A 72,089-nucleotide genomic window follows, 5' to 3' on the forward strand; every position below is an offset into this window, starting at 1 on the left:
TGTGGGAAGGGTCATGGGAATGTGGGAAGGGCCATGGGAATGTGGGCAGGACTCTGGAAATACAGGGGGAGGGCAAATACCTTGGCTCTGTGCCCATTGGACTGGCAGCTGCCTTTATATACAAGCCTGTGCTTATTTGGTATAGAATCGGCCCACGCCCCACAATCCTACACACAATAGGGACAATGCGCCATTGACAAGCCAGTCTGGGCTCCATTAGTGTAGGCACAGAGGTTGTTGTATGGTTCTGCAGCCCTCCAGTTCTGCAGAGGAGTGGGCCCCATAGATCAAATGGCTTATTAGCCGCAACTGCGGTCGCACAAAAACGGACATACTCTGAGCATCTGATTGGTCAAACAACAAGACATGTCAGACGCAGTTCTGGCAAATGCAAAGCTGCATTAGGTCTCAATGATGCTGGAATTGTGGGAAGAAATGACAAATTGCTTCCAAAATTGCACTCACTGCCTTTCTATCCCAAATGTGCATTAAAAGTATGGGGAAAACATCCATGGAGTAACTATTACTGAGCCCGCAGGGGGCCACAGGGAGAGGGGGGTATTTCTGGTCATATAAATGCCCAACATCTTTTCTTTTTAGCTGCAGGCCCCAGGGCCATGAATTTATTCCTCTGAGCCCATGAATAGTAGTAAGGAACATGAGAACAAACAACTGTTGATATTTTATTATCCTTGGATTTGTATTTGGGAGGCTTGAAGACATATTTAGTAGCTGATGCTGGGGGAGTGATACATTTAGCACTTAGGTGGGAATTGCTCTGTAGATATTAGAAAATACAGTAAGTGCCTTCTTAAAGCAAAAGACATTCCTGTGCCTCCTGCCACTCACATAGCACTGCCTTAATACGAGAAGTTGGACACGTGCAAATTACTCTTTTATGTCCATGGGTCACCTCCCTATCCAGAACTACTTGTTTAATAACGATTACATCTTATTGGTTCCAAATAGGGATGTGATTGGCTATTTGGTAGCTCCTATATGGACAGGCAGCCTACATGAGGCTTTATTTGGCAGTACTTCCTGTTTTTTATGCAACTAAAACTTGCCTCCAAGTCAGGAATTCAAAAATAAGCACCTGCTTTGTGGCCACTGGAGCAACATCCAAGGGGTTGGTGAGGAACATGTTGCTCCCAAGCCACTGGTTGGGGTCCACTTACCTACAGATTAAACACAATGGGCAGCAATTAAATACTCCAGGAATGTGATGCATTTGGTTGTTGGGGTTGGAAGCTTTATATTCATATACATGTAACTCAAAACCTCCTAGTTTATGACAAGTTAATGAATATATCAAAAGACTGTGAGTATCTAGTATCTGAGCGGGGTTCTCCTTGGGTATGGATAGAACAAACATTCTTAAGATATCTGGCACAGAAAGTCATATACATTTCCCACCAAAATAAATAAAGTGCAGCATGCCCCACATGAACTAGATTAGCATATCAAACGAGGTTCCATCTGTAGCCCGGGTCCATATGCTGTATGAGTTATCCCATTATATCGCTGTCCTGTTCAAGATGCCTCCTCACATATTTGGGGGATGACATGCAGCTTGAGAGATTCCCACCTGAATATCTGAAATACCTTTGATTGGTGTAAATGGAATGAACATAATATAGTGTGCAAAACAAATAATGAAACGGGATCTAGTATCAGGGAACCTTTAATTCTGAAAGATTCTAAAATTAGCACTAGCATTGACCAGAGCAGTAAAGTATGACTCTGCCACCAATAACCGGTCAGCATTTAGCTTTCATCAGTTTGTTGAATGTAGAAAATTAAATCAACTCTCTAATTGGTTCATATGGGTTACCCAACTAGGGCTCCACTGGTTTGCGCATATTCTAGGTACCCTTGAATTCTCAATTTCAGAACAATTAAGCCCCTATATCCAGACAATTGAATATCACATACCTGTATTTTTATTATTCAACAGTTGTTAGCTAATTATTTCCTTATTTCAGTCCAAATTGATGTATTTAACTAAGATGTTGAGACCTCACAATGTCTAATTTTAAGGTTTCCCCCCAGAAAATATGGCATCTAAAAAAGTGATTGCAATTGTATCGCAGGAAAATCCATAGTCCTACGACTGGCTGATCAATTTTCTCCTGTCTATTCCCGGACTGGATGTCCGACCTATCTATCTTACCAATGCCAACTCCAGGAACCTTATACAGATGGTCTCCAAGTGCACATTTGTCACCCTGTACCACTCCAAGAACAGAGGAAGAATTAATGTACCAGACTCATTATATGACCAGGAACTCAATGAATTGTCTAAGCATTTTGGTAAGAGACATTAGTTGGTTAAGTGTTATGTTAATAACTTTTTACCAGCTAATTAAATATATGGTGTGCACCACCGCTCTTGGGTTCAACATCTGGCCAAAGTACCCTTATCTTATCTGTGTATATGAAATATCTGTCACCCTGCCATAGTTCCAGGGGGGTACCTTGCCCCATTTTCCAACCTAACTGGCCTTCAGGTAGCTCCTCCTTAGCTCATAACGAGGTTACAGATATATAGAAACATTGGGGTGACAGTCACCCTGCTATAGTTCCAGGGGTACCCACGGCACAAATGAGCACTCACCCCAAATCTCCCCCTAAGTGGCCTTCAGACTGGGCCCCCTTAGCTCATAACAAGGTAACAGCTATATAGAAACATTGGGGTAACAGTCACCCTGCTATAGTTCCAGGGGTACCCAGGGCACAAATGAGCACTCACCCCAAATCTCCCCCTAAGTGGCCTTCAGCCTGGGCCCCCTTAGCTCATAACAAGGATACAGATATATAGAAACATTGGGGTGTCACGCTGCTATAGTTCCAGGGGTACCCAGGGCACAAATAAGCACTCACCCCAAATCTCCCCCTAACTGGCCTTCAGACTGGGCCCCCTTAGCTCATAACAAGGTTACAGACTAATGGGGTATTTTACTTGTTCAATAACACTCAAATCCATCATTTCTCTCCCAGTATAGGAAATACATTGCCAGCCAATTGGGGGCTGAACACTATATACACAATATAATTTGTATTTTCTCATTAAATCAGGCTGATTTATACAGTATTTGATTTATATATTGTACAAAGCTGGGAGATGTTTATTTTCTCTGTTGCACAAATCTCTGTATTCACAACTATACTCAGTGACCAACACATATCATGATAATCTTTTTTTTGCCAATTGGCTTATTGTTATTGCTTAATGGTGTTTTCATTGTCGGAAAGTTTTTATACATATTTTTTATGCAATTTGTCTCTATCAGGGTGTCACAAAAAACATTTTGACTTTTCCCTCCCCATGATCATGTCTGACCATTTTCTATTAAAGGATAAAGGAATCAACAAATATGTTTAATTCAAGTTTATTTTATTGGTAAATCAGTTACAAAGAACAAATACATTTCACAGGTCTATAACATTTACAGTATTTACAGTAGATCGGTCTTTGCGGCAAAATCTGTAGGTAAGAATAAGATTATGTCAGTATATTAATCAGCTATAATACAGTTAAATAAAACAGACTCTAGGGGGGGTTTTTACTAAACTCCGAATACAAAAATCCCAATTTTTTTAGTATAATATCAAACTTTTAAAAAATTATTATTTTTTCAGTAAACCCTGAGGATGGAAAAAGTCCAAATTAGAAAAACCAGGATCTTAGACCTGTTGAGGTTGCATATAAGTCAAAGGGAGAAGTGTCAAAAAATTTTTTCGTGAAAAAGTAATAATAAATATACAAAAAAAAACCTGTGCGGATTAAATCAGGGTTTGCAGCTGGAAATGTTGAGATAAATTGGACTTTGATAAATAAGGCCCTATCTATAAACCTAGATGGAACAATCTAAACAGATATAAATCTCACCATTAGTCCATTGTGCAACAAGGTAGAAAAGGTTCTGCAACTCAATGTCTCTGGCACTTCGGGCATCACATTTCTTCTATTCAAAATATTTCAGGCCAGCGTTTTGAAAGAAGTTTTCCAAATATTGCCAAGATGAAATTAATGCGAGGTGGCCTTCAATCCCAGCGAAAGACAAGAATGATTTGGCCAGATCGAAACTAACGTCGTATCTCACAAAGTTACAGTTCTCGTTGTGTAGAACAGGCTCAAGGAGGTTACGGAGCATCTCATTGTAAACAGCTCCTGAAAAGGAAACGGCACTACATTGTTATATAAATACACGGTAGTCTTTCCATTCCACCAACAAACAATGACCTTGGATTTATCCAGCAAAGACTTGTGCACCTTCTTAATGTGCAGGAAAGATTTTTAATAAAATGTACAGCTGGAACTATTTAGCAGGGGTCAACTCTCCTCCAGCCAAGAGGCCTACTTTCCTTAATCTGTTGCATGATCTGTGATAAACAAACCTGTAAAGAATCACATCAGTGTGCAAGGCATTGTGGGAGCTGTAGTCTTGGCTGGAGGAGAAGTGGCTACTGCTTCAGTGGTACATGTACTCTGTTCAGTAGACGTATGTTTAAAAGTGAGACCTTACCTAACTCATCTCCCTTCACAGCATCTTTGCACATTTCAATACGAGCGGAGTGATAGGGAACAAGGTAATCTTGTAACGCGCTCACGAGAATCACATTCTTGAAGTGCTCCAAGCCTGTAATACAATAATATTCACCATGAGATTCCAGAACAATATTAAGGCATCAATACAGACGTATCTTTCATGAAGTCACTGGCATAATACTTTCAATAAGATAAATTTCAAATCACTAATGTAAGTTACTGAAGAGTATTGGGTCCATGTCAGGTCAATGGTAAGACATGGAAAATCTCTTAAAATACTACCTTGCTGGTTATGGTTAAAATAGTTCCCAAAAGTTTCTAATAAAACTTTCAGATCACAGCAGTTTTATTTTAGGGTTTTATATGATTTAATATACAGATGAAAGCCATACGAAAGATGGGCCATATGTCTTACCTTTTTTCTGACTGAGTTTGTAGAGGAAACTTTGTCTTGGGTCTTTGTGATCTGATAATGCCATCTGAGATACGGAGACACCTATATGCAACCGCTTCTCTATCCACAGGCCTATAACAAAAGAGATGCACAGATTTATTCATTGTATTATATAAAAGCATGTTAAAGTTCATTGAAATGTAGGTGTGGGGTTATATTATCAGGAAACACACTGCATCTTGAAAGTTCTAAAATACAGCCATGATCTTTCCCAAACATAATTTGACATTTTTGACTTTTGTCCTATCATAATGATATATTAATTGTACTTGATGTAAATGAAGCATGGTTAAATCCATATACATATATTACTTGTTGTTTCTAATCTTTGAGTTACTTGTCAATAATAAAGCAATGGCCAGTAAATCCCTACCAGTTTTAAAGAGAAACGAGTTGGGGTACAGAAGGCCCATATGTGGTCCACTGAAGGAGAGGTAAGTGTGCAGGTTTCCACGGTAGCCTTCAAATTCAGGTCTCCACAGGGCTGAGCGTATTATTAGATTGCCCAAAGAAAAGCCGATAAAGCTGCGGGGAGAGAAAAGTAACATTACTATAAAAAATTCATATATATAAGAGATTATATAGAGATTTTTTGCTAATTACTGTACCTGATCCTGGAAATAATGAGCTTCTTGCTTGTTATGTACTGTAATATTTCATTTAGGAGACTGCTGCCTAATTTATCAATATCACCAGTGGTGCAGCCCTGTAAAGAAAACACAAGAAGTGAAAAATAAATATTGCATCAGAATTAAAACAAGACATGCACAGAGACCAACACTAATGAAAACATTATAATTGCCACAATTATTTAACGGTGTATAAAATAGTAATATTAAAGGGCCTGTCTGCTAACAATCAGCAACAATAATCTTCTATAAGACCTATCCACTTCCCACCTTGTCAATGCGACATTTTTTATGCAATTTAATATAATTTTTCTATATATTTTGAGATATCAAACCCCACAGAAGACATTTCTGTTCAAAAGGAATTGTCATTGGTCGATCTATTTGTTACGTCAATTTGTTACAGACCAGTTGTTACAGTTATATATCAGAATGATCTTTATGGGCCCCACTATAACTGATCATTTCATATTAATCATCAGTAAACCAATAAAATACTAATAATAAAAGGATTTCTCAGGATAGTTACATTTTATCATCATTGCCTATTAGTTCCCATTGAGCTGAGATGGATAGAATGTTTGAACAGTCTCATATAGGAATGGAGATGACCCCTCAGAACTAGACACACAGATATACGTACCTCGTTGCAACAAGACATTAGGAACTTGATTTTCCCATGTGTCACTCCAGACTCGATATGAGGTCTTATTAATAGAAGATCAAGTGCGGAACCTAGAGTAGAAATAAAGTCATTTATTTGAACAGGGCAGGGCAATGGTAAATCATATGACAAAACACACACAAGTGTTCGTCTCAGAATCAAATCTTTAAAATTTTACTTACCACCCAAGCCGTGCGCACTGACTATTAGATGTGTTTCCTCTTCACTACTGGAGTCGTCTTTGGAACCTACAATAAAATAAAATAAGTCAATTTTATCAAAGTAATGTCCTCTTTCCTTTGAAATCAAATGGGGAAATCAATGTTTAACTCACCAGTAGAACTGCTCTGCTGTTTTTGTGTAGGTATAAGTCGCTCCCAAACGAGTTTCTTTTTGCTGGTTTCTTGGAATAATCTACACAATAAAAACACACAATGTTGGGTGTCCATCAGCAATATTAGCATTTATTTTTGCTCTCTGGGTGTGTTGTTGCTTTTCTACTCTATGAGCTAATATTCTAAGAAAATGATATGATGCATTTCTATGTATACATTATACATCCCCATTAGACACAGTGAGTTACGTAGGCCCTGCCCTATAAGACTGTTGGGTCTCACATTGATGTACATTTCTTAACCGTAGCTCACTTTTAACCCATAACAGAAGAAAAGTTAATATCTTCATCTTTTTTACATATAATGATAGAATTAGGCATATTTAGAGTAAAATGCAAGTGATGTCTGATGTGAATACTTTCACTGTTTGCATGAAGATATATATATATATATAGTATTTACAGTATCAGATTGCATCAGACAACATTAACTTTACATAAGAATAATGATTTGTAAAAAGCACCAGCCCCAGTAATCAATAGCAACCAATTAGATTCTCCCTTTCCAATGGACGACCAATCACATACTGATTGGTTACTCAATGTGACTTGTCCTGGTGGAAAACTTACAACTTCCATTTCTATGTAATGCGCATAGTAAGTGCCCTGTCTGCTGCCTCCCTCTCTTTGTAGATATATAGATAGATGATAGATATATGATAGATAGATAGATAGATAGATGGATAGATAGATGATAGATAGATAGATAGATATATGGATAGATAGATGATAGATAGATGGATAGCATTTCTGTATGTACAATATCACATTCTTTACCTGATCCTGGATATGATTAGGCTGTTAGATTCCACAAGTTTTGCAATTTGGCTCAATAGAGAATTAGCCAAAGAATTATATTCATCCAGAGTTTGTTCCTAAGAAAAATAAAAAATAAACAAACAAATATAATTAGTAATTTGAAATAAATGCAGCATTGCCTTGAAAACCAAAGAATTAGAAGACTAACTGAGACAATGCCTTGGCCATTCTAACGACTATTTTTAAAGCCCCTTTCCTATAGCAACTTATAGGGGCTGATAAAATATCAAAATAAAACTTTGATGTGACAAAGCAGATTAGACTGTATTTCCTCTTATCATTTGGCTGCTACAATATTGTTTCAATAGTCAGAACCAGCTATGCAGGAAATAACAAGGGGCAAGCAAATAATATATCCCATAATCATTTCTCCCTCAGTTATTGATCTTGTTCCAAGTCCCAGCTACATACTGTACCTTGTTTCCTAGATGTCCGATGACAGCAGTTCTTCCACCGAGACATCCATATACAAAGGTAATTATTGCTTGAGGATCTGTTGTATCTAGGGTAAAAATAAGACCATGGTTAATGTTCAAGTCAAGGTAAAATATATGTTATATTCATATTTCCCACCTGAGAGGATATAGTAAAAAGGGAATTACAATAAGTAAGTCTCATCCTGATATGCACAGATATTCCTTCATTTGATCCGTTGTCTAGTTCCATGCTCAGAGTAAACTCCTTGGAAGGGTTGTTGGAGAAGAATTGACTTATCCATTTCCTCAGTTCTTTTTTAACATCAAATAACCTAAAAAACACAACAAAAGATATATTTTTAGGCTAATACCGATATCTGTAAAACTAACTGACACCAGTGGGGGAAATCCAAATTTCTAGGTGAAAACACATAAACCTGATTGAACAATAGGGTACTGACTAAGCAAAATCTAGTCTTAAGTATATATACATTCTCTATTTGCTTTAGTAAAGCATGAGAAGTCTGTGTCTCTTGGATTAAGAGCCTTGAGCTCCAAAAATAAATCATTTGTAGAAAACAAATGTCCCCAATGAGGTGCTTGTATGCCATACCCAATGGCTCGGCCTCTGCTAGCCTGGCTTTATGATGGAAAGAACTTGGGGGGATGTTACATTCTTATAAGCACAGTGAGAATATGACCGCTCAAGACTCACCCCACCACGCAACAACAGGCCTATGATTAAGGGAATGTCTCCCGCAATGCGTAAGGCGATTTTGTTACCCTAATGTTGCAATAAACTCCTTCAAATTTATCCGGAGTGCCGCTTGTATCGCTCATTTTGATTCTTATGAACAGCAACAAAAATCCAGTTGTTCCAGTAAAAGCCCCGTTATCTTTTATAGCTGAATGCAAGTGACTATATTGCAAGATAACTACTGATCCTGGGATTCATACTTATTTAGGATTGTTATGGCCCTTTATATATTTTACTATTTGATTTTATTTACATTACATTTTGTGCATTATATTTATATTTGTTAGGAATCAGAACTTACCCTTTCCTCAAAGACAATGGCATGGCATAAAAGGAGGGATTTAAACCATTGTCTGCATCGATAGCTGACAGGAGTGACATAATTCTCTTGAGATTATCTTCAATACTATCAACAGAGGATGGTTTAACTTCTGCTGAACAATCCATAACGTCTTCTGAACAATCCATAACGTCTTCTGAATAATCTACAAAGTCTTCTGAACAATCCATAAACTCTTCTGAACAATCCATAACGTCTTCTGAATAATCTGCAAAGTCTTCTGAACAATCTATAAAAACAAAATTTTTAACTTTAGCAGGAAAATGCCTTCCCATCCACACTCATATATAGAAAAGTGATCTTATCTTTCATTCAGTACGTCATCTCAGTGGTTCTATTGTACAGAGCGGTGGGATACGTTGGCACTTTAGAAATACGTATTTATATAATAATAATGGATGAACAACTGTCACACACTGAGGCAGCAGCACCTGTGGATTCTTTCCATACGTACCTATTGCTTCAGGCTCTAAGTACCGGTCTTCAAAGACAACGGGGGCAGATTTTGATACCATGTCCGTGTCCCGGCACTCGAGACAATCATCTTTTGGAGCTTTTTTGACTTTTTCATAAATCTCTTTGTGGCTTTCGGTTCTGCAATGAGAAATGTTTATATTTAGAAATAAATCACATCCAGAGATCAGTAAACTAAAAACTGAGGGGTGGAATAAAAAATCTGGAGTATCCAAAAGCAACCAATCCTATGATTTTAAACGCCTGATAATCAGGCCAATTACATCTGTTGTTTGGTTGCTAAGGATACTAGACCATTTATTATATTTCCATTTATTATATAAGTATGACAACAGCATGACATTTTCATATATAAACATCACTTGCAAGTAAAACTGTAAAGGACCGTAAATGTCCATAAAATGTGTAAAAGTAATATTCCCCAATCAAATAAGAACTGGCTCTAAACATAAATATTTGAAGAAACACCATGTACTCACATCTTCTCATCATATAAAATAGCTTCTTGTTGGGGATGGTCAGTAGAAAAGAATAATTTCTTGAACTTTTCTTCCTATAAAACAATAAAATAGACACAGTTCATAAGCACAACCTTGAGAGATAACGGCAGTGTAAAACAATAAATGGAGTCGCACTGAAGATTGAGCACTAAGCTTCCCCTGCCTTAAAGCCTATTCAATGCGCTTCTTACCTTTATTTGCTTCTTCTCTTGTTCACTCTCGAAGGAGGATTGAAGAAATTTTCCCCACAGATTGAGAAGTTGAGCTGATAGTTCTATTAGGCTGCTATTTATTGCTTCTGCCAGATCATTGGGGTCTTCTATTTCCTATGGTTAAAATATTAAATAATCAACAATTTGTGTAAACACAGAGAATACAGTATGTAAAGCACTTTTTAATACCCCAATAGTATAAGGAAACTAGTTTGGGGTGACAGGTTAGTATCAGATTACAGAATAAGCAATGAGCAAACTTACCGTCACTTTGTCAGATAACTCACTGAGCCGGACTTTCAGATCCAGTTTTTCTGTGGAGGAAACAAAGACGGCATTATATTACATTTCACAATAATGTTTTGTACATCTAAGAATATAAGTTTATTCCCTTTCCCACGTGTGTTACTTTGCTGTTGTGATGTAAAATATGGAGTGGATCAGACTGGAGAGGAATGAGAGCCCCTAGGATATAGCAATGGTGCAACAGAAGAATCTAATCTTGGGAGTTTTCCAGGTGACCTATGTCATTCTCCAACATCTGTTACCCACCACAATGAACATCTCAATAAAATGAATAAGAGGAGCCTTGTTAGACGTGTAGGCAATAATTGTAGGTGCCCAGTTACTCGCGGTGCTTCCTAATGATGGTGAGTGACCTAATATGAGTAGCGGGTGTTTTACCATTTGCCACTGCCCTAATATTGACTCTATGATGATATCAAGGCCAGTGTGTAAACTAACGGTCACTTTGGGATACCTAAATGTGCACTTTGTTTGTTCATGCCCATAATCTTTCAACTTCCAAGAGGAAAGAATGTTTTCATTGACTCATCAATATCTATTATCCATTTTGGATGTTGGGTGGTCAGAGAAAGGTCAATGTTTAAATGAACTAATTTGAACAAAACCTAAAGAACAGGACAACTAGGTGTCACAAAGTAGAAGCAATCACATACCAAGCTCCAGCTTGCATGAGGAAGGCAGCGTTTCTGATACGGAGATGAAATAACTGTACAGTCCATCATAGGAAAGCAGCAAGCAGGATCGTAGTGTTGAAAGGAAACGGTAGGCATGCTGCAAGTATTTCTCTTCTATCACAAAGCTTTTACCCTAAAATAGAGAAACAGAGTCATGAAGCAAGAAAGAAAGCAAAGAGGACACAAATCATTACAAGATGGCGCCCTACTACCCCACAGCACTACTCTTTTGCCAGTTAAAGACATCGGTGAAATGGTGAGACTCGTTGGGGTTCAGGAGGAGGGAGGGAGGCAGTTAGTGGGGCCTGGGGTTGTCTGTAATTATAATTCCACTCACAGAACTGTTTTTACCCTCTGGAAGGTTCAAATACAAATTCATGTTTGTTACTTACGTCTGCTGCCAATTTCTTTTTGAAGTTTTTGCCCAAAATGACACTTTCCACTTTCGTTTTTTTAGCCTTTGTCCACCGGCTGGGAAGAATTCTTTGGAATACTGAGTTTTTCTTGGAAAAGCTATAAAAACAACAAATACAGATGATTGTATTATCTTGAAATTGATAATATTTTTTAATGGAATAGTAAAATAATGTCATCATCTCTATCTGACAATAACAATCCGTGTACTTACGTCTTCAGTGGGGGTTGTAATACAACCAACAGGCCATGAACAATGACCGATAGCTTTGAACATGACTCAAACACTATATTCGTCTGGCCGTGAATCCCTCGATGCAGGTTAAAGTGCAATTTCATGTCCTCTCTCCACATTGGTGCCAAACGCTTACATTTGCTTAATCTGTTCAGATAAAACCAGAAGATCGATGTGTTAAACACAAATCAGATTTCACTAACCCATCAGTCTTGTTAGCTTTATTGTATTAGAATTAATTAAATGCTTATTAATTGAACAGAACTGATGTAGATAGTGATATTCTGAGACAATTTACAATTGGTTTTAAATTCAAATTAAATTAAAAAAAACTATTAAAAATAAATAATGAAGACTAATAGGAAAGTTGCTTATAATTAGCAATTCACTAACATATGAAAAGTTAACTTAAAGGTGAACCACCCCTTAAACTGCTCAGGTAGAAAATCAGTTTCTATATGTAAGTCTAACTGGCCAATACATGGGGGGTTGGGGGAATCTAAACATTTTCCAGTAAAGCAAAAACATTAGAGAAATGGGAAAGAAAGGAATTACAGCACAAATATAGAGTCAGAGTTTTAATCTATTCTTCAATTCTGATCGTTTCTCTACTTACTCTTTATGGCTTTCTGCATAGTAAAGGCCAAAGTTCATCTTGCTCTCCAGGGTATTCAGAGTCTCTTCAATCTGCCATTGTAGAGAGAATAGAAGAAACATAAGATACGGTATACGGAACACACAAACACAAAGCTGATCTAAAAGACTTTTTATCACTTACTTGACTCTCATCCAGGAGGATATTAACGGTGTAGATCACAACGTCGTCAATTCTAATAGCGCGTTTGGTTTTCTTTAATTTAAATGCACTGCTGAAAAGGACACTGCCCTCAACTGAAGCCGGATACTTCACATTATCTAAAACAGAAGAGTTTTAATCAATTTACCAAACTATAACACAACAGAGTGAACAAAGAAGATTGTCAGCAATAAAACTCCATATGCAGAACTAGGTAACGAGGTTATAAGTAACAAGTACCTTCAGTATGGAAAATCCTTGCTTCGATTGTGTGAGGGATGCTCGTCAGAATCTCAAAGGATGTCTTAATTTGGTAACATCTAAAAGCAAAAACAATGTGACATTAAAATCAAACTCTCTCTGCTCCTCATGAACACGTTCTGTTAAAGGGGAAGTTCATTTGCCTGAATGTTTCTATGTGCTCCTTTCACTGCTACACAAGCCGCCCTTTGCTGCTGTCCATATGTAGGGGGTTATTTACTAAACTCCAAATGCAAAAATCACAAAAAATCGTGATTTTTTTGTTTATAAAATTAAACTTTCACGAATTTTTCAGAATTTATTAGGATGGAAAAGTCCAAATTGGAAAATCCGGCATCTCAGACCCATCAAGGTTGCATATAAGTCAATGGGAGAAGTCTCAATGATTTTTTGATATGCGCTGGGTTTCATGCAATACCCCAAAGTTTTCAGAGTTTTCGGGTGAAAAATCCGAAAATCTGAAGAAAAATCCAAAAAAAACGTGAAAATCTGATTTTTTCCAGCAAAGCATATTTTTGGGAAAATGTAATAATAAATAAGCGCAAAAAAACGTGAGCAGATTTTATTGGAGTTTGCAGCAGAAAATACTGAGATAAATTTGGACTTTGATAAATAACCCCCACAGTGTAAATGTAATTTCTATGAAGGAGATGCCAATCCAAAAACAATTGGAATATGTTGCTCAATGTCTAAAGGACCTAAAATGATTTTACTGCAGGGCCCAGTAACTTGCAGTTTTACTATTTACTCAACACTGATCATAGGACATTGTGAGTATGTGAGAGCAATTGCCTTACAAGCTGCCATATTGAAGTATGCGCCAAATCTAACATTCAACTCAGTCCTAGGAAGTTTTTGGAAGATTTGGATTCAACCAAATTGGACTCCTTAAAGCATCAAGACACACTTACCCACTTTGAAGAAAAAACGGAATCTGGAATTGCTTTAGTTGTAATGAAAATTCAAGTGTAGCTTGTACTTTTTCCATAGTTATTGTTGTTTCAGGTTAATATACTAAAAAGCAAAAGAACAAAGAGGAAAATCATGTTAATGGTTCAAATCATCTGATAATGTGGCTGTAAAAGGTGTTGTACGTGTTCCCTGGTGTGTGTAGGTTTGTGTTACATGTGAGGAATAAACCATCCTACCGGCCAAACCCAAATCTACAAAGCTGGAAACGAATGAACATTGCAAAATGCACTTTTTTGTCTGTCTCATTACTGAAATATGTTCAAATGTAATAAAATTCAAGATTTCAGGGGTTTTTTTTCACTTACCTAGTAATAAAGATGAAATTGAGTAGGAAAGAAAGAAAGAAATAAAGAAAGAAATTGAGAAAATTGAGAATAGAAAGAGAATTGAGAAAAGTCGAAGTAAAAGCTGGGAAGTTTTTCTGCGATGCGTCACGATGCGAAGATGCAGGAAAACTGATGCTTAATATGCGTTTACCGACTTATCACAGGATGCCTTGTGATGTCATAATGGCATTGACTTGTTTACTGATGCCGTTGCCATGGTGACGATGATGTCATAGTGGTGCAGCTGTAAGGCAACTGGTGATGTCATAATGGTGCCTCATGTGACCCGATGTCCAGCCTCCCAGAGCTGCAAACAGCTGTTTAACTGCACATCATATAAATGAGCCTGACGCTCGTAATGAGCTCAAATGTCTTTCTCTTATTAAATATCTATATTCACTGACTGTTACACAAACGGACGATATCAGCAGAAAATAAGTGAGGCTTGAGGAACGGATCAGTTTAATCACGACCATATCAGTCCTCATTCCCCGTGTTTATTCTGCCCTTATACAGGACTTTATCTGGCCTTTTAACTTACATTTTTAATTCATTCCCTGCTTTTTGTACTTCAAAAAACATTTTCATGTTTTATTATTTTGTGGGTTTTGAGTTATTTTTGAGCTTTTTATCCAGCAGCTCTCCTGTTTGCAATTTCAACAATCTGGTTGCTAGGGTCCAAATTACCATAGCAACCATGCATTGATTTGAATAAGAGGCCCCTGTTGGATAAGAGCAACAACTGTGTGTGATGTACAAAATGTACAGTAATAGTTCAGAGTCACCCTGCCATGTGGATCCGTTATCCGGAAACCCGTTATTCAGAAAGCTCAGAATTATGGATCCAAATAATCCAATTTTCTAAATATGATTTCCTTTTTCTGTGTAATAATAAAACAGTCGTTTGTATTTGATCCCAACTAAGATCCTTATTAGAAGCAAAACCAGCCTATTGGGTTTATTTGACGTTTATTATGACTGTCTTGCTATAGCAAAATAAAAGCACCTTGGGAAAGCAATTGAGCAGAAAAGGAACCATTATTGGCAATATATATATATATATATATACTTTATGTATTTCATCTGTAACTTCAACTTAATAATAATAATAATAATAATAATAATAATAATAATACGTACAGACCAGTGACTATGTTGGCCCATGTATTGGTCTAGGTTTTTTTTATTCATTTAAAAAAAAAATTCCCTCCTCATAAGTTGCCCGACCACATTCCCACATTAAGTCATACTCAAATGAATTGTAATATCAATTTCCACTTTAGTGTAGCTACATAGTCACTAAATGACTCCCTATGAATTAGGAAAGTAAATTATTACACTTTGAAGGAAAAAGTGGATTTTTACATTTAAGGTTTTTCTTATGGGAGATGGTTTTTCACATCTCCCATAGTGAAAATAAAACTTATTAAAGATTCCTGAGAGGGCTAAAGTAACTTCAGAAATAGGACATTTTCTTTGACTGGATAAGGAAAGTGTCTTCTTTCCATAAAATTCAATGGATGTATCATTTTTATTCCCTGTATTTGGTTTCAAAGGAACATATTGGGTTAATGTAATAAAGCAAAAAAATAATATAATAAATAAGCAGGAACCATATTAAGGACCAGTGTAAATGTGGCATTTTATGTTTATTACACACACTGGGCACCGGTGCAACAAGAACAAGTTTTTTTTCACTGTGAGCCTTTGAAAACTTGTATTTTATTATATTTACACCAAGGAAAAGTGGTTCACATCATACAAATTTTAACACACAACATGTTGGTCAAGCAATAAGCACCAGTTAGGTTATTATTCTTTACCAACATCTCTAATAAAGATCTATATGACCTATATGTACCCGTCCTATTCAAATTGACCGAAGCGTAAGAGTATGAACAACGTTTTCCTCGCTATGAAATGCTCCCGATGACGAATTTACACTTGAGAAACTTCGCCGGCGTTCAGCTGCTGAGACGCATGTTTGCATTTTCGGAAATTAGCATAGTGGTCAGTGTCGGACTGGCCCACAGGGATACCAGGAAAACTCCCGGGGGGCCCAGCTGTCAGGGGGCCCTTGTGCTGCTAAACATTTGGCCTATTTCATGGTCATTCCTGGGGATGGGCGAATTTTTTCGCCTTGTTTCACCAAAAAAATGACGCCCATAGACTTGTATAGCATTGTGCGTCAAAATCAAAAAAGACGAAATTTCGCTGCGCGACAACATTTTTTTGACGCCCATAGACTTTAATGGCCGTCTGCGACATTTCGCCAGCGGCAAATTATTGGCGAAACTAAACGGGTCAAATTCGCCCATCCCTAGTCATTCGATATTTCTAGGAGAACAACGAGGCTAAATAGATGGAATAACAGATTATAGTATGTAAAGAATAGAGACTAGGGGAATAGAGGTTGATTGAGAAGAAGAAGTATAATAGTACTGAGAGTGGGCCCCTGATCTATGGTTCTTTGGTGGCCCCTGGTCTAAGGTTTTGAGTTGGGCCCCTGGTGTCCCAGTCCAACACTGATAATGGTAGAGAATTTGCGCCTGATGATGGTGAAAATTCACTCTTCAGTGAATTTGCCACACTGTATTTATTGCAGCACATGATCAGGTCTAAAGAACATGCAGCACCATTATATACTTATACATATGTAGTTTTAATGAGCAATGCCCTTTATTTGATTGCAGATTATTCAGAGGGCTGTTCATGAGTGGGAATTATGTGTGTGACTATAGCAGAGCAGTTGTGTTTAGGCAACAAAGGCTGCAGAGCTGATAATGGCTGGGCACATTGAAGTAATGAAACAAATGTAGGATACAGAGTCCACACAACTGGTATTTCAGTTCAAAAGACTAGTTTTAATTGTTTTGGGGTCACATGTCCCCACACCAATGATTTGCACACCTTATAGGAAGGCCTAGAGTTTGTGTTATAACTAAACAAATAACTAATGGAGGTTCCTCTGCCCAAGAGACTCGGTATTCATGTTCCCCGCCTCTGACAGCTGCTCCCTCCCGTCCCCCAAAACAACAGCATAGTTTTGTACGAACGACGAAGGACAGAGAGAGGCGGGAAACAGCAAACAGGAAATGGAGGCGGGACATGGAGAATAGTGACAGCAAACAGGAAATGGAGGCGGGACATGGAGAATGGCGACAGCAAACAGGAAATGGAGGCGGGACATGGAGAATGGCGACAACAAATAGGAGAGGGAGGCGGGAAATGGAGAATGGCGACAGCACGTAAGGGGGAGGGGCAACAGCGCAAATAAAAAGACCGGGTGCGGCAGAACTATTGCGCACTTCTTGGGGAATGTGTGATATGTGAGAGCGATGTGGAAGGGGCAGCAATTCTAGTTCCACGTCTGCCAATGGCTCCCTGAGGCAAAACCTCGTTAGTTGCTTCATGTTGCTCAGCCGCAGATATGACTGAACTACAAGTCACACAGTGATCAGTGTAGAGTTGTCAGACAAATATGGCGTCTGGGAGTCTGTGTTGTTCATGAAAACAATGACTTTTTAGCACATTTTAGTTATAGACGGCGGAATTAATGAATTTGGGGTTTCAAACATCAACATTAGTTTCTTTTCAAAATGGTTTTGTTCACCAGAATTCCTCACAGTCTGACTTGTTGCACTTTGAAATGGCCGTGGCCCTTTTTCCTCACAACGTATACAGGTGTGGGTTCTGTACTCCAGAAACCCTTTATCCAGAAAGTTCAGAATTACGGAAAGTGTCTCCCCTAGACTCACATTTTGTCCAATTTTTAAAACTAATTTCCTTTTCCTGTGTAATATTAAAACAGTAGCTTGTACTTGATCCCAACTAAGATATAATTAATCCTTATTGGAGGCAAAACCAGCCTATTGGGTTTATTTAATGTTTATTTAATGTTTACATGATTTTCTAGTAGACTTAAGGTATGATGATCCAAAATTCATTCATATTAACAGTACATGTATCCTTTAATATCTTGAAATAAAAACAAAATAAACAATGAATGTACATTGCAAAAGTGCTTAGAATAGTCCCCTCTTTAATTTTACCTTCTCTTATTTTTAAGGTTTACTTATCCTTTAATAAAACAAGTAAAACAGAGAGATGGGGCAGGAATGCTGACATGTAAAACCAGCCCATCCCTTACCAACATTTTGGGTTTTCATTTCCCTCATTTCAATTCCAGGGGCAGTGAGAAAGTCTTACTGTGTCTCTAAAACTCTCCCCAATTGTAAGTCTTCTACTGAATCAGGATCCTTATATAATACACAAGGGCTCCCACGTTTTATACAAATGTATGTCAGTCATTATGAGAATGAGATATTAGTTCTGCCAACTCATTATATTATTTATTTCAATTATCTATTCTGTTATTTCAGGAGTTATTTTGGTTCTCCAATAATGTGGAATAAAAGTCCTTGCTGAACCCAACAAGTGTCTCCCCAATCTCCTTTTATATTCCTGGGCAGTGCCTGTAGCTCAGATACTAATCCAATTAGTCTGCTTCTGTGTCTAGACTGGTAACTTGACATATTACAGGCATGGGATCCATTATACGGAAACCGATTATCCAGAAAGCTGAGTTATGGAATGCCCATCCCCCTTAGATTTCATTATATAGTGAATAAAGTACCCCCTCTTGTAAAATATAAGGATATTATAAGTCACCGAGGAGTTTCATGACCATATAAAAACACGAGGCCGAAGGCCGAGTGTTTTTATACAGGTCATGGAACTCCGAGGTAACTTCTAATATCCTCATATTTTACAACTGGGGGTACTTTATTTATTATAATACACAAATTTCAATGAATCATGTGACAGAAATTACATCAGAACTCACCGTTTATAAGGATATAATTTACAGGATATTCATGGCTTTTGTGTATTATATTCAAATAATCCAATTTTTTTCTGTGTAATAATAAAACAGTCGCTTGTACTTGATCCCAACTAAGATATAATTAATCCTTATTGGAAACAAAACCAGCCTGTTGGGTTTATTTAATGTTTACATGATTTTCTAGTAGACCTAAAGTATGAAGATCCAAATTACGGAAAGATCCCTTATCCAGAAAATCCCAGGTCCTGACCATTCTGGATAACAGGTACAATAAGTACAAAGATAATAACCTGGCAGTATTCTGAATAAAAGATAAGTACAGGTATAGGATCTGTTATCCAAAAAACGTTATCCAGAAAGCTCTTATTTATGTGAAGGCCGTCTCCCATAGACTCCATTGTATCCAAATAATCAACATTTTTTAAAAATAATTTCCCTTTTCTGTGTAATAATAAAACAGTCGCTTGTACTTGATCCCAACTAAGATATAATTAATCCTTATTGGAAGCAAAACCATTTTGTTTAATTTGTAAATGATTTTCTAGTAGACTTAAGGTATTACAGAAAGATCCATTATCCTGAAAACCCCAGGTCCTGAGCATTCTGGATAACAGGTCCCATACCTGTACCTGAAATATTTCAGCCAGAATGGTTATACCATAAAGAATGGAAAACGGGAGAGGACTGGAGACACCAGGTTTCATAGATAGTTTTAAATGAATGATTTCTATAGATCCCCAGTGTTGGATTTGGGAATATTTAATTTTATAGGGAAATGTCTCAGGGCAGCTCAGGCTTAGGGGCAGATTTACTAAACCACAAAGTGACTTAACGCTGGCGACAATTTATAGGCACTTCGCTGATTTACTGATGGGTGCAGGCGTCACTTTGCTAGTGAAAGAGACAGACGCTAGCGCTCATTCGAACTCTATCGGCAGGTGAATATTCTCATTTGCGAATGGACGTTACTCCGCAAATTCACTAAGATGCGGATTTTACTGAACGTTACGTGATGCGCCAGACTTGCCTTCACCAGCTCAGACCAGGCAAGTGCAATGGAGTAGATGGGACTTCCTCGTTCTTCTGTCACTTACATCATATTTTTAGTGGGAAAAGTTTCCAAAGTCCAAAAAACGCTGCGTCTTTTCCTTTTTTCAGAGTGATAGGCTGCAAAAGTCCTTAACTTTTTTTTTTGGGTAACCGGGTTCCCCCTACATTTCCTATCATATGGCACATAAACTATACAGTGGGCTCATGTGTAGGGCAATATAACAACTCTATTGTCTTTATTAAGGTTCCCAGGACTTGTGTAATGTATTTGATGCAACATATACGTCCAGTCAACTTTATAATTCCCCGCCGTATGCAAATTAGCCTGAGTGAAGACCTCTAACGAAGTTGCGCTCGTCAGAATTGAACGCAAACGCACCTTCGATTTGATTGTCGAAGTAACGCTAGTGAAAATTCGACAGGGTTCGGCGCCCTATATGCAACGTTGCATTTTAGTAAATTAGCGTTGTCTGAGTGAATTTACGTGTGGCGAAGTGTTGCGCTGGCTGCAAAGCCGTCGCTGGTGAATTTTCGCCGCTTACCCCTTAGTTGGTCAGTGGACCGTATTAAATGTGGATTTGTTCTCTAGAGATTATTAGTATCCGTAATAGTATTTGCACATATCAATGGTAAATCTGTAGTATGAGAGCAGTCAGGGTATTAGAGACCAAAGAGTTTATTATGGTTTATCTGTTACTGTTTGTTCCGTTTCAATCCATCTTTTATTATCATTATGATAATGTCATAATATTTAAAGTAATTAAGCACATTGGGGAGACCAATTAATTCTGGCTGAAGTTTTATTTCAGACAAATGTGTTAATACTGGATTCGAGGTTTAGTGTAGAAATATCATGAGGGTTTAAAGGGGTGGTTCACCTTTAAGATAACTTTTGGTTTGTTATTCAATGGCCAATTCTAGGCAACTTTTCAATTGGACTTCATTATTTCTATTTATTATTTACATTTTATTATTTCTCCTGACTCTTTCCAGCTTTCAAATGGGGGTCACTGACCCCATCTAAAAAACAAATGTTCTGTAAGGCTACAAATGTATTGTTATTGATACTTTTTATTACTCATCTTTCTATTCAGGCCTCTCCTATTCATATTCCAGTCTCTTATACAAATCAAGGCATGGTTGCTAGGGCAATTTGGACCTAGCAACCAGATGGCTGAAATTGCAAACTGGAGAGCTGCTGAATAAAAAGCTAAATAACTCAAAAATCACATATTAAAAAAATGAAAACCATTTGCAAATTGCCTTAGAATATCTTTCTCTACATCATACTAAACGTTATCTCAACGTGAATCAGCCTCCAGAAAAACAGAAAAGTGTTGCAGTGAGAGCCTCAGATTTATAAAAATGAATTTTAAAATTACAAAATTGACTATACTTGAAAATTCATTCATAAGAGAGGGCAAACTTGTATGAGGTGCTGTGAGACTGTCAGCATGTAGAGCTGTTGAAAGCTATGAAAGATTTGTTTAACGAGTAGCCCCTTAATATCTGGGATAGACCTTATGTACTGTAGGTGATTCTTAGGTTTGTAAGAAAGTTATTGACGGCTTTCAACATACGTTCCTCAAGATATTCCTTATAAATCTTATACAATGTCTAGATGTAGCCGACTGGGCCTGGGTCTTTGTCGTTAGCTGCATTTTCAATAATTGACTAGATCAGGGGTCCCCAACCTTTTTTTACTCGTGAGCCACATTTAAATGTAAAAAAGAGTTGGAGAACAACACAAGCATGAAAATGTCCATGGGGATGTCAAATAAGGGCTGTGATTGGCTGTTTGGTAGCCTCTATATGGACTGGTAGCCTACAGGAGACTCTGTTTGGCAGTACATCTGGTTTTTATACAACCAAACTTGCATCTAAGCCTGGAATTCAAAAATAAACATCTGCTTTGAGGCCACTGGGAGCAACATCCAAGGGGTTAATGAGCAGCATGTTACTCGCGAGCTACTGGTTGGGGATCACTGGACTAGATGTATGTTAGTAAATATGTATATGTTTATATAGCGCTACTTATATACGCAGCACTGTACAGCAGAACAGTCAACTAATAGAAAAAATGGCTCATTACAGTAATAAATACAAAGTACAGTTGCATTAGAGATGAAAAAGACAAGTGATTCAGAGACAAGAGGTCTGTAGAGCTTACAATCTAAGTGGGAGACTTACAGACACAAATAGGAGGTGTGGGTTACAGTGGGTGCAATAAAAGTGCCAGTTCCCAGTTCAGATGCGACTGCCCCAAGAGGGAGTCTGAGTTTATTTCTCAAGAGACTGAATATTCTAAATGAAATAGACTCTTCTATACTTTGTGCCCGGCCATAGGATAAAGTAAAGATAGCAGTTTTTCGGATATATTGGTGAACTGTATTTATGAATCTGCCATTAGTGATGGGCGAATAAATTTGCCTGTCGCAAATTCACTGGTGAATTTCCGTGTTTTGCCGCTGGTGCATAAATTCGCACAACTCCCGCAAACATTCACCAATGAATTTCGATACGCGTCAACACTATTTGGAAGCCCATTGACTTTAACGCTGATGTCAAAATTGCCGCGAGCTTCAGAACTGAAGTGGACGTCAAATTTCGAGTTTTGCTAATTTTTCTCTGTTTCACTGGACATTCACAAGTTTTTCGGTGAAGGGAGAAATTCGCCCATCACTTTCTGCCATCATTAGTATCATGAGAATAATAACTGCGCTCTATCTCGTGTCTTATACACTATGTTTTGTGCATGTTGTTTAAAGCCTCACAGTTTTATCCTCATAAACGAAGCTTCTACATTTGAATTAAGAGTAGTTGAAAACCAATTAGGGTGTTACTAAAATTCTCATTTCTCTCATTTTTTCATGATTGCGGAAAGACTCGATAAAATTTATCAAATGGAACAAGATCCCAAATCTAGCAAATGTTTGAATCACTCGTTTTTTTCCGGTTATCGCTCCCAAAACCCCCAAATTTTTTAGATTATTGAACCAAACCTAGCATCGACTATGATATCTTCAGATTGCTATAGGGGCATCTCCCGCTGACTTATACAAGACCTTGAGAGGTTTGAGATGGCAGATTTTTGGCTTTTTGCAGCATCGGGGGTATAATAAATCTTGAAAAAATTTTGGGGGTTTTTTTCCACTAAAAATTTTAGTTTTTGGCCAAAAAACCCTGACTGAGGTTTGAAGGTGTGTAGTTTGGGTTCTTGCGTAACCCTGATATCACCACCTAATATCTTCTTGGAATTTCTCTAGTTCGGTCATCATTAGATCCATGCATTTCTATTTATTCTGGTTGGGAAAATAACAATAGGCAAGAGTGACCCCGGATATATTTTAGTGAGAATGTATCTTCCATTCTTATCAATTGTATGAATAAAATGCTGATGAAAATGCCAATGGCGACCCCTTTACTGTATTTGCCACTCAGGTGAGTCGCTATTTCTTCTTAAATGTTGGTCTATGGGCCTATTTTAAAATGTGTCTCTTGAAGATTAATGACCATGACTTGTTGTTTATGTAATTCAGTAAGAATTTACAATCACTTATTTGGGGGGGGATTAAAGCAGACTCTCGCGTTTATATTGTATAAAGGTAAAGAAACCACAATATAACCGCGCATTCAGGAAACCATCCACATTCTGTTATTAATAGATAATACGAGAAAATTAAGCAGAGAAACTCCTGACATTTTATAAAATATGCAAATAAATGTATGAAGGTGGGTGGGATGTTTCTAGTTGCTCAGAAGATCAGGAAGTGAACTGCATCTCCCCCTGACGTCAGAGCTGAAAAGCAGGAAGTAGTGTTCTGGCTATTATGTTACACATCAGTCACTCCAGCCTTTATACATTACATTTTTGCCTAACTAACTATATTAGATACATTTTTTATTTTGCACGGCCTATTTATTTGCCCAGTTATTATTTTTACACTGAACAATTCCTTTAAATCTTTCCGTCTCAACCAATCACAGCTGCATCCAGGGTCGGAGTGGAGCACCGGGGGCCCAACGGGGCTGCAACACTAGGGCCCTCCTAACTCCCACAAGCATGTGCGAACGTTGTTGCACCGTAACATTATCTTTTTCTTTAGGAGGCTGCTGATGGGGGGATCAGGTCTGGGCCGGCGAGGGCCCATGAGGGCTAGGGTCCAACCATCGCTGCGTCTGATTCGGCCAATCTGTAAACATAAACCAGCGTAATGTGACTGCTGGGCATTCAGATCCCTTGTCATGCAGCCCTTGTGCTTAAAGCTCCAGGGCTTAAATAAAACATACGAGTGCCACAATTTGTGGATGTGGCTTCATGCGAGCAACAAGCCTGGACAGTAACTGACGGTATCTTAAAGTAGCCCATTTGGCATTTGCCTGAATCCACAGATTGCCAGTCTGGGCCTGGCGGGGACGCCAGTGAACCCTTTAAGGAGAGAAAGCAATTGCACATTTCACTTTTACTACTTTTGTGTCTAGTGGTACTGTTGTGGTAGAATTAAATGATCTTTTGCCTTAATGGACAATCGATCCGGAAACCTTGATGTATCGTGTGGTGATGTTGCGCAATCCCCCGGAAATAACGTCACAGCAGTCGTTCTTAGCTGGGGTCCAGTATTCTGCCTCCTTCTACAATGGCCAGTGGTTTATTATACACCAAGACAAAAGGTGGTCTTACAATATATCCAATCAATGAGCATGTTATGCTATGAATCAATTGGTGGAACCAGCACACAGACACATGTCCATAGAAGAGGGGGGGGGGAAAGGTAGACTGCCCTAGGCAAACAAAAGACACCAGGACAAAAGGCACTTCCCCCGGTAATATACATATACACAGACACAGTGATCTTAGCATGGCTTGTACTGATCTTGTAAAAGTACACCTTTGTTCAGTGGTCCGTATTCCTCAATCCCAACCGGCGCCACACCCGACATGCTGCAGTCATGCCTGATGAACACAAATCGGATGGGAATAGGAATGATCGGGCGACTGTGCAAAGGTCGGTCGTAAAGACGCTTATCCCGCATCGGTGGTGGCCATATGGCGAAATATAAGAAATTTCCACGTCAGTACATATAAAAAAAAATCGTGAAATTGTATGAAAATGAGAATTTCAACATGAACAATAACATTTATATAGTTCAGCACAGCCTTGCTTAATAGAAAAATACAGTTCATTACTTTACATTATTTTGCAATCAATAAATGTAGGATGAGAGCCCACACAGGTTGTTTGGGGGTTATGTAATAAAGGACACTAAGGGGCAGATTTACTAAAGGGCGAATTGTCACCAGCGACCGCTTCGCACACTTCGCCAGGCATAAATTCGTTACCACTATGCTAATTCACTAATATGCAAAGTTGCATCCTGGGGGCGGAACACTGGCGACTTTTCGCTAGCGATACTTCTTCAGTACGAGCAGTTCATAGTGAAGATGTGCTAGCGTTCGTTTATGCCTAGTGAAAAATCACTAGTGATCTTATGCTTAGGGTGCTTGGAAGTGGTCTTATTGTGACCTTTTCCATTATGTGATTGGATACCGTTTGGCTGGCACGTAATACGTTGAGTAGAAAAAGGGCATAAAAAGATGAAAAAAGGCAGTTAAATGGGACACTTGCAGATAAACCACTGCCTTTAATTCAATCCAACTGCTGATAACAGAGAGGCATTTGATATTAGAATTAAAAACTTATTTTTGTGTATAAACCTTTTAGTTTTGTGTATAACCCTCCAAGTTGTGTGTATACACATCCAAGTTTTGTGTATACACCTCCAAGTTTTGTGTATACACCTCCAACTTTTGTGTATAAAACTCCAACTTTTGTGTATAAACCTCCATGTTTTGTGTATAAACCTCCACGTTTTGTGTATAAACCTCCAAGTTTTATGTATACACCTCCACGTTTTGTGTATAAACCTCCACGTTTTGTGTATAAACCTCCAAGTTTTATGTATACACCTCCAAGTTTTGTGTATAAACCTCCACGTTTTGTGTATAAACCTCCACGTTTTGTTGATAAACCTCCAAGTTTTATGTATACACCTACAAGTTTTGTGTATAAACCTCCAAGTTTTGTGTATGAACCTTCACGTTTTGTGTATAAACCTCCACATTTTGTGTATAAACCTCCACGTTTTGTGTATAAACCTCCACATTTTGTGTATAAACCTCCACGTTTTGTGTATAAACCTCCACATTTTGTGTATAAACCTCCACGTTTTGTGTATAAACCTCCACGTTTTGTGTATAAACCTCCACGTATTGTGTATAAACCTCCACGTTTTGTGTATAAACCTCCAAGTTTTATGTATACACCTCCACGTTTTATGTATAAACCTCCAAGTTTTGTGTATAAACCTCCACGTTTTGTGTATAAACCTCCACGTTTTGTTGATAAACCTCCAAGTTTTATGTATACACCTCCACGTTTTGTGTATAAACCTCCACATTTTGTGTATAAACCTCCAAGTTTTATGTATACACTTCCACGTTTTGTGTATAAACCTCCACATTTTGTGTATAAACCTCCACGTTTTGTGTATAAACCTCCACATTTTGTGTATAAACCTCCACGTTTTGTGTATAAAGCTCCACGTTTTGTGTATAAACCTCCAAGTTTTGTGTATAAACCTCCAAGTTTTGTGTATAAACCTCCAAGTTTTATGTATACACCTCCACGTTTTGTGTATAAACCTCCACATTTTGTGTATAAACCTCCACGTTTTGTGTATAAACCTCCACATTTTGTGTATAAACCTCCACGTTTTGTGTATAAAGCTCCACGTTTTGTGTATAAACCTCCAAGTTTTGTGTATAAACCTCCAAGTTTTGTTTATAAACCTCCAAGTTTTATGTATACACCTCCACGTTTTGTGTATAAACCTCCACATTTTGTGTATAAACCTCCAAGTTTTATGTATACACCTCCAAGTTTTGTGTATAAACCTCCACGTTTTGTGTATAAACCTCCACGTTTTGTTGATAAACCTCCAAGTTTTATGTATACACCTACAAGTTTTGTGTATAAACCTCCAAGTTTTGTGTATGAACCTTCACGTTTTGTGTATAAACCTCCACATTTTGTGTATAAACCTCCACGTTTTGTGTATAAACCTCCACATTTTGTGTATAAACCTCCACGTTTTGTGTATAAACTTCCACGTTTTGTGTATAAACCTCCACGTTTTGTGTATAAACCTCCACGTTTTGTGTATAAACCTCCACATCTTGTGTATAAACCTCCACGTTTTGTGTATAAACCTCCACGTTTTGTGTATAAACCTTCAAGTTTTGTGGATAAACCTCCAAGTTTTGTGTATACACCTCCAAGTTTTATGTATACACCTCCACGTTTTGTGTATAAACCTCCACATTTTGTGGATAAACCTCCACGTTTTGTGGATAAACCTCCACGTTTTGTGTATAAACCTCCACGTTTTGTGTATAAACCTCCAAGTTTTATGTATACACCTCCACGTTTTATGTATAAACCTCCACGTTTTGTGTATAAACCTCCAAGTTTTATGTATACACCTCCAAGTTTTGTGTATAAACCTCCACGTTTTGTGTATAAACCTCCACGTTTTGTGTATAAACCTCCACATTTTGTGTATAAACCTCCACGTTTTGTGTATAAACCTCCAAGTTTTGTGTATAAACCTCCAAGTTTTGTGTATAAACCTCCAAGTTTTATGTATACACCTCCACGTTTTGTGTATAAACCTCCACATTTTGTGTATAAACCTTCAAGTTTTATGTATACACCTCCAAGTTTTGTGTATAAACCTCTACGTTTTGTGTATAAACCTCCACGTTTTGTTGATAAACCTCCAAGTTTTATGTATACACCTACAAGTTTTGTGTATAAACCTCCAAGTTTTGTGTATAAACCTCCAAGTTTTGTGTATGAACCTTCACGTTTTGTGTATAAACCTCCACATTTTGTGTATAAACCTCCACGTTTTGTGTATAAACCTCCACATTTTGTGTATAAACCTCCACGTTTTGTGTATAAACCTCCACGTTTTGTGTATAAACAACTCTGCTACATCATTTGCTCTGTGTATAAATAGTGTCTGTGGGTTTGGGAATTAGGTTTGTGTTTTTAAATGGCTTGTTCACTGTTGAGTTAACTTTTAGTATGATGTAGAGAGTGATATTCTGAGTCAATTTGTAATTAGTTTTCATTTTTTATTTGTGGTTTTTGAGTTATTTTTCTTTTTATTCAGCAGCTCTCCGGTTTGCAATTTCAGCTGTCTGGTTGCCAGGGTACAAATACCCCTAGCAACCATGTACTGATTTGAATAAGAAAAACACCTTGTTCAACTATATGAGTAACTTACAATTTACATATCTGTCATGTAACACAACGGCTTATGTAATATTCTGTTAAATATTGTTGAAAAACATTTTCTTGTAGGTGTGGAAAACTTTTTCTTTCTTTTTGTCTTTTTCTTTGTATCCCCCCCCTTCTTCATCTTCTGTACCCCTGATACTTTTTGATATTGAAAACTTAATAAAAAGAGATTCAACAAGAGACTGGAATATGAATAGGAGAGGCCTGAATAGAAAGATGAGTTATACAAAGAACCAATAACAATACATTTGCAGCCTTACAGAGCATTCATTTTTAGATGGGGACAATGACCCCCCCATTTGAAAGCTGAAAATATTTAGAAGAAAAAAATAATAATTAAAAAACTGTAACAATAAATAATAAAGACCAGTTGAAAAGTTGCTTAGAATTGGCCATTCCATAACATACTAAACATTAACTGCTGTATGATGCTGTATGATTAGTCACTGGCTGATCAGATATTTATAGTGAGTAAAGCTGGCCATACACATAGAGATCTGTTCCTCTGGCGACATCACCAAATTAGCAGATTTTAGGGCTAAATGATCGGATTACAACGAGGAGCAATGGGCTCCGACGGGTCAGTCCCTGGAAAAATGAAACCTTCCCGATCAATATCATGGCCAGATATCGATCGGGAAGGCCCCTTCGGAAGCCCCCATACACGGCCAGATAAGCTGCCTAATTGGTTTAAAGGGCCATCTTTAGTGCAGGTCCCCTGCAGAGGTCTCTGTCCCCAAGTGCCAATAAGGCTCTGCTTCCCCATACCTTATGATAACTGACAGGATTAGTGAAGTGGGGGTTGGAAGCTGGGAATTTCTAGCCAAGAGGCTTCCCTCACAGGCTTAAAGGCAATTCACAGCCAACCAGGCGCCACCCCCTACAAGGAATTGGTAATTCCATGGTTCCTTCTGTGAGCTACATTGATAGTTGTGGTTCTATCAATAGATAAAAATAATAATAAGAATAGTGTGTATTCATTAATCACTATGAGTACAACTTGGATTAACAGTCTGCAACAAACTAAAGGTCCAATAAACAAATTCGCCCATTAAAAGCGATTACTACATAAAGGGCATAGATTCCAGAAGAACCGAATTGTGTCCTACTGTCTCTTAGGATGACTGAATCCGGTGTGTCACAAGCTGCATCTGCAACAATGGATTTAGAGGTAAACATGGAAGCTCCCATGACTGAGAACACTCCTGATGGGAAATTACTTGTAAATCCTGAAGCCAAGGAGATCCTGGACAAGATCAGTGAGCCAGTAGTCGTGGTGAGCATTGTTGGGTTGTATCGGACGGGAAAGTCCTACCTCATGAACAAGTTGGCTGGAAAGAATGTAGGTAAGGGGAGCCGGTAATTGGGATGTTTCTGAGTCAGCAGGACTGAAATGATGTACAAGGATGTCTGTGGGTCACTACATGATGGAAGCTCCAGCCATAATAGTTCCAATGGCAAAAATAAAAAGTATGAACTACCCACCAGCTTCATCTAATCATCCCATTTATCTAGTAAAGCAACCTGTATATATTTACCAGAGTGTAGGGATCGACAGATGTTGTGAGCTGCCCTTGAACTGTTTAAGAGTAGTGATTTACTTTGGGAGGGTTGTCATGGCTAGAATATTGCCATCCTAATCTAGTGTGGTGTGACCTGTGGTATGAGAACAAGTGAAGAGAGTTTCCCATTCGGGTGCAATATGAGAATCACAAGGACCAAGGAGAAATGTCCCAAAAAAAACCAACAAGTTTTATGCCTTTTTTCATACACTTTGCACCTACCCCAAATGAAACCTTCTATCAGAACATTCCCTGCTCTGTTATCAGTTTTGTTTCCTTTACTTTACAATCTAGTTATGTGCAGGAAATAACTGAAAAAATGAAATTGAAGGCTTCTGAAAACGATGATGAGGCGGCTGACTTTTCAAAACATTTCCCCATCTTCATCTGGACAGTGCGGGACCCTGTCTCTGGAAGTAAATGGGGAGCAAATCACAGATGACTATTAATCTGTAGCTGAAGGAATGCTGTACTGGCTCTCATCCAAAGTGTATATCTACATAAAGACAGGACAGTTGGTTTCAGGACTGGAAGGGGAAGACTTGCCAAAACTGCATGTAATTAAGAGGAATTGGCAAGGTTAAGCAGCATGGCCTAAAGATGTCTGATTTTAGGGAGGGAAGTGTTGCATCTAGAATCATCCCTACAGTAGAGCAAGACCAGGCAGTTGTTTGCCTTTCCGACTATGATAATGATGGGAGGGTGAAAAATCGCTCTGAAACCCATTTCAACATCAAATTATTTTTTTACTGAACAGCTGAAAAGGCAAAGGCTGAAAGCTTAACGATGGAACAAAAAGTATCCAAAGTGAAAGCATCTCGGGAAGAGCAAAAGGTCAGCAGTGAAATGAATTCCTTTGAGATAAACATCCAGAGACTGGTGGAGAAACTAGAGGATGAAAAAAGGATGATGCGGGAGCAAATTGAACGACTAATGTCTGAGAAAAGGAGGGTAAGTACCTTTACCAAATGACTTTAAAAGTTACCAGTTATGTTGGTTCACTTAAATTTTACCCACTGTTTAGTTGTCCATTATCCCCCCAGCCTCTCAAGAGAATTTAGCCTTGTGCTCAGTTTGAAGGGGTCGGCACCTCTCCCACGGTAATTAATAACAAAAGAAACCTGCAAGCAAACTTGGGGCGACTTCAGAAAACATAGAGCCGTGTTTGTATTCCAATCGCCAATTTGCTTAATTGCTGGTGGGAAAGCAATTTCAGGAGACTTTTTGCCTTGGCAGTGAAGATTTACAGGTATATGCGGGTGACAAATCTCCCAATCTGTCATTAACCTAAGATAATGTTGTACTAAATCTCACAAAAATCAACTTTCACTAATATCGGACATTTCCATTGATTACTCGCTAACCATCTTCTTTGTGGCTTCTTGTTGCAACACAACAATAAAAAAGAATGTTGGCAAGTCAGGGAAATGATTAACAAATCTCTTATGTACATTGGAAGAAGAATTCCTGATCCGTCAGGGATCTGCCCAGCAAGAAAAACTGTATGCGGCACAGATCAGTGATCTTGAGAAGGAGCAAGTGAATGAGACTGAGAGGTATGAGCCCATATGGGAGAACTTCAAAAGTGTAGCAGTAGAACTATCACCTCGCCTTTTAAGCTTCGGTGCAGAAGTGGTGAAAACTGACAGTTACCAAAACAAAGGGGAAAACCTCCCCAAACCAGACAATACCCACAAAGAGAAAAACCTCCCCAAACCAAACAATACCCCAAGTGAAGTCATAGGGTCAATCAGTGTGTAAAACGGCAAAAAAATAGCGAAATGCATTGAAGTCAATGAGAAACAATTTTTATATGTGCGACTATTTGGTCCAAATGCATTAAAGTCAAAGGGCGTCCGAATAATTTTTACGTGCATCAATTTTTACGTGCGTGCCAATCTTTATGCGAATTGTCGCCGCAGTTTCGCAAATTAATTAGCTTGTGGCGAAAAGCAGATATTCGCCGCAAATTTATTCGCCCATCACTATTCATAGGCCATAGAAGGGCCAAGTCACTGATTATTCCCCTGTCATATATTGGAGGTTTATAAGCAGCCAATAATGGCCAAGTGTAGTCAGCTTATGTGTTTTTGCCAAACTTTTCCTTTGGTTTCATCTGAATTTCAAACAGATCTATAGTGAAAAATAGCAATTTTGCCTACTTGCTACATGATATCATCAGCACTTGTATCTCTGTCTGTGTCACATTTAAAACAAATTTCATGACATCAGTAAAAACAAATGTACTTGTATATTGTTTGAAAATAAAAATGTTGTCATGAGCTATTGTTCCATGTTTATATAGATGTTCTCAGTTTTATCCCACTACTCATTTAAAATGATAGTGACGCTTCCCTTCTGTTATACTTTACTGGGGGATGCCATTTTGCAAGTTGCTAACCTAAGGCATGCTGGGAATTGTAGTTTACGGACCTTAGTTCTCCTTTAAATAGTCTCAGTGCATTTCAAAACTGTTCTCATTACAAGGAAATGATCTGCCGGTGAAAGGGTTTAAAATATACTCTTGAATGAGGATGAAGGTGTGGGTGAAAGTGATTGGGACCTTAAAGTGTAAGCTCCACTGGGGCACAGACTGATAACAGTATATGTTGGAGCTATAACAATAAAGCATAATATTGACCTCTGCTCATTGTTTTACTTGGCATGATCCCTCCAGTCTGATGGCACTTGGGGCAACTTCATTTCAGCCAGTAGAGAAGCAGCGGAAACACAACTGTCGTCCCACATTCAATGCAACTCTAGCCACCACTGTACTGTATTTCATCTCTCCGACTCAGAACACACACAGCCCGTTATTGCTTTTTCTCCTCTAATCTTTCATCTCATTTCCTCTCAGTGCTGCTCCCTCGGCCTTGAGTTTCGCTTTCCGTAAAATAGAGTTTTGTTTCACATCAGAAGCTGCCTTCTAACAGAAACTCAATATACTGCAGAGGCAGTGTCGGACTGAGCCGGCGGGACACCGGGAAAAAACCCGGTGGGCCCCGGGATCTAGTGGGCCCCGCCGGCCCAGATCCGCTATTTAGTTTGGCTGCGCGACCCCACTTTGTCGGGGGTCGCGGTAGAATAGAGGATCTGCGCATGCCCACAAAGGTATTGCAGCGCGCGTGCGCACAAACGCGGCGCCGCGCGCATGCGCACTGCTCCGCTGAAGCACGCCGGAGAGGCAGCGGGGCCGGAGCGGGGCCCTGGGGCAATAGCCCCGGTGGGCCCGAAGCCCCCCAGTCCGACCCTGCAGAGGAATGAGAAAATGAATAATTGTTTAGCCACGTAAGGTCTCTGTTAACAACCTGAACAAGATTAGCGAGGCTCCATTCTTAAAACATAAACAAGTCCTCTATGATTGGCTAAGATTTTATTTCTTATATTTCCGGATAGCGCTGGGAGACAATTTACAGGTCATCACCTTCTGTAAGGCCAAATACCTGCATAACAATCCCTGTAATTAAACAGTTGTTATATCACAGGGTCCTTTTGGGAATGCAAAGTGCTCATTTCCAAGGAGGGAGTGTAGTCTAAGTATATTTTGTTTCTGCCATGAAATCCTGCAGAACCCGCTATGTCAGGGTAGAGAGAAAACAAATTTATTTCAAACATCAAGGGTATAATTTGATGTTACTGCCCCCAACATGTTGCTCACCAACCCCTTAGATTTTCCTCTCAATGGGCTCAAAGCAGGTGCTTATTTTTTAATTCCCGGCATTATTTGGTTGCATAAAAACCAGGTGTACTGCCAAAAGGAACCTCCTGTAGGCTGTCAGTCCACATAGGAGCTGCCAAATAGCCAATCACAGCACTTCTTTTAACCACCAGAAACATTTTGCAGAATTGTGTTGCTCCCCAACTCTTTATACATCTGAATGTTGCTCACAAATAACTGAAGGTCTCCAGGATATAATACCTGCATCACTAACATATTCCTTGCACAGAGACCCCAGCACTTATGTTACAGTGACCCCAGCATACGACTGTCCAGTGATCTCTTACATATGATGATATATCAGTGTTTGCAGATGACACAAAACTATCAGCCCAATTAATTCCATCCAGGATTTGGCACTTGCAACAGGATCTTGACAAACTGGCAATCTGGGCAGCTAAGTGGCAAATGAGATTCAATGTTGATAAATGTAAAGTCCTGCACCTGGGATGTAACAATATCCACTTATACCCTTAATGGGACTGCACTAGGCAAATCCATAATGGAGACGGAGCTTGGAGTCCTTGTAGATGATAAACTTGTCTGTAGCAAGCAATGCCAGTCAGCAGCATCAAGGGCAAATAAGGTCTTGAGTTGTATTAAATGGGGCAGAGAGTCACAGGAGGAGGGGTCATTCTTCCACTGTATAGAGCACTTGTAAGGCCCCATCTAGAATATGCCGTACAGTTTTGGTCTCCATCACTCAAACAGAACATTATTGTATTAGAGAGGGTACAGAGAAGGGCAACTAAGCTGGTAAAGGGAAAATCTTAGCTATGAGGAAAGACTGGCCAAATTGGGGATGTTCACGCTGGAGAAGAGGCGCTTAAGGGGTGATATGATAACTATGTATAAATATATAAGGGGATCATATAATAATCTCTCTAATGTTTTATTTACCAGTAGGTCTTTCCAGCTGACACAAGGTCACCCATTCCGATTAGAAGAAAAGAGGTTCCAGCTAAATATTGGGAAGGGGTTTGTTACAGTGAGAGCTGTGAAGATGTGGAATTGTCTCCCTGAATCAGTGGTACAGGCTGATACATTAGATAGGTATAAGAAGGGGTTGGATGGTGTTTAGCAAGTGAGGGAATACAGGGATATGGGAGATAGCTCATAGTACAAGTTGATCCAGGGACTGGTCCCATTGCATCTTGGAATTTTTTCCCCCTCTGAGGCAAATTGGAGAGTCTTCAGCTGTTTTTTTTTTGCCTTCCTCTGTATCAACTGGAAGTTAGGCAGGTTAAAAAAAGTTAAAAGGTTGAACTTGATGGACATGTGTAATTTTTTATCCTAATTTACTATATTTATTCATGTTTAATAGAAGTATCATGCTTTCCAGAAATTAGATGGATGAAAAAATTGCATATCCGTTCCTACGGGGCCTTCACCTGATTGGAACACTACAGTTCTCCTTAGGGGTAAAGCAAATTCCCCATCACTGTTGTTGTTGCCTAGTAAGAAGCCTTTATTGTATCCAGGAGATGCACAATCCCGGGAGTTGCCCTGCTGATTTATCTTCTGTATATACAAACTATATTACTCATTATTATGCCCAGTTAAATAAATCTTATTCCATTTTAAACCATTTCCAGCTAAAGCACAAGCCAGAAAGACCTAGAAGCCTTTTTGAGATGATTTACCCTTAGTACAATATCCCATGCTAACTGGATGTTTCTCAAGGGATTTTCCATTCCCTCTCTCTGCCTGGAGCAATTTAGGAGAAATTCAGTTTCCATTCTGACATACATACATATGTAGCAGCAAGGGCTGATGGTTTAGAACTGATGGTGGTATAACATATGTTGCATAATCTCTGGTTGTAAAGTTGATCCCCTGTAGGATTATTTATGTTATCTCCATATACATTAGAGGGAAGACTCTTTCTGTGCTATTTCCTTTTAGTTTGGCTTATTTTAACCCAAGAAGAGACTCCAATGATGCCTAAGTCAAATGAATGATATATTTTACTGGTAATATGGTTGTTCCTGGAAAAAAATGGCAACTATAAAAGTATATTGTATCATATATCTACTTTTCTCTTTTGAATTCTTGGGGAGCTTAGCAAATGGTGGCTGTGAATAAGCCTTGCCGAATAGAAAACTTCTATTTGGTGGGGTTTCTTTTTTTCTTAAACTACATTTATCAACACTCTCATCTTAGTGGTCTTAGAAATTTTTGAAATCACAAATAAACAAATTTTCTCTAAAACCACAAATGCTATGAAATGTATTAAAAAAACACTGAATATAAAAAGCACAAAGTAAAAAAAAAACCTGCTGAATGACCTTAACAATATTGTTTTTCAGACAATAGTGGAAGAGAAACCAAGAAACCTCTATAAATCCCAAAAAAAATGTCCAACAGGATCAGTGCAGCTCCCAGTGACTTCTATAGGACCTTGACTGCTTTTACTCACCAAAGTCTTTTTTATTTGAGTTTTTCATGGTTTTTACACTTCATAACTCATTTATTTTTAGAGTAATATTTTTTTAAAGTTCAATTTCTGTAAAAAAAAAACAAGAAAAAAGAAGAAATGCAAATATTAGTAAATAGACCCCTTAGATTTCCTCTAAAAACTCTTTGCAAAACCATAAGCCAATGATGTGGGTGGTTGTTTGCTGATGAAAGTGCTAGGAATGACAGTAATACACTTTCACGTGCCCCCTTTTAAGGGAACAGTAACCAACAAATTTAAGTGTTTTATGACAATATAATGTACTGTTGCTCTGCTCTGGTAAAACTGGTGTGTTTACTTCAGAAACTCTACAATAGTTTATATAACAAAGCTGCTTGTAGGGGCAGCCATTCAAAGCTGAAAAAGGAGAAAAGGCACAGGATACACAGCAGAAAACAGATACGCTCTGTAGTATACAATGGGATTCTTCCAAACTTTATTATGTATCCTGTGCTTGAATGGCTGCCCCCATGGCTACACAGCAGCTTGTTTATATAAACTATAGTAGTACTTATCTGTTATCTACTGTGTATCCTGTGCTTGAATGGCTGCCCCCATGGCTACACAGCAGCTTGTTATATAAACTATAGTAGTACTTATCTGTTATCTACTGTGTATCCTGTGCTTGAATGTCTGCCCCCATGTCTACACAGCAGCTTGTTTATATGAACTATAGTAGTACTTATCTGTTATCTACTGTGTATCCTGTGCTTGAATGGCTGCCCCCATGGCTACACAGCAGCTTGTTTATATAAACTATAGTAGTACTTATCTGTTATCTACTGTGTATCCTGTGCTTGAATGGCTGCCCCCATGGCTACACAGCAGCTTGTTTATATGAACTATAGTAGTACTTATCTGTTATCTACTGTATATCCTGTGCTTGAATGGCTGCCCCCATGGCTACACAGCAGCTTGTTTATATGAACTATAGTAGTACTTATCTGTTATCTACTGTGTATCCTGTGCTTGAATGGCTGCCCCCATGGCTACACAGCAGCTTGTTTATATAAACTATAGTAGTACTTATCTGTTATCTACTGTGTATCCTGTGCTTGAATGACTGCCCCCATGGCTACACAGCAGCTTGTTTATATAAACTATAGTAGTACTTATCTGTTATCTACTGTGTATCCTGTGCTTGAATGGCTGCCCCCATGGCTACACAGCAGCTTGTTTATATAAACTATAGTAGTACTTATCTGTTATCTACTGTGTATCCTGTGCTTGAATGGCTGCCCCCATGGCTACACAGCAGCTTGTTTATATAAACTATAGTTGTGTTTCTGAAGCAAACACACCAGTTGTACCAGTGCCAGACAACAGTACATTATATTGTCATTCATTTCAAACACTTTTATTTTTGGTGTTACTGTTCGTTTAAAAGCAGAGCTCACGAGTCTAGGAAAGTTTTGAAACTAGCTCCATATTTACTGGTGCCGGACACACCATTGGGGTAACTCCTATTTCCCCCTTCTTCGGTCAATGCCGGACTTTATATATTGGGTTAAATTGGGGTAAAAACTCTCGGACATATTTTGAAGAAAGGGGAACTAAAATCTTTAGCACAATTTATGGAATATACTAAGGCACAGAATATTAGTCGAGTACCAACTGTATCCCATCTATATTGAGGAAAACGGACTCTAAGAAATTGGTAACCAACTTATTTGACGCTGAATTTCTCTCTATCACCCTCTTGTGTAGCTTTGGACAAATGGCGTTGGATCATTCCATCTTTAACAGATGAACAGTGGGAAGAAAATATCAACTCCCTGTACAATGTTCTAATCTTTACAAGGGATTTAGCATCAGCTCTATTATACTCCGGCTAAGTTAAGTAAAATATATCCGGGCAGATCCTTTAGCTGATTTGTTTCATATGTTGTGGACATGCCCAGAGATTGCTGAATTCTGGAAAGGAATTATGAAAACCTTGAATGACGATCTTACAATCCCTTATATTGTTACACCAGAATTTTGCCTGCTTGGCATCATGGAGGAAATTGGAGGAAACTCGTATATTGTGTAAAACATTATTATTTTATTCAATAAAAAGGTTATTGTAATGAATTGGGTGGAATCTAATCCCCCTACTGCTTCCCAATGGATGAATTTAGTAAGAAAAAGATGTTCCCAGTTATTAAACGTACTTATGAAGCCAGAGGAATACCACATACATTTGTTAGGATCTGGTGCACTTGGATGGATGATAATCAGTAATATCAATATGTAGAGGGGGAGGGGAAAGGAAAAGTCGATTATGGCTGGCAGAGAACATCTTGGTTATTTTAACCTATCAAGGGTATTTGGTTGATATCATTTTGGTAAGTAAATTGATAACGGTCAATGTGGCTTGGCAACTCTATGTATTTGTTTTAATTGTTACTGTGATATGTTTTATATGTTTGTTAAAAATAATAAATACTAAAATAATGTTTGATGCTGGTATTTACTTCTGGGGATCAAACATGATGAATGTTGGGGGAGTTGATGTCTTCTAAGAATCTCTAAAGTTAACATGGAGGCTGATCCAGGAGAAGGATCACACAATGGCTGAACCGATGACACTACTATGGCTTTGCTAAAGGAACAACTGTTTGTCTGTCCTTCTTGATAACATTGTTTAGAACATGAGGCTGAGGTACAGCTCCCAGCAGCTTATGCCCTGGTGCTACTATAGCTACATATGGGCATAATAAAAGTAAAGAAGCTCTCAAGGCGTTTGATTAAACAAAAAGTCCTGTTGCTCCTCCACCGACCCCTTCCCAACCACTTCCCTTGCCACTTTGTGGGATGCCTTACCTCTTTGTATGTGAGATATGGAGATATCACAACTAGTGATGGGCGAATTTATCCGCCAGGCATGGATTTGGGGCGAAGTTCCACATTTCACCACCTGAAAAATGTTTCACAAAACTGCTACAAAAATTTGCATGTGAATAAAATGGGTGCGACAAAAAGGTTGCGCATGTAAAAATAATTTTGACGCCCGTTGTCTTTAATGCATTTGGACAAAAAAGTTGCATGTGTAAAAATTGCATAAAAATTAACGCACATCAAAATTATTTTGACGCCCGTTGACTTTAATGCATTTGGGCCAAAAAGTAACAAATGTAAAAATTGTTCTGCGCGTAAAAACTGTCACATGTCAAAATCAGTTTGACGCCCACTGACTTCAATATGTTTCACAAATTTTTAGGAGTTTCGTGATTTTTTAAGGAGTTTCACAAATTTTTTCACCAAGGAAAACCGGGACAGATTCACCCATCACTAATCATAGCGACCCAGTTAAACCATTGCTACACAAATTCCATTCTCTGGCTTATTCACAAATGTTGTTGTCACTTTTTAAACAATGTTGCAAAAGTCTTAGTACAGATATTTATGTAATTTGGATCTTTATACCTTAAGTCTACTAAAAAATCAACAACAAAAAATACACACAGGAGTCTACTGCACTTCCTTGTTTTTTATTGGCTCCAAGCCTAGATGTTACAGTAGATGCTTAAAGCGACACTGTCATGGGAAAATGTTTTTTTTTTCAAAACAAATCCGTTAATACTGCACTGAAATCCGTTTTTCAAAAGAGCAAACAGATTTTTTTATATTCAATTTTGAAATCTGACATGGGGCTAGACATATTGTCAGAAAACTCTATTGAAGTCTATGGGGGGAAAAAACTGGAGCTGAATTAGGAGAAAAGCTATTTTGCCCAGGAAATGCCCCTAACAAGCAGTATAAAATCTTGCTCAGAATTTCAGTAAATTACTTCTTCTACTATTAAATGTTATACAAATATCTCAGGCACACATTTTCTGCCTGTCTAGATCATTCAGGGGGGCCTGGACAGCAACACTCAGGCTTATGTTATTATACACCCCGGATCTGTCTGTACAGGTTTCCTTTGAAGGTCTTCCTTCTCTTCCTGCAACCTCTTTTCTTTCATTCTCTGCCTTTCTATCTCCTCCTCTGTCTTTTTCATTTCCCTTTCATGAACCATGTTGAGCAAATTCTTCCTTCTGTCTCTTATCTTTTGCTCCGGAGGATCCTTCGCTCTCTCCATGTGGAACTTAATATCTTTAATAATTTCAGAAAAAATCTCCAGCACATCCTCGTGTCTCCCTCTGGTTTTGATGTGATCTTCTGGGGTGAAATTTTCAAGGGCAAAGATTCTCTCCACTCCCATGTTTTCAAACATAGCCTTCATATATCTCAGATCCCCCTTGGTCTTATGGGTTAGAACCACAGTAGGAAAGATCTCTAGGAAGAACAAATAATTGTGTTATGTGACAACGCCTAGGACACATAGTTTTTACCTCCTAACACAACCGCTAACTTAAGCTGGCCATAGATGTAAAGATTTTTAGAAGATCTTTTCGTTATTTTTGTCTGATTTACTTTTTATTTCTAAATTATTTGCATTTACATTGCAAATATTTCACTCTACCATTCTCATTATTCTAGAACCAACGAATGTATTTTTTTTAGCTGAAATATTATTGTGGAAGATGATACAAAGAGAATTACATCCACTGGTAAATTGCCTTGATTTGTCGTGTGGAATTGAACCAGGGGTCTGACTATGTCACTATCAATTCAGTTTTTTTTTTTTTTTTTTTAAAAGAGTAAAGATATCCCATATTTCCAAAACTTTTAAACAAATGACGATTGAATGATAATTGAAATTATTATAAAAGTCCTTTAGCCACTAATAAACTCTATCAATTAATTATATGCTCTAAATCAACTAATGCAGAGTTCATTAAATACTTTCAATCCATAATTGATTAACTTTACCACCAATTAATTCCAACTTAAATTAAAAAAAAATTACTACTTGTCTCTTGTGTATATATGAAAAATGTCTTAGTGCTTCTACTGAAATTCAATAAGTTAATTCATATTAGTTGCAATACTCCCCTTCAATAAAGTGCCAAAAATTTCAATTTGATTAAAAATGAATTCATCTAAATAATAAAGTGTCTGTGTGCTAATAGAACTGGATGATCAATTTAATTATTAAACCAAGAACAATTCCATAGATTTAAAGTGCTGTCGAGATGGATGAATCAATTCAAATTAATTATACCCAATATTAAAAATCATTGATAGCAACATGGAAAAGGAAATTCATAGAGGGTGGACTTGTCCCAAAAAGAACTATCTGTATTGTGGCTACTTCTGGGACACCACAAAGATGGAGAAGTCAGAGTATCAGGGACTGTGGTCTCAAATGTACCTTCCCTATCTGAATTAGAGAAGCTAACTACCCTAAAAAAACACAAATCCAAGCACTCTTAGAGACAAAGGAGAAGAGAGAAAACAATGAATTTTTAGGCTAAAATTTTTGCACCACAATGTGGTTTAAAAATATTGCTAAAAACAAAACGGTTTTAAATTTAAATAGTTTATAGGTATTTAAATAGTGTAAAAGTTCTATGTGCCATTGCGTGTTTCGGCAATTTTTGTGGAGGCACCATTTTAGTGCATTGTGTCTGATTCTGAGCTTTGAGAAGGAGCCAGCACTTCAGGATGGAACTGCTTTGACAGCTATTTTTTCTCCCCTTCCCAATATGTATTACCATGACCTAGGTCGTGTTTTTCTCACGTCTGTGACTAGGTGGGGCAAGCTAAAGCTTCAGCAGAGGTGTCGGGTATCTGCTATCTGACTACCAGCCCATTGTTCTTTTGATCTGCTGCTGGGGAGGGACAGGGTGATATAACTCCAACTTGCAGTGCAGCAGTAAAGTGACTGAAGTTTAGCAGAGCACAAGTCACATGACTGAGGGCACCTGGGAAACTGACAATATGTCTAGCCCCTTGTCAAATTTCAAAATTAAATATAAAAACAACTGTTGGCTCAGATTTCAGTGCAGAATTCTGCTGGAGCAGCTCTAGTAACTGAAGCAGTTTTCCCGTGACAATATCTAATATCAAGTTTCCAATGACTGGTCATTTAGCCGAACCAAACTGCAGGAGGTAGAGTCCTGGACGGGTCCATTTTTTGGAACCTGCAATCCGCAACCTGCATTCTTACCCGATTGGACCAGCTACCTGACCCGCAAGTACCTTATCCGCAACCCAGACCCGCGGCCCGCTGACCATCAAGAATCAGGAAGTGCTGTCATTGTATACCGGAAGTGACATCATCGGAAGTAGGCGTGATCAGAAAAAAGGACTAAAAATCGCTATTGAGAAGACCTGTGGCCGACCTGCGACCAGCAAACCCGAAGAACCACAGACCCGCGTCTATACCCTCACCCGGAACTTCTACCCACAACCCGCAGGTATTTGCCGGTAACCCACGGGTACCCGTTGGTACCTGACCCACTGCAGGACTCTCTAGCAGGAGGTACTGCTGTATCAAATTCATTATATAAACAGTGTAGCAGTTGGTAATGTCTTGAAAACTAGTAAATTTAAATTTCAAAAGTGTCTACATGAGCAATTTAACACTAGTTTGTGTTAGGGGGTGTTTAGTTCTCCTTTACAATAAGTGATATTCTTTATGGCACGTGAAGCACGTAGCACACACTATACTATACCTGTCAGGTCTCTGGCCTTTTCAAGCAACTCCTTTATCACTGTCATCTCCTGGTGGGTCAGTCTTTGCTTTACACTAAAGAGATGAGAAAGCACAAGGGAAATTAGTGAGGAAAAAGTCATAAAAGAGTCACTTTATGTTACTCCTCCCCCTTTCTCTTGAATAATATTAATTATTTTACCAACCATATGATGGAAAAAGGTCATTTTGTGCAGTAAGAGATCCCAGGAAAATAATCTGCAGAGTATGATATTTATGTAATTATTATAAAAAGATCCTGAAACCCACCGCTCTCTCTTCACCCCGACATTTATCCTCTCCCCCTTTGCAGAGATGGCAACTTCCATAGTCATCCAGTTAACACTACGTTTATCGTTACAGTTATGATTCTGCTAAGCATTGTGGGAATTCGCGTTTTGGCGTAAGGAGAGCTGATTGCAGCCATATTGTTTCCAGGGTTCTATGAAGGCAGTATCTCTAGATATTTATCTTAGAGTTAAAGGGGACCCGTCACCCAAAAAAATGATTCAAAATCCTATTTTATCACAATAGTCAAGAAAAATGAACTTTAATTATACTGTATACATGATTTCAATCTTGTTTCCTTCAGTCTGGGAATTCATATTTATAACAAGCGGGCAGGAGCCATTTTGTGGACACTATTATTAAGACAAGTCTTGTATCATCTCAGAATCTTGTTTGTGCACCAGAATGGGGGACCTGATGTCCATCCCCATGTCCTGGCTACACAATGAGAGAGCAGTGACATCTAGATTGAGATTTTCAAATGTGTTTACAACAGCTATTATAAATGCTTTAATAAAATATTTAATTTGAAAAGGACTTTTATTATACAGCTTTTTGTGTCTGGGTGACAGGTCCACTTTAAGGGATCTGTGAAGGTGCCCATACACTATAAGATCCACTCGTTTAGCAGCTTAAATCTGCCCTGAAGTGATGTGCAGGTCAAGTATAATAGAATCCACACCAGACCCCTCCAAACCCAAAATCTACCCGACACCTCCCAACCCGAAACCTACCCGACCCCTCCCAACTTGAACCCTACCCTACCCGACCCCACCCAAACCTGAAACCTACCCGACCCCTCCTAACCCGAACCCGACCCCTCCCAACCTAAAACCTACCCGGCCCCTTCCAACCCCAAAACCTACACGACCCCTCCCAACCCAAAACGTATCCAACCCCTTCCAACCCGAATATTACCTGACCTCTCCCAACCCGACCCCTCCCAACTTGAACCTCACCCAAACCTGAAACCTACCCGACCCCTCCTAACCCGAACTCGACCCCTCCCAACCTAAAACCTACCCGGCCCCTTCCAACCTCAAATCTACACGACCCCTCCCAACCCGAAACTTATCCAACCCCTTCCAACCCGAATATTACCCGACCTCTCCCAACCCGAAACCTACCCGACCCCTCCCAACCTGAAACCCTATGCGACCCTGGTAACTCTATTTATAAAGCTGCCCAACCCATCTGTGATGTCACAAAAGGGGGCAGGACAGGCACTTGGGTATAACCAGAGGTTGCCTCTGCTTGAACCGGATCAGGAAGGTTGTGGGCAGGGAGAAAGGAAAGAAGGGCTCAACCCGAGCACCCGTGGAGCCCACTTGCACATCACTACTGCAGTGTATGGTCACCTTAAGGAGGAGCAAACGTGTCGGGAATTTAACCCTCTAGCCAACGTAACAGCTACGTACCAAGACGGAAGGTTTGATATTCACAGCAAAAAAAATCATTAAAAGCCCTTAAAAAAAAGAATCAATAATTTACATTTTTAATGAAGCTTCTTTCTAATTAAGGATCCAGAACACAATGGTACAGTAATCATTATAATATCAAGGCTGATTACCTGAATATAAAAATGGGGTAGATAAAGTCAGATGATTTTACAACTGACTCCGCCTCCACAAGTCTGTCAGCGAGCCCAAAACCTTGGTTCCACTCTACTCCCTTATCCAGGGGCAACAAGTTGGCTAGCAAAGAAAAAAAACACATTTAATAAGCATTTGGTATTTTGGTAATGAAATCAAGACCAAAAATGTAACTAAACCCTAAAAATGAATGTGGTTAGAAATTAATTACTAATCAGCCTTATATTGTGACATTTCTATTCTATGTGTACTGTATATTGTGAGTGGGTTCCTAAGCTCAGTAAGTGACAGCAGCACAGAGCATGTGCAGTGAATCAGCAGAAAAGAAGATGGGGAGCTACTGGGGCATCTTTGGAGACACAGATCTTTACTGCTAAAGGGCTGTGGTTGCCTTGGGCTGGTACAGAAGCACAAAACATCATGTACAACATTTCTACCTACTTCTTTAGTTAAGTGTTAGTTATTCTAAAGAAGAATGTCAGTTTAGATTCCCACAAGCTAGATTAAGGTATTTAGTCTGCCTCTTCCTTTATAATACAGGAGTGATACTCAGAGTTCCCTGTATGACTCAGCCTTCAGCCTTTATACGGTCACAGAACAACCCCTCGGTGACTTCTAATATCCTTATCATTTACAGTAGGGGGTACATTATCCCTTATAATACAGGAGTGATACTCAGAGTTCCCTGTATGACTCAGCCTTCAGCCTTGTGCCTTTATATGATCACAGAACAACCCCTCAGTGACTTCTAATATCCTTATTTACAGTAGGGGGTACATTATCCCTTATAATACATGAGTGATACTCAGAGTTCCCTGTATAACTCAGCCTGCAGCCTTGTGCCTTTATATGATCACAGAACAACCCCTCAGTGACTTCTAATATCCTTATCATTTACAGTAGGGGGTACATTATCCCTTATAATACATGAGTGATACTCAGAGTTCCCTGTATAACTCAGCCTGCAGCCTTGTGTCTTTATATGGTCACAGAACAACCTCTCAGTGACTTCTAATATCCTTATCATTTACAGTAGGGGGCACATTATCCCTTATAATTCATGAGTGATACTCAGAGTTCCCCCCTGTATAACTCAGCCTGCAGCCTTGTGCCTTTATATGGTCACAGAACAACCCCTCAGTGACTTCTAATATCCTTATCATTTACAGTAGGGGGTACATTATCCCTTATAATTCATGAGTGATACTCAGAGTTCCCTTATAATTATAATACGCTACACAGTATGGGGTTTGGTGTGTTTAGAGGCAAGCAGAGAGGAGTGCAACTCACTGCTAGAGCAAACCCACTCACTTGGGAATATGTATCAAGTTTTGCCCCCCCCCAGAATATGATTTATGGAATAAAAGATACAGAAGGATGAGAGTGTTGGTAGCTGCCTCCCAAGAACCTCATTGTGGTATCAACTACATCACTGGATTACAGTGCAGAAGATCAAACTATAAAGTATAAGCCATGGATTTACCAAGCTGAGCGTATAGTTCTGCCGTCTCATAATCGTTCATCGCGGAGCAGCCGCGGTTATCCACCAGGGTCATTGTTTCCGTCAGCGGATACGTTATTCTGGCTATAGTGTCAGCACCTTGTGACATCTTTGAATTTGTGTAGTTGTGGTACTTCCCATCCTCCAAGACGTACTTGCAGGTGTTGATGAAGGAGGATTTGCCGTGTCCCAAAAACCCAAAGAGCTGGAGGAGGACTCGGTCGTAGCCCAAATTGCCTGCGGCACAGTCAGCAAAGCCGAAGTTTTTAATCAAATCTGTCAGTTGGGTAATTTTATCCATTTTCCTTCCCAGTAACCAACTCACTTCATGCCCCGAGATGAGTAATGGCAGAGCTGAGAGATGGTGCCTTTTTATATAGGAAAAGTGAAAGTAAAAGTAACAGAAACACACAACACGGGACACGGCATAACTCACATAGCAGAGAAGTCAAATGAGCTGGTGCTGTGACTCTCTCTCTCTCTCTCTCATCTCAGCCATAAAGCAGGACAGGACTGCTGCTTACAATGGGGATCAGATAGGATCTGTGCAGCCACTGGGACAGAATGCTCTGTTATACAGATAGCTAGAATCTCAGCTGCCATAAAGCAGGACAGGACTGCTGCTACTGGGACAGAATGTTCTGTTATACAGATAGCTAGAATCTCAGCTGAAGGCCTAGTGATTTTATACAGGTCATGGAACTCAAGGGGTACTTTATTTATTATAATACACAAGTTTTAGTGAGTCGTGAGACAAAAATTACATCACTACTCACCATTTATAACAGATGACATCACTAGTCAACGTTTATAAGGATACAATTTACAGGATATTCATGGCTTGTGTATATTATAAGGGGATTATTTATTGCAGCAAGTAATTACATAGAGGTTGGTTCAGTCTGATTTAATAACAGGCAAATGACACCACCAACAATGTGAGCAGAATTGGGTATTTTATGGACAGTTATCAGTATCACTTTAACACCAGAAAAACAGCTTTACTATAATCAGAAACTATTCTCCAGCCTTTCATTTTCTGCCTGTAACAAGCCCAGATGACTTTCTACATGAACTGGTTGGAAGGAAGTGGTTGCCGGATGTGAATATCCGACTCTTCTGCATCAGATCTTTATTTCCCAGAAACTGCTCTCAAGCTGCCTAGCAACACTTAGGGGCCGATTCACTAACTTCCAGTGAAGGATTCGAAGTAAAAAAACTTTGAATTTCGAAGTTTTTTTTGGGCTACTTCGACCATCGAATGGGCTACTTCAACCTTTGACTACGACTTCGAATCGAAGGATTCATAGTAAAAATCGTTCGACTATTCGACCATTCGATAGTCGAAGTACTGTCTCTTTAAAAAAAACTTCGACCCCCTAGTTCGCCATCTAAAAGCTACCGAAGTCAATGTTAGCCTATGGGGAAGGTCCCCATAGGCTTGCCTAACTTTTTTTGATTGAAGGATATTCCTTTGATTGTTGGATTAAAATCCTTCGATTCGAAGGATTTTATCGTTCGATCGAAGGAATTATCCTTCGATGGAACTATCTGGCCTAAATCCTTCGACTTCGAAGTCGAAGGATTTTAATTCCTAGTCGAATATCGAGGGTTAATAAACCCTCGATATTCGACCCTTAGTGAATCGGCCCCATAAACATCACCTGAAAACTAAAGAAACACTTCAATACCTTCTGAATAACTGAGGTGCCGCCCATAAGCTCTAATACTCTATGGGGCGGATTCCCTAAAGGGCCAAGTGATTTTCGCTGGCGAAAATTTGCCAGTGTGACGTCATTTCGGAACTTCACTGATTCCCTAACGGGCGCAGGCGTCACTGTGCTAGCGAAGGAGATAGACTCTAGCGCTACTTCGCACTTTAACGCCAGGGTCGAATTTTCGCTCTGGCGAATGGACGTAACTCCATAAATTCACTAAGATGCAGATTTTACTGAACATTCGCCAGACTTGCCTTCACCACCTCAGACCAGGAGAAGTGCAATGGAGTCCATAGATCTTCCTCAATTTTTAGTGCAAAATTTTTCTAAGTCACAAAAAACGCTGGTGTCTTTTCTTTTTTTCAGCCTGCAAAGGTCCATAAAAATGTTCTAACATATGGAACATTAAGGGTAGATTTATCAGAGGTCGAGGTGAATTTTTAAATGAAAAAAATTCCAATTTTTTTTTGTGTACCTTGACTAGGGAATAGTCCAAATTCGATATTTATCATGTACTGTCTCTCTAAAAATTCAAATTCAACCATTCGCCATCTAAAATATGCCGAATTACTGTTTTAGCCTATGGGGGACCTCCTATGACCTATTTGGAGTCAATTGGAGAACTTTGAAAAATCAAGATTTTTTTGGGGATAACTTCGAATCGAATTCGATCAAGTACGCTATTAATTCAACTCATATGATTCGGCCGAATACAGACCTATTTGATCAAAAACGGAGCTATTCGACTAAAAATAAACTTCAACTTAATTTCAGTTGGTCTTTTTGAATTCAAATTTCAAAGTTTTTTCAATTCGAAATTCGACCCTTCATAAATATGCCCCTAAGTATACAGTGGGCTCATGGGACACCCTGGATGCAACTTCGCACTTTAGTGAATTGGCGTAGTTGGAGTGAATTTATGCCTGGCAAAGTGTTGCGATGGCTGCAAAGCCGTCGCTGGCGAATTTTCACAGCTTAAGAGAATTTGCCGCTTTATTTGGAACATTGTTCTAATTTTTTTAACCATTTGAAGCTCATGCCACATTTGTTCTAGGGTGGGCTCAGGTCTAGGACATTAGAGGATCTTTATTTTCACCAACATCTCTAATATGACCTATATGTACCTGCCCTATTCAAATTGAGCCAAGCGTAAATGTTTCGCTAGGCAGAAATGATCGTTAGAGAAAGTTCTCTATGAAATGTTCCCGCTGACGAATTTTCGCGGGTGCCAGCGTTAGTCTGCCGAGACAAAACTTCCCATTTTGATGAATTTGCGTATGCGCTACAAATGGTGCCAAGTGTGGTGAAGACTTTTCGACGTGAAAATTAGCCCTTTAGTGAATTTCACCCATAAATTGCATTTAATCCAGATTTTAAAAGATTTCCTTTTTCTCTGTAATAATAAAACAGTAACTTGTACTTGATCCCAATTAAGATATAAATAATCCTTATTGGAAGCAAAACCAGCCTATTGGCTTTATTTAAAGGGATACTGTCATAGATTTTTTTTTTTTCAAAACGCATCAGGTAATAGTGATGCTCCCGGAGAATTCTGAACTGGAATCCGTTTCTTGAAAGAGCAAACAGATTGATTGTATTTCATTTTGAAATCTGACATGGGCTGGACATATTGTCTGTTTCCCAGCTGCCCCCAGTCACGTGACTTGTGCTCTGATAAACTTCAGTCACTCTTTACTGCTGCACTGCAAGTTGGAGTGATATCACCCCTCCCTTTCCCCCCAGCAGCCAAACAATAGAACAATGGGAAGGTAACCAGATAGCAGCTCCCTAACACACGATAACAGCTGCCTGGTAGATCTAATAACAACACTCAATAGTAAAATCCAGGTCCCACTGAGACACATTCAGTTACATTGAGTAGGAGAAACAACAGCCTGCCAGAAAGCAGTTCCATCCTAAAGTGCTGGCTCTTTCTGAAAGCACATGACCAGGCAAAATGACCTGAGATGCACCTACACACCAATATTACAACTAAATACACTTGTTGGTTCAGGAATTAAATGTTATATTGTAGAGTGAATTATTTGCAGTGTAAACAGTGTAGTTTAGAAAAATAATACATCATAAAAATCATGACAGATTCCCTTTAGTGATTTTATGATTTTTTGGTAGACTTAAGGTATGATGATCCAGATTACAGAAAGATCCATTATCCGGAAAACCCCAGATCCAGAGCATTATGGAAAACAGGTCCCATACCCGTATATACTAAATTTTCAACTTGCATTCTATAACATTCTAAAAGATAACATCAACCACCCCTTTAAACACTACCCCCCCCCCCCCCCCCCAGCACTAGTTTCATTCTGAGCAATTTATCTGCTGGTTCTGAGCTGTTTGTAATTGTTTGTATTCCATCTGTCATACCCTCTTCTATGTGATTTAACCCGACCCATCCCTTCAGCTCTCACAATCACAGGTTCTCAGTAAATACACTACGTGATTGTGTTGTTGTGTAATTAATACAGAAACAGGGCAGTTCAGCCAGATAAACACTGAAGTCTACCAGCTTCAACCCTTCCAAAACTCGATAGAAATGTATCCAGAAGAAGGCAAATTCTTCTAACTGCCGTAAAGGAACTGTTTCTATGCTTTCTCTGTTTAAAATAATTAAAATATTTGTATATGTTTACACAGGCTGACCATACCTCTGTAAGACACCTAGCGGTATATTTATCATAGAGTGAAGTTAGAGATCCCCACAGCCCGCTAGAGTTTCTATGGGATTTTTATCAATGGGTAAAAGTGAAAGTTCATCCTTTGATAAATATATATTTCAAAATCCCATAGAAATGAATGGAGAGTGGCGGAATTTCACTCTAGTGGGCTGTGGCGATCTCTAACTTCACTCTTTGATAAATATACCCCCTAGAGAGAACAACCCCAGATAGGCAAGCCTTGGATTGTACATTGGGTCATCCAAAAACTTCATTAATTTAGATGACTCTCTCTGTACTTTTTCCAGTCCTGCTCAATTCACAGACATAATTGCCCAAGTCACCACCTTGGACTGGATCTGACATTCACAGGACAACTGCATTTGATCAGATGCATGAACTTTCCACCATGACTGAGAGAGCTCTTCCACTTACCCTCTGTTTTGCAATTATTTAAATAGCCAGACGCCAAATTAGGGACACGTGGGTCAGGAATTTCTGACTGTACCTGCTCCAGACATGCCCTAACTCAACTCTGGCAAACAAGGGAAAGTTGTGCTCACCATTATTTTTTAAAAAACCATTAGGCGGGGGTGCAATGAGGCTGTGACCACAAAATACATATAGTCAAATACAAGAGTCCTCTGCACTCAACCCATTATCAATATATTTAAGACAGAGACATTTTGTGCTACTGCTACTAAAAAATGCCTTACCCTTTAAACAAAACAGGGATTGTTTGTCCATATATTGCAATATATTTAAGCTGAACAACTACGTCAAAGTCATCCCATATCTGGCCAGTCCTACGCTCAATTTTATCTGATTCATTAAGAATTCTATTGCTTCATTATACATTTTACAAAGGGACTAAGTTTTACCTGCAACTTACTTGCTGCTTTCAAAGTAAAACTCCCAAACTTGGCTGCCCTTTTATTAGACACCAGTGGGATCACCTGACTATAGCTGGGAGGGGTGGGAGCTACAACATGGAGCTGGTCACTGCTCCTGTATAAACTATAACAAACAAGGGAAAGTTGTGCTCACCACTATTTTTTAAAACCATTAGGTGGGGGTGCAATGAGGCTGTGACCACAAAATACATATAGTCAAATACAAGAGTCCTCTGCACTCAACCCATTATCAATATATTTAAGACAGCGACATTTTGTGCTACTGATACTGAAAAATGCCTTACCCTTTAAACAACACAGGGATTGTTTGTCCATATATTGCAATATATTTAAGCTGGCCAATGATAATATATTTTTTATATGAACACATTTATATGAGGACAGCCTATTCCAATGAGGGACAAATGGTTATGTGTCAGAGTGTAAGAATAATAAAGTCTAATAACAAATGCCCCTATCATTCTGACTCAGCAATAACCACATGCCCAAGGCAGGAAAGGTGAAGGGAGGGGTGATGTTCCCCCATTTATTTATTCTCTTATTAATGACACCCTGTTATGAGAGTCCACTTTGTAAGTTACTGACAGAATTCAGAGTGTCAGCAGATACTTGATGAGGCCCCTTTGTACAGAAGTGTTTTCTTCATTTGCTGATTCCTCCCTGTGTCTGCTTTTAACAGATAAAGAACTGCAAGGCTGAGGGACAGTTGTAAGCGGGAAACTATTTTCAGTGCGATATCTGTACCTAAGAACATCAGTCCTCTTCCAACATTTTGGGAGGGTTCAAGTTATATAACGTATGTATGTGTACTCCCATTTTAATCTATAAAAGCTTGTGAAAAGTGGAGTGTCTTTGGCAAAATGCTTGTGGGTGTCACGATCGCCGCCCGGAGCAGGTCCAAGAGCTCCGGGCGGCGCGTCCCTCCTTGCCGGCGTCGCTCCCAAAATGGCGGCGCCCATGTCCGCCACGTGGGTAGCGGCGCCGGCGCGATGACGTCAGTGCGCCGACGTCGGCGCAAGGGCGTCAATGACGTCACAATGGCGCCAAATTCAAAATAAAAACGCCAACTAGACGCCAGAATGGCGCCCAAGTATAGGACAACTTTCCTTATAGTATCCTGGGTTTCCTGAGAAGCTTTATTTGCTAACTCTTGTTCCTGTTTGATTTCCTGACCCTTTGCCTGGACTTTGGACTTTGCTGAAATTCTGCCTGCCTGTGAACTCTTGCCTGGATCCTGACTACTCTTCGTATTAACCCTTTGGACACCGCGACCTTGCACCCTCAAGAAGGCTTCCTCCTTGATCCCGACTACCTCCCTGGAGGGAGCTCCCGGCTCCCTGACAGTGGGACACTTCGGTGTAACATGATCATTTTCCCAAGGCAAAACCATTAAAAATTCTTTGTTAAACTCAATAAACCTCATTTTATTTGAAATAGCCTTATCTCGATGTTTTGCCTTCGATATAACGAGGTCATAGCAATAAAATTTCAACATATTTGGTGACTCTCCCGAGGTGATAATTTTCTGGACGCTGGACGTCTGAAATTTTCCAGTCGTATTTCTTCAAGTGCCAGTTATCAAGAGGATATACTGAGGGTAGTGCAAGCGGTCTATCGCTGAGGTACGAAGTAACTCCCGCTGCGGCAGACTCCATGTGTGGGTATCAATGTTTTTCAATCTGTTCTATTTTGCTCATTGTATTGTTAAGTGTTTTGTCAATTAGTTCAAATGCCACTCATGATAGGAATATGCTTTTTCCTTACTATTTTTGTCATGTATGTCGTTCCTTATTATGAAGCATTAGACTAATCTGTCATAGAAACTACACATGCATGTTGGTTGATGAATGAGAAAGAATCACTGTGTCTTGAGCTGGATGAATGAGGTTGAGACCAACTGGCATCAGCCTAGTGCGTGAATAAGATTTAGAATAACTATAATCTGTATGAAAGTGTCCATGAGGGAATTCGCGGCTCTTTCACAGAGTCTGTTTGTGTTTTAGGATTTTCCCTACGTTTCCTGTTTAGGAGGCGACTCCACAGGCTGGGGAATGGAAATCTAGGATCTTCCAGAGGGAATTCTTGTAGTGTGTGAAGTGTGCATCACTTTCCTGTCCATTTGAATTGGCAGATAACAAACGAGAGCCCTAGAAACATCTAGGTGTCCACCATCTGCAACTTCAAATACGTTTTCTTCACAGTTTCATTTTCGGTGTCTATTATCTGATATTAATTATTCCCAATTTTAAAATCCCAACCCTTCTAAATTACAGAGGAAAGTATTACATCATTTTTTACCTGCAGGTGACTCGAGGAGTTTATATGTCTGTTTGTCTCCACTGTTTGTTTTTATAAACAAAACAAATGTTAATAGCTTGCTGCTCAGCTTTTTTGCATTCTTATATTGTTATATAGGTGTATTTCTACAGGTCTGTTAGAGCATATTTTGAATGTAATACTTGTGTGTATGTTAGAAAGAAAAGGACTTGACTTGACTTGACGGAAATATGAATTTGATCTGTGTGTAATGAATACATTTGCTATATTGTTTTTGGTTCTCTTTAATGTTTATATGTTTTAATAGGTACCACTTTAATATAATATTTGTTCTATGCTTCTGTCACTATTATACTAATATTGTCATTTTGTCTTTGACTATCTTGTCACTATTCTTATCTTATCCTTTTTTTTTAAAAGTTTTTATTTAACACTTGGCTATACATCAAATCAGTGCAGCATTACAAGTACACAAATAGACATATAACATATCCTTTCAACTACACACAGATAGTGGAACCATGTCAGTACTCAGAACAAAGTCCTGAAAAACCTCACTCAAAAGGTGACATTGGAAAGACATCCACCCACTGACCCCAAACCTTATCAAACTTGTCAGGAAGCCCTCTGGCTTTGTAGGTCAGTTTTATTAATGGAAGCACACAATTAACCAGATTTGACCACTGTTTAAGTGTAGGGGGTTGGGGTTGGATCCAGTGCATAACAATAACCTTTCTTGCATAGAATAGTAAGGATCTATACAGAATTCTGGTGTGACTGCGGGGAACTAGCTCGGCTACAGCACCCAGTAAGCACGTCTCAGGGGACAGCACCTGTGGTAGGTCTAAATAATCGCTGAGGCATCTCACCACATCCCTCCAAAACCATAGAATTACAGGGCACTCCCAAATCATGTGAATGAAGCTCGCAGAAAGTAGATGGCAACGTGGACAGGCAGAGGATTTGTTAGGGAAAACCCTATGCAATCTAGCAGGGGAGTAGTAAAAGAAGTGTAAGATTTTAAAGTTGATCAATCTGTCCCTGGTGGAAACCAAGAAGTTATAGGCATTATCAGTGGCTTCCTCCCATATGTCCTCTGAGATTGTAGGTATTGCCTCTTGCCATCTGCGAAGTGCCAATTTGCCTTTGCCTCCTGTAGATTCCTATATAGGGAAGACACCATCTTCAGGGAGGAAGCCTGACGAAGTGTATTCCCAACCTCAAATCTATGCATCAGTGGGTTATATCCCCCAAATTGAGCGTTAAATGCATGTTTCAGTTGCACATACCTAAACTTATCTATAGGAATACCCAACAGCCTCTCCTGTAGTCGGAGAAGAGATGGAAAGGAACCTTACTATTTAGTCGTCTGTACCGTTCTCTCTTCTTCTGCATGATATTTGCTGTTTATTGATTTTATTTGTTTAATGTGAAAATCAAATAAAATATTTCAATCGGAAAGGAACCTTGTTCCAGCAGGTCACCCAAGGTTTTAATGTGGAACCTGGTCCAGTAAATAAAGTCAGGGAGATTGCGGAAGTGTGTGAGATGTGAGTTGCCCCAAAGAGGGGTGCGTTGCGAAATCAGGAATGGGGAGATATTATACATCCGCAAGGCAATTTGCCAGGCCCGATATGGTGTCTGAAGGACAGGTGGCAATGGGTTTGAATCCTTCAATTTACGCAAAGGACAGTGGAGTAAAGACTCTATTGACCCTAATATTAGTGCATGCAGAAGCATATTGGGATTTTCAGCATTGGGATTAAACCACTCATGAATGTGGGACAGTTGTGCCGCTAGGTAATACAACCAAAAATCAGGCAGACTAAGACCCCCCCGTGACGTGGGCGCTGTAAGGGATTTCCAAGAAATTCTGGGTTGTTTTCCTGCCCATATGAAGGTTAATAGCTCCGTGTTGAGTTTCCTAAAAAATTCTTTTGGTACAGTCGTTGGAGCATTCCTAAAGTAGTACAAAAATTTCGGGAGATAAACCATCTTGAAGATGTTAATCCTTCCCCACATGGTAAGAGGAAGTTTCCGCCACTGTGTGACTGCTGTTGTAAATTTCGCCAATTGTGGGGAAAGATTAAGATCTCGAAACTCTGATTCCTTTGGCGATATGCGGATACCCAGATATTTTATTTCAGACGCCCATTTAAGGTCGGGAATATTATCGTATATTGGCATAATAAGGGACTTGTCCCAGTTAATTTTCAGACCCGAAAGACTCCCAAAGACTTGAATAATATCCAAAGCAGCCCGAAGTGAGGGGCCGGGATCTGCCAAAAACAGGAGTATATCGTCCGCATACAAAGCTATACGTTCTTCACAAGTCTTGTATCGCAGACCATGTATCATATCAGCCTTACGAATCGCTATTGCAAGGGGCTCTATCGCTACTGCAAAGAGCAGGGGGGATAACGGGCAGCCCTGACGAGTGCCGCGATGCAGCTTGAAGGGTTTAGATATATTATTATTGATGCGGATTTGTGCTGCGGGCTCTGCATATAGCAATTGTATCCAAGATATAAATGTAGGTCCAAAACCAAAGGCCCTGAGAGTCTCCCAAAGATAGAGCCATTCTACAGTGTCAAAGGCTTTGGCGGAGTCTAGAGACACTAACACCCTGGAACTGGCGTTATCATGCTCGATTTGCAAGTTTGTATAAAGCCTACGTAAATTAATGGTGGTAGATTTATTTAGCGTGAAGCCTGACTGATCCGGGTGTATTATTGTTGATATAACCTTCAGAAGTCTAGAGGCGAGCACTTTGGCCAGTAATTTTGCGTCAGTGTTGATCAATGAGATCGGCCTATAAGAGTCACATAGATCTGGGTCTTTACCTGTTTTATGAATTAATACTATAAGCGCCGAATATAGGGAGGGTGGAAGTCTACCTTTCTCAACACTGTCATTCAGCATGTGTAGGTAGTTTGGGATTAAGTCAGGTGCCACTTGCTTATACCACTCAGCTGGCAACCCATCTGGGCCCGGCGTTTTATTACTGGGGAAGGACTGGAGGGCTACGGCAATTTCCTGTTCCGTGATGGGATTGTCCAAGTATGACATTTGTTGCTGATCCAGCTGAGGACAATCAAGATCTTTCAGGTAATTGTTTATACTGACTTGCGAACAATTTAAACGTGATTCGTATAGAGTGGCATAAAAACTACTAAAGGCAGCAATAATGTCACTGGGGGATGTAGTGATGTCTCCATTGTCGAGCCTAACTCTAGGAATTAACGTGTTGGGTGCAGAAATTCTGGATAGGTAGGCCAAAGTTTTCCCCCCTTTGTCTCCCTGCTCAAACAATTTTTGGGAGGTGTACAGCGTTTTCTTCCTAGCGAGCGAGGTATTGGCCAGTTCTAAGGCCTGTTGCGCCTTGCACATCTGATCATGTTTATCATCTGTGGGGTCATCCACAAAGTCAGCTTCAGTAGCCTGTAAATGGCTCATGGCCTCAGCCACTAACTGTTTGTTAGCGTTCCTTGCACTGGCTATGGCCCTGGAGAGTGTGCATTGGGCTACTGCCTTAGAGGCGTCCCAGCATACATCTGGTGAAGCTGTGTTTGTATTGAACTGCCAGTATTCCTTGTACCCTTGAGTGTTAAGTTCATGAACTTGCTCATTTTTCAGCCACAATGGACTGAGTCTCCACAACCTGTCAGAAGCAGTGGGACCTAACTGCAGCTTTATCAGAAGGGGGGAATGGTCGGAAAAGGCTCTAGGAAGGTATTTGACTTCCGAGACTAGGGGCAGAAAGTCCGGGGAGGCTAATGCTAAATCTATGCGGGATAGAGTTTGATGTGTGGCAGAATGGCAGGAGAATTGTTTACCATCTGGGTTTTCCACCTCCAAATATCCTTTAGGCCCATGGAGTCAGCCCAATGCGCGAGAGGAGTGGGAGTGGTCGACTTGGTGACTAGTCTATCCAGCTGGGGATCAAGGGTAGAATTAAAATCGCCCAATATGCAAACAGGAGCAGGTGGGAGATCCATAATTTTTGCAAACATGGTGTCAAGGGTGTCTAGGGACATCGGAGGTGGAAGGTATACATTGGACAAAATCAGCGGGACCGAATTCAGCTTACAGTGAATAATGACATATTTACCAAACATATCTATATGAATTTTCAACAGTTCAAACATAACATGCTTTCTAACTAACACAGCCACACCACGTGCATATGAGGAAAAAGTAGCATGATAATGATGAGCCACCCATGCTTTCTTAAGAGCAAGGATCCTCTGACCAACTAAATGCGTTTCCTGTAAAAGTAGTATTGCAGGCGAAAATGCCTTAATATGCTGAAAAAGTTGAGCCCGTTTAAATTTGGAGTTCAGACCCCTGACATTCCACGAACAGATTGTTATATCAGCCATATTACTCAAGTGATACCCCTAACAAGGCAGAGCAGGATGGAATACTGCACTTTCAAACGATAGCCAAGAACATTATTATAAACATGAACATATGCAAAACTTGTGAAACTGCTGTTCCCCATTTACCCCAACTTTACCCTTCCCACCCCTGCTTACACAAACGAAAAAGAAGTTGAGTAAGCCTTAGCCCAAAACTTGTCGTGCACTGAAGTAGAGATAGGTTAGTTCTTTGTGCATAACAGTCTCCCAACCGGTTGCAATCTAGAACCCACACTCGTGCCGACAACGTAGAAATGTAGAACACCCACATAATCACCCACATAGTCGCGGCTACTGTACAATCCCAGGCACCAGGTCTGCCATCGTAAGGCAAACGACCATAAGCAAGAAGCAGAAAAACAAACTGCGTGCATCAAAAGCATTTTGTATTCCACAAGGTTTGTAAACACATGTCAAGAGGGATATCAGTTACAGTCTGCTGCCTGATTTGGGGAGCGGTGACCATTCGGAGGTGGGTGGCGTGATTCTATCCACTGCATCGCATCTTCGGATTTGTCAAAGAATGTCGTGGAGTCCCCTGTAGTGATGCGTAACCTTGCCGGAAACAACATGGCGTATTGAATCTTCAATGTGCGTAGTTGTCGCCGAACTTCTGTAAATGAGCTGCGCTTCCTTTGCACCAACGTAGAAAAATCAGGGTACAATGATATCCTGGCATTTTCATAGCGGATCTCACCCTTGAGTCTTGCGGCTCGCAAGGCGGCGTCCCTGTCCTTAAAGTTTAGCATCTTAAGAACTATAGGTCGTGGAGGGGCCCCAGGCGGGGGCCGGCGAGCAGGCACCTTGTGAGCGCGTTCCACTGCAAAGAGAGCGGAGAATGTATCGGCACCAAGGGATGCCTTTAGCCAGCGTTCAATGAAGCTCTCCACTTGAGTGCCCTCGCAGCCTTCTGGTAGGCCGATCACCCTCAGATTGGATCTGCGTTGCCTATTTTCTAGGTCATCCACATGATCAATGAGCAGACGCTGATCGTGTTGCAGCTGTTGTATTTGCCGTTGCAGTGGCATAACATCATCTTCCAAGGCCCCTATCCTCCGTTCGGCCTCAGTGGTGCGCTCACTGATCTTTTGTGTGTCATGGCACAATAAAGATAAGTCCACCTTGATTTCCTCCATTTTAGATGTCATGGTGGCGGTGGTTTCAGACAGCTGCGCCGTTAGGGAAGCTTTGGAGTCAGTTATCGCCGCCATCAGCGAGTGCAGAGTAGGTTCAGAGGGCGAATCCTCCGCGGTATCAGATTGTGGAGAGCTGGCCCGCTACCTCTGGCATGACGCGAGGCAGACTCCGAGTTCCGGCCGCCATCTTGGGCGTTCTGCTTGGCAAAAAGCTTCTGCAGGCTCTCAGATTTAGTTCTGCCCTGGTTTCGGCTCGACATTAGTGCTCAGCAGTCGTTTCCCTCCGTACACAGTGACTTCAGATCGCAGCCCACGCGTCAGAAAGGGTCAGGATAGTAGTTTGTACGGGAGCTGTGGTTTAGCACGTCTGTCCTGGATCACATCCTAGCACCCATTCTTATCTTATCCTTACATTGTCTTCTTTGTTATTTAGTTCTCTTGTGTATTTTCGTTTGTGAATGGGTTTCTCGTGAATAAGGTTAATACACTCCACTTGTCTTTATAACAGAAATATTAGTGTTATCTCTTTAAATGTTCTCTGTTATAGTTTTTGTCTCAAACTAACTTTACTTCTATTTTTTATCTTCATGGGTCAGTTTGATAATTCTTTTTAAGTGTATTATGTTTTACTTGTGATCTGAAACAAAACAATTTTCCATATCTAACAATCCTCCTAGATATGCTAGTTGAGTGCCCAAAACATTTTAAGTTTTAAAGCCTTTGTTAAGTGTCACAGTGGAGGGGACAAGACTGCGTTTTCCTGGCCAGAATGCGATAGTTTTCTCTCCTCTCACAACTTGAAAGTCTGCTGTGACAGATAAAGGATTTTATCTGCCGTAAGTGTAAACTACATTTCCCACAATTCTTGGTTGCACAATATTTCAGATGCTTAACTTTTTTCACTGACTTTTTTCATCTTTTACCTACAGCTAGTATTTTTTTTTAAACTTTATAGTTTCATATGCATCTGTATTTTTTCTGTATCTCCTCAATCTGGATCTTTTCACCAACATGAAGGTAATATTTCATATATTATTATTGTACTGAGGGGAGTATTATTGTTGTTTGTATTTTTAAGCTTCAGTTTATAAAAATGCAGCTTATGTGCTTGTGCCGCTGCTATAGAAAAAATCTCTAGTATTATTGCACTTGTGTATCTTGTATCACACGTCTGCAAGTGTAAGAAAATGCAGAAGTGACTTAATGGATTTATAGTTAATTTCATCTGATTAATAGTAATTTCACTACCAAATTTGTAGAAATAAATGATGCTACTAAAATGGGTCTATGTCATTCTCATTTGGGCTAAATATATAAAAATGTTATCAAATGTTTTTTCCTAGTTATGATTAATTAAAAAATTGTTTTGTTATAAGAAGGAACAGTACAGGTTGTAGTTGACAGTTTACACAATTACATTTTCAATTCTGTTACAAATTTTGCAAATGACACTGATACTAAGGGGCTGATTCACTAAGCTCGAGTGAAGGATTCGAATGAAAAATACTTCGAATTTCGAAGTATTTTTTGGGTACTTCGACCATCGAATTGGTTAAATTCGTTCGAAGTCGAACGAAATCGAACGAATCGAACGAAAAATCGTTCGACTATTCGACCATTCGATAGTCGAAGTACTTCCCCTTTAAAAAAAACTTCGACCCCCTACTTCGGCAGCTAAAAGCTACCGAAGTCAATGTTAGCCTATGGGGAAGGTCCCCATAGGCTTGCCTGTGATTTTTTGATCGAAGGATTTTCCTTCGATCGTTGGATTAAAATCCTTCGAATCGTTCGATTCGAAGGATTTAATCGTTCGATCGAACGAAAAATCTTTCGATCGATCGATCGCAGGATTAGCGCTAAATCCTTCGACTTCGATATTCGAAGTCGAAGGATTTCAATCCGAGGGTCGAATTTCGAAGTATTTTTAACTTCGAAATTCGACCCTTAGTGAATCGGCCCCTAAGTGTAGTTGTGTCTTTGTACCATCCCACTTCCAACAACACAATTACTGGCAGCATTTGGTTGGATTTACTCCCAGCTGTCCTGTCAATTCTCTTCAACAATCCTATCAGGTGTTGTGGACTTTCTAAATTTGAATTAACCACAAGAAAACAAACGTCCTTCACTCATATCATAAATAAACAACCACTTCTCATTACTGACAGTTCATACAGTGGTTTCATTAGAGTTCTTTAGCTAGTACACTAGATTACTCAAGTCAGTGTTACCAGAACACCAGATATTGTCACATTGTCTCTTTGTTTCCAGGTTGGTGATCTGAGCAAAACTCCATCAGTAGCTGTTGAGATTATTCACTATATTCCAATCCATTCTATTCCAAATAGAACAACTATCATTGATCACACCTCTCATTGAAGGAAACTCTACATACATACAAAGAGCCATTTCAAAAGTTTGCCATTCATATCTGTGATGCCTTTACCTCTTTTGCATATCCTAATATCGGATCCATGGACTGATTATGAACTCTTAAGAACTGTACAGAGACTGCTGAATTGACTGAATACAAGTGACTGCTGAATATTACTTCATATGTCTATCCACTGCCATGATGTCTCTCTGATTGGATTTTCCTCTATAATGAACTGATGGACTGATATTGAAATGGGTTAATTTTACGTTTTAGATTCATACAGTATTGAATGTGATATAGTTAAATTGTGTGAAATTGACAACAAAATGGGAATTGATAATGTAACATTTTCTCTATATGTTTAGTTATAGATTAGTTATGAAAACAACAAAGGTAAAATTGTATTTGTTTAAAAAAGGTTTTAGAAGAAAAGTTTCCTGTAATTACTCAATTGTATTATTGCCCCAGGTCCTCAGCTCTATATGTAGCTGGTTGTGTGTAAACGGCACTGACATAAACAAAATGATAGACCCCATAATAATAGAACTTTGTCATGTGCTAATATTAGTATTGAATAGAGTCTAGATTCCAAGACTAGCCCCACCCATAATGTTAATATCTATAAATCTATCACCGTCATAAACATAGAGGTTGTCTAAATAAATAGAGTAGCTGACCAACATAGTGTGACTTTAGATTAGTATGTGTTTTGATAGGAGAAAAAAGGTTGTACTCATATTGTTTCTGAAATGTTTGTTGAATGTCATATAGCAAAAGTTTTAGCGCTACAACAATTAGTGCAATTTTTTATAGAAGAGTTCAGTTATTACCAATGATTAGGTAAAGTTTATTGCGGGTTAAACAACTCCATTTCAAGTTTTGTTAAGTCTATCCATGTCATCTCAGCATTAATACTTGGTCTATATTTCTCTGTTAGAATTCTGCTTTGTGCTATAATTAGAAAAAAAAGAATAATTTTATCTTAAAAGAATAATTTTTACTTTAAAGATGCAATATGTTCAGTATTATTTAATTCATTTTTGCTTAGTTATGTTTTTATGCATATGCAATGTTTTCTTTCAAACGTATATGTTTTTGCATATATTTTCTTTAAGCCTTATATAACATGATAGCATATAGATATCCACATTCAAATATTTTTGTGAGGTTTCCTGTTGCCAACTATATCTCAGCCAAGTTACTTCCTCAAAACAGGATTTACTTTTAGACCCTTTAGCCTCCTGTTTTTCTTATCTGATCTCAGTTTGAAGTTTTCACTTCTGTGACTGGTGCTGCCATGATGTTTAACTGTAACTCACAAGACCACTGTTTTCATTATGACAAACCCTCCCTTGTTCTCAGGGTTCCTCTCAGTACCCTTAAAATGCTAACGACAGGGTAATATGAAACGCATTTCTGCATTTCAAGAGAGGATATGATAATATATTTTTTATATGAACACATTTATATGAGGACAGCCTATTCCAATGAGGGACAAATGGTTATGTGTCAGAGTGTAAGAATAATAAAGTCTAATAACAAATGCCCCTATCATTCTGACTCAGCAATAACCACATGCCCAAGGCAGGAAAGGTGAAGGGAGGGGTGATGTTCCCCCATTTATTATTTCTATTATAAATTACACCCCGTGATGAGAGTCCACTTTGTAAGTTACTGACAGAATTCAGAGTGTCAGCAGATACTTGATGAGGCCCCTTTGTACAGAAGTGTTTTCTTCATTTGCTGATTCCTCCCTGTGTCTGCTTTTAACAGATAAAGAACTGCAAGGCTGAGGGACAGTTGTAAGCGGGAAACTATTTTCAGTGCGATATCTGTAGCTAAGAACATCAGTCCTCTTCCAACATTTTGGGAGGGTTCAAGTTATATAACGTATGTATGTGTACTCCCATTTTAATCTATAAAAGCTTGTGAAAAGTGGAGTGTCTTTGGCAAAATGCTCGTGGGACACTTCGGTGTAACATGATCATTTTCCCAAGGCAAAACCATTAAAAATTCTTTGTTAAACTCAATAAACCTCATTTTATTTGAAATAGCCTTATCTCGATGTTTTGCCTTCCATATAACGAGGTCATAGCAATAAAATTTCAACACCAACTACGTCAAAGTCATCCCATATCTGGCCAGTATGGAGGTTTACTTTGAAAGCAGCAAGTTAAGTTGCAGGTAAAACCAAGTCCCTTTGTAAAATGTATAATGAAGCAACAGAATTCTTAATGATTCAGATAAAATTGAGCGTAGGACTGGCCAGATATGGGATGACTTTGACGTAGTTGGCCAGCTTAAATATATTGCAATATATGGACAAACAATCCCTGTTTTGTTTAAAGGGTAAGGCATTTTTTAGTAGCAGTATGCACAAAATGTCGCTGTCTTAAATATATTGATAAAGGGTTGAGTGCAGAGGACTCTTGTATTTGACTAACTCAACTCTGGCCCATCCAGCTAATGTTTGAGGAGGAACTTTAGAACCAGCTCTGAACTGACCTCCCAGAAGATGTCAGGGTCGAGGTCATAAAGCGGTAGGTTCTATTTCCCAGTGGAAGGGGCTAGGGAAGTTGCAAATGGAGTCTTCTGAATAGTTCCACTGCACCTGTGACTCACCCTCCAAGATAGGACCTACCCTGAACCCACCCAACGCAAACCCATCGATGCTGCCAGTTTTTTGGCTACCCACACACCGTTCTTCCAAATGTCCAGAAATGTTGTCAATGCCTGAGGATAAAACATGAACTCACTTGTTTACAAGAGAACAGGTACCTCAATGAGAAGCCATTGTTTACCCTCAGGGTGATTTCTCTGAACATTAAAAGAACATGAGCTCCTCCTATTGTTCAGTGTCCGAACAAACATTTTTTCTGGAAAGTTAAGGCTTTCAAAGGCTCAGTAAATTCTGTGCTACGGAAACATCCCTTTTGTGACAAGCATCTATTTTACAAAATAAAGAAAAAGCATTGCACACTCTTACATGAAAAAAGCTATATATTTTTTTTTTTTTACATCATACAGTAGCTGGACATTGCCCGACACGTTTCGTCCAAAACAAAAAATGGTCCTTTTTTGTGCCGTATCTTATCCTCCTTAGGATTGGCACCTCGCATTCAACTTTTTGGAGTGTGCGCTTCTAACATTTTTTCATTGACAAGCAGCTATTTTGTCATTAAAATCGAGCACAAGGGTCACGTACACCTTTATCTGTTTTGCCCAAGTTTTTCCTTTTTCAAGAATCATTCTGTAATTTTATGCATCACTGGTTCTGTGCCACGGATGTTACACGTATGTGAGACAGAATGTTTGTTACAATTTCCACTCATCTACAGTGCTAGGAATAGATATTAGCATGTACATAAGGGCTGACATTACTTTGAAATATAGAATAAACAGGAGGAAACTTCTGTGAACCAAGGACAGCAGGTATTGGAGCTCCAGAAGACCTCAGACATTTCCGGAAATGAGACAATCCCTGGACTGATGTCCACCTGACTGAAACCCAAGAAAGATCTTAAAGAAGACCTGCATACAAATAGACTTGGGCTAGAGTAGGGATCCCCAGCCTTTTTTTTTACCTGTGAGCAACATTCAAATGTAAAAAAAAAAAGAAGTTGGAGAGTAGCGCAATCATGGAGAAAGTTCCTGGGGATGTCAAGTATGTGCGGTGATCCCTATGAGGACTGGCAGCCTACAGGAGGCTCTGTTTGGCAGTACACCTGGTTTTTATGCAACCAAAACTTGCCTCCAAGTCAAATTAATTATTCTGATGACAGAAATAACTGAAAAACAGCTCTCCCCACTTTATCCTATCACCAGTATAGAAGAGCCTATTTCATGTCCATCAGTCTCTACAGAAATAAACTCAAAGACTCCCTCTTGGAGAACTCGCTGAACTCCTGAACTGGCACATACATTGCACTCCCACTGTAGTACTTAATATCCCCATATTTGTGTCTGTAAATTCCCTTCCCACTTAGATTGTAAGCTGTATGGGGCAGAAACCCTATTCTTCTTGTCTCTTTATCACTTAGCTTTATAATCTCTAATGCAACTTTATTACTGTAATGACCCCTCTGTTTTCTATTATTTTATTGTTCTGCTTTACAGGGCTGCATACAGGTAGTGTTATATACATAAAGATATACATATTTACATACCTACATCTAGGGGTTTTTATTATTAAAGTCCGAATGGGAAAACCTAAAAAAAAATAGTTTTTTTTTCACTAGAAAGCACAAATATTTAGAGGAAAAAAACAGGATCGAGTACAGAGGGTGGTTGTTAATGGGACATTCTCTACTTGGAGTAAGGTTCTTAGTGGGGTCCCTCAGGGCTCAGTATTGGGTCCACTTTTATTTAACTTGTTCATTAATGACTTAGGGGAGGGTATTGTAAGTAATGTATCAGTGTTTGCAGATGACACAAAACTATCAGCCCAATTAATTCCATCCAGGATGTGGCACTTGCAACAGGATCTTGACTAACTGGCAATCTGGGCAGCTAAGTGGCAAATGAGATTCAATGTTGATAAATGTAAAGTCATGCACCTGGGATGTAACAATATCCACTTATACCCTTAATGGGACTGCACTAGGCAAATCCATAATGGAGACGGAGCTTGGAGTCCTTGTAGATGATAAACTTGTCTGTAGCAAGCAATGCCAGTCAGCAGCATCAAGGGCAAATAAGGTCTTGAGTTGTATTAAATGGGGCAGAGAGTCACGGGAGGAGGGGTCATTCTTCCACTGTATAGAGCACTGGTAAGGCCCCATCTAGAATATGCCGTACAGTTTTGGTCTCCATCACTCAAACAGGACATTATTGTATTAGAGAGGGTACAGAGAAGGGCAACAAAGGTGGTAAAGGGAAAATCTTAGCTATGAGGAAAGACTGGCCAAATTGGGGATGTTCACGCTGGAGAAGAGACGCTTAAGGGAAGATATGATAACTATGTATAAATATATAAGGGGATCATATAATAATCTCTCTAATGCTTTATTTACCAGTAGGTCTTTCCAGCTGACACAAGGTCACCCATTCCGATTAGAAGAAAAGAGGTTCCAGCTAAATATTGGGAAGGGGTTTGTTACAGTGAGAGCTGTGAAGATGTGGAATTGTCTCCCTGAATCAGTGGTACAGGCTGATACATTAGATAGGTATAAGAAGGGGTTGGATGGTGTTTAGCAAGTGAGGGAATACAGGGATATGGGAGATAGCTCATAGTACAAGTTGATCCAGGGACTGGTCCCATTGCCAGTTTTCCAATTTCAAATTGGAGGCTTCAGATGGGGTTTTTTTTGCCTTCCTCTGGATCAACTGGCAGATAGACAGGTTAAAAAAAGTTAAAATGTTTTTTCAACCTAACTTACTGTTACTATTTTTCGTGATTTATCATACCCTGAGGCTACTAAAAGTCTGAATCTAACCAACCAACCAACTCCAAGCTGTCAGGTTTCTATAGAAATCAATGGCAAAGGTCCCATTTCAAATTTGAAGATATCATGGTCTGCACTGAGTCTCGAAAAATTTGTGGGTTCCGAGCTATTTCATGAAAAATTTGAGTGTTTCAGAAGAAAAAGCTGAAAATTTTGACTTTGAGTTTTTTTTCATTGATAAATAATGTCAAATTGTGGATTCTAGTTTGTTTGACTTTTTTTACTTAAAAAAAACTGATTTTGATAAACCCCCTAGTGGACTTATTATCAGATATCAAAAAATGCAGCTAATTGCAAAGGCCCTGGATGGCTATACCTACTCATTTTATTAGGTTTGTAATGAACTCTTTGGGGGACATATGCTGAAAGCCTTTAATAACTTTCCTACAAATGCAGGAATCCCCTAAAATTGTTTATATTATAAGGTATTATATTCCACATATTTAGGGGCTACTTGTTAAACAAATCTGTCATAAAACAGCAACAATACATGTTGTCATTCTATGTTCTATATTCTATTCAATATCACAGAACCTCATACATGTTTTGCCCTCACTTAGAAAAGAATTAGAAGAGTCTGGTACATTTAATAACTGTAAAATAAATTTTCATGAATCTGAGGCTCTCAGTTTAACCTGCAAAACAACAAACACTTAGGGGGTTATTTATCAAAGTCCGGATTTATCTCAATATTTTCTGAAAAAAACTCCAACCAAATCCGCACAGGTTTTTTTTGGGCTTATTTATTAATACACTTTCCCGAGAATTTTGTTTGCAGGAAACAAAATAGTTTTTTCCGCATTTTTCATCCGATTTTCACCTTTTTTTCGGATTTTTCACCCAAAATCTCAGAATTTTGCCCGAAAATTTAAAAAACATCTGGGTATTGCCAAAAACCCAGCGCATATCGAAAAGTCATTGGGACTTCTCCCATTGACTAATATGAAACCTTGACAGGTGGCGGATTTTCTGATTCTGATTTTTTTAAAAGTCAGATTTTATAATAAAAAAAATCACAAATTTTTCGTGATTTTTGCATTTGGAGTTTAGTAAATAACCTCTTAAAGGCAACATTGTTTTCCTGGCAGCTGATTGAATCCAACCTCTTGGCAATCCCTGCTGAAATGTCTAAATTCTGTCATTTGACCCATATGAAACTATTATCTCAAATTACAGCTGATCTTGATAATTGGCATCTCCCCTCACCATGTTGTATTTAGGGAGAATAAACTTATTTAAAATGAATTTTCTTTAGCGGGTTCCATACTTATTCCAAACTATTCCAATTCAAAATATATCTGCACTATATTAGAACCCAGTATTAACAAGTTTGTCTGGAATAAATCTTCATCCAGAATTAACAAAAAAATAAGAAAATACACGTTTTTGTCACAAGTAAAAAAGGGGGGCTTTAGGCCTCCCTAATGTTTAAATTACTATATTTCCTCAGTCTGATGTGACATTGCCCTGTGAAAACTCCCTACTGGGTGAACATAGCAAGACCCTTACACTAAGTACCTTTCCATGAGTTCATTCCAGCAGTCAGACGTTAGACTAGAAGAGGAATAAAGTTCATTCCAGCAGTCAGACGTTAGACTAGAAGAGGAATAAAGTTCATTCCAGCAGTCAGGCGTTAGACTAGAAGAGGAATAAAGTCATAGAAAGATTCTGTAGCATCTACTCCCAGTGAGGTCACAGCAGTGTGAGGTCACAACTAGGCCAGAAGATTCCTAGTGATTATTCCAGGGATTCCTGCCAGTAAAAGCTGTGCCATGTTGGAGGCCAATAAATCAGACAGTTTATGTTAGTGAGGAGAATGTGTAACTGTAGTGACTGCACCAGGCCATGAGCTTCAGCTTGTTCACTCCCCAAATAACAGTAATTATGGACACAAGGAGAGATCATTCTGTGACTGGAGAATTACACGGTGTATTTCTGTTGTACAAACCCCTTTGGTGAATAAAAACTGCTTCTTTAAAGATCACCCTCCATTCCCCTCACCCTAATGAGACAGTTCGGGGCTGCTCCACATTTCTGACTGACATAATGGAGAGACAAAGCTGAGCCCCTTTCTTGTGGGACAACACAGGACTAGTTTATCAGTATAACGCATCGCTCATTCCCATTACACAAACTACACAACAGTTTTGCCGCATTCCACAACACCACACCGAACATTCTCACTTCCCCCACAAACTACGCGACAGGTCAGCTCGCCCGTTCCTTTTATTCAATGTGTTGCCCCTCCCCCATGCGCACGTACGTAGCGTGCGTCACGTGACAGACGATTCTTGCTGCTGGCGCCATTTTCAGTGCTCCGCCTCCCTCTTTCCCTCGCCGCGCATTGTCTCCTATTCAGTTGCTATTGGGAGCGAGAGGCAGAACAAATAAGAGCGGCCCCGCAGTATATTGGGCAGTTGAGCTGCGGGAGCTCGATCTTTATCAGAGCGCTGTGCTTTAAATGAAGTGATGAGCGCTCCTGGCCTCTACAAATGTATTGTTTTTGAATGGGGTCGCAAAATCGCTCCCGTCTTCTATAAGTTTGTTGGTTTTCCACGGGGTCACCAAACTCTAGGCGGGCTTTAGGCCTTCACTTTTGGCGCGAAAAAGGGTTGTGTGGGGAATGATGCTGAATGAGTGAGAAATTTGTGGTTTGCACGGGAATGTCCGTTATTTGTGCTCTGTACACTACGTTATAATTACTGCACTGAGCCCAGCCACCCTCTGCTACCTGCAGCCTTTGTCGCCTAAACACTCTGCTACCTGCAGCCTTTGTCACCTTAACACTCTGCTACCTGCAGCCTTTGTCGCCTAAACACGCTGCTCTCTGCAGCCTTTGTTGCCTAAACCCTCTGCTACCTGCAGCCTTTGTCGCCTAAACACACTGCTCTCTGCAGCCTTTGTCGCCTAAACACTCTGCTCTCTGCAGCCTTTGTCGCCTAAACACACTGCTCTCTGCAGCCTTTGTCGCCTAAACACTCTGCTACCTGCAGCCTTTGTCGCCTAAACACTCTGCTCTCTGCAGCCTTTGTCGCCTAAACCCTCTGCTACCTGCAGCCTTTGTTGCCTAAACACTGCTCTCTGCAGCCTTTGTTGCCTAAACCCTTTGCTCTCTGCAGCCTTTGTCGCCTAAACACTCTGCTACCTGCAGCCTTTGTTGCCTAAACACTGCTCTCTGCAGCCTTTGTCGCCTAATCACTCTGCTACCTGCAGCCTTTGTCACCTAAACACTGCTCTCTGCAGCCTTTGTTGCCTAAACCCTTTGCTCTCTGCAGCCTTTGTCGCCTAAACACTCTGCTACCTGCAGCCTTTGTTGCCTAAACACTGCTCTCTGCAGCCTTTGTCGCATAAACACTCTGCTACCTGCAGCCTTTGTCACCTAAACACTGCTCTCTGCAGCCTTTGTTGCCTAAACCCTTTGCTCTCTGCAGCCTTTGTCGCCTAAACACTCTGCTACCTGCAGCCTTTGTCGCATAAACACTCTGCTACCTGCAGCCTTTGTCGCCTAAACACTGCTCTCTGCAGCCTTTGTCGCCTAAACACTCTGCTACCTGCAGCCTTTGTTTTTTAAACACATCTACTCTTCTACCTGCAGCCTTTGTTGCCTAAACACAGCGATTGCTATAGACACACACGTTATACCCACTCATGAGCTCTATATAATCCGCACAATGAAATAAAGGCTGTTGCACCATAAAACTACATATATATGTCAATAAAGTGGTGCTGCTTTTCACATTCTGCAATATAATATGTAGGTAATAATGACCCGAAGAATTAATAGCAATCGATATCTTTCACACGTGAGCCCAGTAAATGAAAGTTGCTGCTTGTTGAAGTTGAATAGACTTTAGTTTTAGGGCTTTTACAGACGAGCGTTTTTACCTGCGTTCCGTTTTCATTCGTTCAGCCGCAGGGGATCGCAGGTAAAAACGCTCGTTAGGGAGATTTAGGACTTCTGTACAGCAAAAACTCCCGGCAGTATATTACTGAATTTACCCCCAAAACCACATATTTTTGGAAAGAACACATTGTACTGTATCTAAAATGGGTATCCATGCGTTTCTGCTCCAAACTACGGAGTCGCAAGGCTTTCCCAAATTTGTCGGTTTCGGTGAAATACATGAAAATTGCCTCAAAGCTTTAACTTTCCAGCATTGTATCGTCCATATATCATTACGTACCAAGACAAAGCACCCTAAATATGATTGCCAGGGGTTCCCCAAACAGTTTGGTGCCCATTGTGTATATGTGTAACAAAGTATCTGGCATTTAGAGGCCCCGAAATGAAGTTAGTGCAAACGAATAGTCCTGTGGGTCACTTCAGTTAATGAAAAATCAACACATTGACTGCATTTTTGTGGGGTAAAAACACAGAAATATATGTTGACCCCCCAAAACCGTATATTTTTGGAAAGTACACATTCTACCGAATCTAAAATGGGTACTCATGCCTTTCTGTTCCAAACAACTGAGTCGCAAGGCTTTCCCACAATTGGCGGTTTTGGTGAAATACCTGAAAATTGCCTCAAAGCTTCAACTTTCCAGCATCATATCGCCCATGTTTTGTTACGTACCAAGAAAAAAAAACACCCTAAATATGATTTCCAGGGGTCCTCCAAACAGTTTGATACACATTGCATATTGTTTTACCAAAGTATCTGGCACAGAGACCTCTGAAAATCATGAAAATCATCACAAAGCTGCATTTTACCCCATTATATACCCGACATTTTCTAGCCTACCAGCATAAAGCATCCTAAATATGAACGCCAGGGGTCTACTAAACAGTTTGATGCCCAATATGCAAAGATTTACCAAACTATGTGGCATACAGAGACCCCCAAATCCAGTGCAAATGAATTTTCACGTATGACACTGGCTACTACAATATAAGCACCCGGTATGTGTATTATGTGCCACGAGACCCCCTAACAGTATGGAGACCCTAGAAAACCATCTATTTTCTGAAAGTACACATTCTGA

General features: G+C 39.4%; 2 protein-coding genes and 1 long non-coding RNA gene across 3 annotated transcripts; all 3 read right to left on the minus strand.

The window, feature by feature from the left end:
- Positions 1 to 3,823: 3,823 nt before the first annotated feature.
- Positions 3,824 to 6,885, minus strand: LOC121398355 (protein FAM135A-like). Its single transcript, XM_041577545.1, has 7 exons — positions 6,634 to 6,885; positions 6,279 to 6,547; positions 5,615 to 5,712; positions 5,380 to 5,531; positions 4,968 to 5,078; positions 4,530 to 4,643; positions 3,824 to 4,174 (listed from the first exon to the last, which is right to left on the minus strand). The coding sequence occupies exons 2-7, from the start codon at positions 6,294 to 6,296 to the stop codon at positions 3,969 to 3,971; spliced, it is 699 nt and encodes a 232-aa protein (XP_041433479.1). The 5' UTR covers positions 6,297 to 6,547; positions 6,634 to 6,885; the 3' UTR covers positions 3,824 to 3,968.
- A 2,543-nt stretch (positions 6,886 to 9,428) lies between these two features.
- Positions 9,429 to 11,931, minus strand: LOC121398367. The gene is made up of 6 exons (XR_005964281.1): positions 11,820 to 11,931; positions 11,584 to 11,704; positions 11,171 to 11,324; positions 10,191 to 10,525; positions 9,979 to 10,052; positions 9,429 to 9,619 (listed from the first exon to the last, which is right to left on the minus strand). It is a non-coding gene; the product is annotated as an uncharacterized LOC121398367 (long non-coding RNA).
- A 27,721-nt stretch (positions 11,932 to 39,652) lies between these two features.
- LOC121398353 lies at positions 39,653 to 46,620 on the minus strand. Its single transcript, XM_041577543.1, has 4 exons — positions 46,124 to 46,620; positions 44,619 to 44,742; positions 42,744 to 42,817; positions 39,653 to 40,458 (listed from the first exon to the last, which is right to left on the minus strand). Exons 1-4 carry the CDS (start codon positions 46,440 to 46,442, stop codon positions 40,061 to 40,063), a joined length of 915 nt encoding a protein of 304 aa, XP_041433477.1. The 5' UTR covers positions 46,443 to 46,620; the 3' UTR covers positions 39,653 to 40,060.
- Positions 46,621 to 72,089: the final 25,469 nt, after the last annotated feature.

Source organism: Xenopus laevis, chromosome 9_10L (genome assembly GCF_017654675.1).
Source record: "Xenopus laevis strain J_2021 chromosome 9_10L, Xenopus_laevis_v10.1, whole genome shotgun sequence".
Taxonomy (NCBI): Eukaryota; Metazoa; Chordata; class Amphibia; order Anura; family Pipidae; genus Xenopus; species Xenopus laevis.

Bases quoted from the DNA above. Each gene is read 5' to 3' on its own strand.
- LOC121398355 (XM_041577545.1), bottom strand. The intron at 4,644-4,967 runs GTAAGACATATG...ATTGTATTACAG, and splicing joins CAAACTCAGTCAGAAAAAAG to GCTTGGAGCACTTCAAGAAT. The intron at 4,175-4,529 runs GTAAGGTCTCAC...TTTCCTTTTCAG, and splicing joins TGTGAAGGGAGATGAGTTAG to GAGCTGTTTACAATGAGATG.
- LOC121398353 (XM_041577543.1), bottom strand. From the start codon at position 46,442: ATGGATAAAATTACCCAACTGACAGATTTGATTAAAAACTTCGGCTTT. The intron at 44,743-46,123 runs GTAAATCCATGG...TTTCTTTGCTAG, and splicing joins AGAACTATACGCTCAGCTTG to CCAACTTGTTGCCCCTGGAT. The intron at 42,818-44,618 runs GTAATCAGCCTT...TCATCTCTTTAG, and splicing joins TACCCCATTTTTATATTCAG to TGTAAAGCAAAGACTGACCC.